The following is a 68,222-nucleotide window of genomic DNA, read 5'->3' as shown; positions in this document are numbered from 1 at the left end:
TCTCTTGTATTAGATTTCATGTTTAGCTATAATACAAGTTTGGAATTGTGTTTTTAATATGTGTTTCTAAAATTTATGCCTAGAATTATGGTTGAACTTACTATATCTTGTTAGTGATGTTTACTTAGTTATTTGATGATATTATTTTGAGCAAGTTATTTATCACTTTTGTTTTTTTAATTATGATTAACTAGCCATTAATTGTGATAATCTTAAGGTGTTAAGTTTGCAATGAAAATTGGAATTTAATACTAGTTCAAAGAAGTGATAAACCAAGGGAGTACACTCACGAAAGTAGATGTGCACATTTATGGCTTTAGTAACTTGTTTCATGTAATTTTATAGAAGAAATGAACTTGTAGTTAGTTTCATAACCACGAAAGTAGGTATGAATTAACTATAGGTATAGTTGATACACCAGCGAAAGCGGGTAGCACGTATATTAGGAAATTACGTCATAACTAACAAGATAATAGCATTCACTTAACCGGCAATTTCATTTGCAAGAGTAGTAAGGAATTCCATATCTCTAGGAGCTTTCTATTGTTATTTTTATTATTTTTATCTCATTGTTTATAGTTTAGATTCAATATCTAGTACATTTGATAGTCTAAATAATAAAAGAGTTCGAAAAACATCGGTAATTGACAATCTTCCCTGTGGGATCAACACCTAATACCCTTATGCTCAATAAACGACTCATATACTTGCGAAAAATCGCGTGTGGGGTATTTAGGATTTATAAATGTAAAACTTAACTGTGGAATGAGCTTAATTGTTATATGTATACCCCATGCTCGTCAAGTTTTTTGCGCTGTTGCCAGGGAAGATTTGTGGCAATATCGGCGTGAAGAGCAACTTTATTAGTTTAGATATTTTAATAGTTTTTCTTGTGAATTAATAAAGTCTAGTTTGTTGTGTTAGTCTTGAATTTATTTCATTTTATGTGAGTATGTATTTTATCACCTATTCTTCTTACTAATCTTGCTCTTAAGTTGTTTAAAAGCAATTTTAGGTAATGAGGAGGATAGGCCAATTTGGAGAACAATGCATGAGAAGTGGAAGTTTGACAATGAATAGTTACTACGTGCAAAGATCCATGGATAGAGGTAATCAAGAAATTATTGAAGGTATGCCATTTGATGATGGATTGAGATGCTTAAAGGCTAAATGCGATTTTATAACATTAAAAGTTCAATTGGACACCATTACAAATATGCTTAAACAGAAGAGGAATTTTAATGTTTTTAATTCTTATCATGTGATTTGTGACTTGTGTGCAGGATATCATGCTACTCATACGTGTAGACAAGCACAAAATGTGGATTATTATGAGGAATTTGGGCATTATAATTCTTGTTTTAACCCTAATTGGGGGAATTCTTTTGCTTATGGTTGGGATAATCACTGTACTTATAGTGATTCTTCATGTTTTTATCATTACCAACCCGAATGTATCCAATATGAATCTAAACCATCTTGGGAATTGGCAATAAAAAGGTTAGCAAATGCATCTTTACCTTGGAAACTAGAAAGTGAACTATTAGCTAATGATTCTAATGCATCTTGGAGCTAGCCATAGAAAAATGTTCTAATCAATTTGATTTGGCCATAGAAAAGCTAGCTAATGCGACCTCTGATCGTTTTGCTAGGATTGAGGAAAAGTTAGATGAGTTAGCTTCTTACTTTGGTAGAATACAAGACCAATTGCATGAGTTGTGTGAAGTTATTTCTTCTAATGATATGCACTATGATCCTAGCATGAATGGTGAGCATGTTGCAAGTGAAAGTGGATGGCGTTTTGATGAAAATGATGAATCTCAATTGTGTTTCAATGAGAAAATGTCCATTTCACATGATAATGCCTTCGGAGCTAGCCTCGAATCTCAAGAGGTGAGCCTTAACGACTCATTTTTCACCCCTCATGAGCAATGTATTGAGAATATAGATTTTAAAGGTATTATTGCCCAAGAAAGGCAAATGGACATTCCTTTAGTGAGTTCACAAGTGATACACATTTAAGGTAATATCTATGAATCACTTGAGATAGGTAAGCCACTTCCATCTCTCACATCATTAGAATAAGTGGCTTTTGCTATCAAGCCACCATTTGTTGATCCACTACATCCAAAAATGGTGCATTATTCTTTAACAAAACCTCTTTGAAAAGTCAGGTGAAATAGTCAAGCTAATGACTATAAAGAAGCGCTTGTTGGGAGGCAACCCAACAATTTTCAGTTCTTTAGTAGGTTTTAGTTATTTGATTAGTATTTTTGTGCGTTTTGTAGATAGCAATGACAAGAGGTGATGCGAATTATTTCAAGTGCAAAAGAGCTTATAAGGAGTGGATACCAACGTGAAAGAAGGAAGCTTAACCTTTAATTTTGAGTTTACAATGCTTAATTTCTTGATATGAGGTTAAGTTAGTCATTTGCATGAAGTTGAAGTGCATTCAAGTGTTTAAATATGTTCATGACCTATTTGCACTCTTTTGAACCATTTGAGCACCATTATATGCATTGGAAGTGTCAAGAGAACTATTTGATCCAAGAACCTCAACCCTCAATTTGCATTCTACATGTTTTTGATTTGTTTTGAGGTGTTGAGATTCATGTTTAAGTCACTTTCCATGTGTGTGAAGTGTTGAATTGTTAGAAATTCATTGTAGAGCACGAATTGGAGAGCGTGTTTCAAATTGGGGTCAAATTGAAAATTATAGAAAATTTTGCAATAAGTGCAGATTCAATGGATCCGAGCTCGGATCCGAGATCTCGAATCTACTTCTGCAATCAAAGAATGAATTCAAGTTTTTTGATCCGAGTTGAATCATCATGATTCGACCTCGGATCCTTTCAGAAATAATTCAAAAACGAAGGCTCGGTTCGCTTTTCCTCATTCTTCCCTCTCTTCCTCCTTCAACTCCACACACACTACTCACTAAATCACTCTTTTCACTATCTAATCTCCAAACAAACTTCACCACATTACTCCCTACACCATCTAGAGTGGTTTTCATAGTTTAATTCTTTCAAAAACATCTCCAAATTTGAATTTAAGATTCAAGTAGGCTAGAGTTTTATCTTCTCATATTTTGCAATTGTGGCCAAATTGGAGTTAGTTTCTTGGGGGTTTTCACACATTTTCATCTCTAATCATCACCAAACCATTTTGAGGTAACAAATCTTCACCTAACTTTATCATTTGAATTTTACCATGGTTGACTATTTTCTATTTTTAGGCATTTTTGAATTTCATTAATAAGTGAAGTTTGGTGTATTTATTTGAGCTTATTGATGCAATTGGTGATTGTTAGTGATAAATAAATCTTGAGGGTGTGTTTATTGTATTCATTTGGTGAATTTTAGCTAACTTTATACTTAATTTGGCTTGGTAATAAAGTTGCATATTAAGTGACTAATGTAGCATTTTAATTAGCTTGTGGGAGTTTATGATATTCATATGAGTAATTAGATTACCTAATGCATGAAAAAGTGCTTGGTTGAATGATTTCTTGAATTCTTAGGTAATTCTAAAAGAAGAGGTGAATTGAAGATGACTTTAATTGACGAAATTCATAAATGCACTTATAATCTTTGTGGTTCAATGGTTTTTAGTATTTCATGAGTTCTCAAGAAGGTCATTTATATTTTGGCTTGGTGTGTTTGCCTCTATTTTGAGATTACTTTTGTACTTGAGGGGACTTGATCATTGATGACAAAATGTATAAATGGAACTTACTTTGTTCATGATGATGGGCTTAGTTTGTGAAATTAGCTTCCCTTTGCTTTGGATACTAATGCATTTACTAGATTCACAAAGATTAGCTCATTTCAAGTTTTTATCCCTTGAACATTGTATGGTTTCACATGCTTGATCATTTTCCCCTTTTCCTTTGATTTACATGCTTACTTCTTGATCGTTGCAAGTTTTTACTCAATTGTTTTATTTGATTTTGCCATTTGAAGTGGTGCATTAATTGAATTCTCCTTTCTTTGCAAATAAGGTTGGAAATTCATCACTTGCCTATGGATTTGGATAGCGCAAGTTCAATAGGGGAGTACTACTTTCTCTTACTTTAGTTATTTTTCCTTTCTCAGATTAAGAACAATGTGAAATTTAAGTGTGGATGAGGGGAATAATTAGCTTGCAATGATATTTTGAGGATTTCAATGCATTAGACATGTTGGAATTGTGCTTGAAAATATTTTCTTATTGAACTTGAAAATTGGTTTGTTGGTAGTGAGTTTCATCCAGTTATAAGGGGAAACTCTTTCAAAAATTTTCTAAAATCTTTTCCAATATTTCACTATGGCCCAAAACTTTTTGCAATTTTTGTCTTTGTTTTAAAAAAGGGCCAATTTGTTCTAACCTTGAGCATTGTGGTTCTTCTACTTGTTGAAACTTTATATGTATTTTGGAAGATTTAGTCCTCATTTGACTTGGAAATGGTTATTATGCAATTGAAATTTTTGCATTTTAGGAAGTATATCCTATAGAGTAGGGAGAATTATACCTATAATTTTGCATGGTTGATGAGATTTCTTCTCTTTATTTAATTTTACAAGTAAGTGATTGATATAGTCAACAAAAGTTATAATCCTCCTTTGGTTATTCTTGTGTATTTGCTAAGAGGGAATGTCTATTTATTGTCTTTTATTTTCAAAAAAAAAAAAAAGAGAAGATAAGAGTTTTTGTTCTATTCCAATGATTCTTGTACCGAGTAACTGGGGATTGGCATCTAAAAATGTCGACACTCGCGTAAAACGGTATTTGAATTAAGAGTATGCATAGCAATCTGAATAAGTGAAATGTTGAGTAACCGGGGATCTTCACCGAAAAGTGTTAATTTTCGTATCAAAAGACATTTTCACTATTTGAGTAAAAATTAGTATGAATAAATCCCTCTTAGTTGTAAAAATTGTGAAAAAGATGATCTTGGGAGGAAGATAGCTATAAATTGATTATGTGATTTGCTTATTTGTGAAATTAGGTTAGGGTGAAAGATTAAGTTTAACTTGTTAAAATTAGGGTATAATTATCTTTCCTTTACTTGATATTATGAGTATTTAGTGTAAATTGAACAATTACATAATGATTGTTTACCAAGTTATAAGGGATTGAATTCGAAAAAAGTGCATATAGTGTTTCACCTCTTGAATCACTGTTGTTGATTATGTGTTAATTGCTTGAGGACAAGCAATGGTTCAAGTGTGGGGGAGTTTAATAAGTGCATATTTTACATGTTTTAAGTATGTTTTGTTAGTTAGTTTTGGTGTGTTTTATTTAGTTTTATAATTAAATAGTTAGGATTTTAGTGAAAATATGCATTTGGTAGTTTAAGTGATAAAACTTGTATATTTATGGATTTTTATGGTGAAAACATCATGTTTTTATAGGTTTAAGGATTCAATCATCAATTGGAGTGATTTGAGAAATTAATTAGATGATTGATGATTGTTTGAAGTGATAAAAGAGAGAATATGAAGTGCAAAAAAGGAAATGCAATCAAGAATAAAAGGAATCAAGTTTCACAGTTTTGACACCTTATGGTATTTCGGCTATATCTTAAAATACAGGCATTGGATTGAGGCGATTCTTGAGCCATTTTGAAGCTAAGAGACAGATCTACATTTGCTATGACATTTAAGTCCAGTTCAATCATTTTCATTGTCAAAATGTCGAAATATAGAAGTGCATTTTCATTGTCAAAAGCTAAAATAGAGCCCTGACCAGTCAAGGGTATTTTGGCAATTTCTTGGTCCACAGATGTCCAAATTGGATGATTCTTGATGCATTGGAAATTTAACTCAAAGAGCTACAACTTTCATGTTTTAACAAGAGTTAGTTCAACTTCTATTATCAAGAAAATATCAGTTAAAATTGGACAAAAAATAAAGCAAGTAAATTCGAGTTCGGATCTATACTAAACCTGACCTTAAATAAATTTCTGTAATGAGAGGCTACATCCGAGAGAGGATCCGACCTCGGATTCCCATGTTACAGGCCTCAGATCCTAATGTACAGTGAAGATAAAAATGAAGAAAAATGAGATCCGAGAGGTATTTTGAGCGATCAGACCTCGGATCTTGCCCTCGGATCCCCAATTGTGGCTCTGCAACTTGTGCTCTGTTCACACAAGCTTTTTGACCAATTTATCTGCAAGAAATCTAGCTGGAACTGAGCAAGCAAGTATAGAGAATTCAAGAAGCATCTTTTGGTGATTCCAAGGAGCAATTTGCATCAACTGTAACAACTCACCTTGAGCTTGAATTCCTCTATAAAGAGCAGCCTTGGAGGACATTTTCACAACTTTTGGGAGTCTAGAGAAACTCACCAAAAATGTAGTCTTCACTAGTTTTTCTTTGTTCATTAGTTAGAGTAGATTAGTATAGTTAGTGTAGTTTATCCTTCTTATATTTGTAGATAGATTTGGATGAAGATTGAGGAGCAAAGATGGAGAGGTTGATCTCATGTGACAAGGGTGGCATCTCTTCTACTACTTTCTCTCTTGTATTGGATTTCATGTTTAGTTATAATACAAGTTTGGTTTTGTGTTTCTATTATGTTTACTAATTATAATTGTTGTAACTTTCTTAAGTAAAATGGTAAGCTTGAACAATTCACCTATTTACCATTTTATTTGTAAAACTTATCATTTTTCAATAAAAACTTACCATTATTTGAGTTAAACTTACTAATTATGAAGTAGTAAGTTTCGTTGGAGAAGCAGTAACGTTCAGTATTTAAAGAGTAAATCTCATATCACACTTATAACTTACTAATTTTATTACCAAAGTTACCATGTTACCACATGATGCTACTTTGAATATTGGAAACCTGAAATATACCAATCTTGGATGTGGGGACTACTATTAGCCGGTTGTACTAGTATTTTAATTTAAAATATTCACAAGTTATGATAATGATCGGCACTATAGCATTATCCTAAAATAATACTGTGTCAAGGGTGCTGATGGCAAGAGGGCAAAGCCCCCATGCTGGTCGGGAAAGGGGGGTGGTGGAGGAAGGGTTAAAAAAATAAAAAAAAATATAACCATACAAATGACTTTTATCTTTTTAAAATTACCAAATAATCATAGATCCACTGCAGTAGAAAAACTTGGTAAGGCTCACACAGTGGGATATAATTAAGAAAAGCACCAAGGTTCCTTGCAGTCTTACGAAGTGGATAAACATCCAAATCTAAGTGTTTTAATCCACAAAACTGATTACACACATAGAAGTGATACGTTAGAATACTTTTTAATAGCTCACACACTGAGACGGATACATTCAAATACTTTTTAGTAGTTTAAACATTCAGTATAAAACTGAAAATTTCAAACATATTTATACTTTTGAGTGCACCAGAAGATGAATTCCAATTAACTAAATTCTGTTGTATGTGCGTTTTAAATTAGTGCACATGCATTAAAGAATTTAATTCTGATATTTTTGAATGTTGCATCAATACTCATCATTTCCTGTACTTTTCAAACAACAATCGACGAATTCTTTCCACTTTGTGCGCTAAGGTATCTGCACAGATTGGAATATGTTCTCACTTAATGGTCCAAATTCCAAGTGAAATTATGAAGGATGGAATACTTGCACAGATGAACGAGTTGTTCCGGATTGAAGAGTGTGAAGTTCAAGTAAGTTAAACATTTTGACTTTTATAGTCACTGCAGGCAGCCTGCACCGGTTCTCTATCTGATTTGATGTTAGAATTGATTGTATCATTAGTCATCGTATTAAAATTTTGTAAATTATTTGACTTTTCATTGAGTTCTTGCATGAACTCTAATGAACTCTATATGGTATTAAAATTGGTTTTCAATATTTGATGAAGACCCTTAATTTTATGAGTAAATCTTATATACACTAACAGTGTATATACCATCACCATTTGATTCATGACATGTGTGCAAAAATTAAATTTCAAATTCAAATTTTGCATAGTATAGGAAAGATTAATCATAATTTTATTTGTTTTTCTTATGGATGTGCCATCATGGTCACATGAAATAAAATCCATCCAAAACGTCAGGTCATCATGCACCTATCCAAAGGGCAATTATTCTCGTTCTGCATTTGTTCAAATACAGTAATTATAGAAGAAAACTTTTTATTCTTGACGCTGACTATGACGGGCGTCATCGATCTAAAGACTTCTCCAAAACATCCAAGACTTTGACATGTATTTTCTTTGCTCTAGGATGAGATTGTTAAGCAACAACCAGAAAGCATAAGCTTGCTTAGTGGATTGCTTTGGACATCTTGGTTGCCATAGGTCACAACCACTATGGAGAATATGCTTCTATTGCATTTTCATTGCACAATAATTATTAGGCCAGACAATAGAAATCTGCTCATTTGCACTGTCATGAGCTGGAAAGAATGAGCTTGTTTTTCTCCAGGATGAAATGAAATGAAAAGAAGTTGAAGTGTATGCTCATTGTTTAGTCTCTGATGTGTTAAGATTTGTCCCATAGGAAAGAAAAACTTCAGTTAGGTCTATTCTTGTAGTATATCCCTTGATGTGCTGTTGACTTCTTAGATGCCCATAACAAACATGATCGGTGGAGTTCCTGCGACATTATCTCGCAGCCTTAATATTGGTGGTCCCTGACCCCTCTAGGTATATATGGTCCTTTAGTTTTTGATGGAAGAAGGCTCCTTAAAACTGCCCTTCATGGATGACAGTCTTTGCACCAGAAGAAGCGCGTCTGATCTTCAGCCCCTTAAGGAGCCCCTTATCGGGCTTCACCCTAAAAATTTTGTGACGCCCCCACTTCTCCCTAAGGCGAACCAAAGGGTATCCGCGGAATGCCTGCCTAACTCTCGCCAGGACTCAAGCAATTCCATTCAACTTATAGCCGGACCACACAATACAAACCGAAACTTAGATACAATAAATGAGGAAACGTTCAAACTTAATAATAGTCAACCATTCTCCAAACCACACGTCAGTACACAAAAAATACAATTCGTCCAAAGGTTACATTTCCATACCAAAAGTACAATCCAAAGCCGAAGGCATAAACAAAAGTATTAGCAACTCTAAAACAAAAGTACATCAAGAGGCTGCTCCATTTTACCTCCGAATTCAACCTGTTAAGGAAAACAAATCTACTGGGTGAGCAAAACGCTCGTGAGGCCAAGAACACACATGCAGACACATAGTTCAGATAACAAGCCCAAATAACAATTCAGGTAATAACTTGCAAGTAATTAATAAGGCCAACAAAATGTAACCAGAAACAATTCAAGGATATGGAAGCTCTCAGGAGCTAAGTTCCACATTTGCCGATGTCATTTGTATATCTCCCCGTGATGACTCTCCGTCAACCGGGTTGATATTTTCATATCCGTAGTTCACCACTTACTTCTCATCCGTCCACCATACACCACTTCGGGCCCGCACTACATTTATAAGGCGATACTATACGAGTATGCCAAGCGAGATCTCTCAATAGATCAAGCTTATCATTTGAGTCTCATGGCTCACCGAGGTTCCCGACCAAGCCCATGCCGGCTCGAGTTCCAAGGTCGGCCTATGAGTTTGGGCGTCCCCCATTTGTCATGTAAATATCGAGGAGATTCACTCCATCGACGTATGCAATCATAGCATACCATTTCATGTATTCAAGCATTTGATAGGTTTAAGCAGACATTTCAAGTCATGTAAACCAAACAAATCATGTTAAGCATGAGTCATTCGTTTCGAATGAGAACGAGTGCGATCAAGTACACACTCGACTCCATTTTGTCAAAATCAGTTAAGCTAAACATGAAATCAGGTGAATCAAGCATGAATCAAGACTTTAGGGTTCAAGTAGACATACACTTGACACTCACCAAGTTATGCAAGCAAGTAAATTGGAGGAAGAGTTCAAACTTCCACATTAGGGTCCTCTTGGAGGTCCTCGTGCGTGCCTGAGCAAATAATAGTGAATTATCACCCATATCCCAAATATCGAGGAATAATTCGTTCACTAGTATTACTCTAGGAAATTCCGTGAAAATGAACCTCAATTACTCGTAAATCGAGATTCGAGAGAGGTTTGATAACATTCAACAATATTTAAGTCTTTATCTAGGAAATCGGGGATAAAACGTTTAGATAATATCAAAAGAATAAAGAGTTCTTGAAAAACTCTATTTCCTTAAAAGTTGGAAAAATTTCAGTTTTGTTATGAATCTTTGAAAAATCGTAACTCACTCGGCATAAGTCAAGAATTGGAAAACTTTATACCATTGAAAACCTCTTAGAAAGTACTGCAAGTTCCTAGAAGACACTTTTCCATGAATCGAAGTGGAAAGTGCTCAAAAATGAGCCTAAAGTTGCTGTTCCAAATCACCCAGGATTGAGCCGGGGTTGGTTTTTCGCTAACTTTGAAAATTCGGCAGAATTCACTCGTTGCAAACCAGCCCTTGAAATTTATAGCTCAATTAGAGGTTCAAGTAAGGTTTAGGTCAGAACAAACGGATCGAGAATCGGAGTTTCGAGCACCAAGATATGGTAGCTCAAAGTTGGGAAAAATTCAAGACTGTTACAAAATTTCCAGATTTGGTTCCAACTTTGGACCTTTAGTTAGGTGCCGAAACGGACTTGGATTGACACCGAATTTTGCAGTATAATACTTCCATATGAAGTTTATCTCTCTATCAAATTTCATGGAAAAATAACCTCGGGAGGGGGGTCATTCAATCAACCAAAGTTTGGAAAAATCCTTAAGGCAATCTGTCCAAATCTAAGATTTTCAAAACGAGCAGTCGCCGTATTTTGATCATAACTCTCTCAATTTAACTCGGAATTGGGAATGGTTGATAGTGTTAGAAAATAAATTCATAGGGCTACAACTTCACAGAAGAAATCGTTTCAAGTTTCGGCATTCAACTGGTTCAAAATCAAGCCTCACGTTGCAGCATCATCAAATCATTTCGGCAGAACGGAGAAACAGGACAGTCGACTTCAGATGAATGGTGTGGCTCACACACATGAAACCAGAATATACATTATACACCGTTGGAAACATGGGAATGTCTAGTTTCAAATGCCGCTGACGGCACTTGATTTCGACGTCGGAGCACGGATTTATGGACAAAATACAACCACTGGTCTGGATTACGGCGAAACCTTTTTCCAGATTACCAGTTTTTGAAATAAATTCGTTTGAGCAACCAAAACTCAATATTTTTCAACGAAATTTTGTACACAACTTCTACAACATGTAAACAACATAATCAAGCCTTTAAATCCTCAATTATCTGCAGTAAAGTGACCGAACAGAGCAGGGGTAAAATGGGAACTTTTTGTTTCAAGAGTTAAACAACGTTTCTGTCAAGAATGCACCTTTAATCTACTTCCTTAAGCTCTAATTCAGCAAATAAACCATCATCAAACATCATCACAGCCATCAACCCAAAGTGGGAGTTCATAGAGCCCACATTTCCAACAATACAAGCTATTAAAGTAAAGATTCCAACTCAAATGCGTAAATCAACTTCCATAAGACAAGTTGAAGGTGTTAGATTGCTACCTACTTTGATGGTTGGTTTGGACAGATTTTTCGGTCCTTTGAAGCTTGAAGAAACCGTGAAAGCTCCTCCCTTTTTCAGCCTATGTTGTTGTCCAAGTGAAAAGCTAAATGAATGTGAAGTTTGATGAGAATCTAAGGAAGTTTTGGTAGGAATTTGGTTGAGTTTTGGAAGAAAGGAAATGATGAAGCTTCGGTTGTTCCTTTGCTGCAGTCTAGCCGTCCATTGCAGCAGAGGAAAGGAAATGAATTGCGGTTCCGGAGCCTTTGCGTATAAGAGACGCTTGACGTCAAATCTTTTAATACGTCAAATCAATTATAACTAGTACCCTACACGCGCGTTTTGTGTTCGATTTCTCTTACATTTGTTGCACTAGTGCACTAAACCTCTAGGGTACTTACATTTGTATAAATATTATTCATTCCTAATTGTCTCAAAATAATGGTCCAAAGTCTCCCAATTAAGCGCGCACGTGAAAACACGTATTTCTAATTTAGGCGCAATAAAATTTAAACCTTTGAGAAATTCTTATAACGATCGTACCACTAGCTATTACTTGTGTGTTTAAACCTAAAATTGTCTATTTTAGGACCATTGTATAGGTCTCAAATTTTGAGCTTATTGTACTCCCAATTGGCTAAAGTGTTTAGACACGTTTTTCACTTTTTCGCTAAATAAGCTTGTAAGAAAATATTTGTTTATTTATCTATATTTTTTTTTTTTTATTTATCTTTAAAATGAGACACTTTAGAAATATAACGAAACTATAAAACCATGTACTTAGGTCTGAAAAGGCTAGAAAATATTATTCGGAATAAATGGGCAATTAAATATACAATGAGCTCGAAATAGGAATTTAAAATAATAAATTTTGCGAGTCCTCACAGGAGTCTAGTATTAATTCCTCAATTAACCTTTCTTAATCTACTATTGATCATTTTTAATTCTCCAATATTAATACACTCCTGATTCAAGTATAGCCTCGAAAACGTGTACTTGTTATTTCGAACTAAACGAATTTTTGAAAAGTGAATTTTTCCAACAAAATGTTTTAAAATATAAAAGAGGCGTTGTTCCATATCAATGGATTTGTAAATGGTCGAAATGAATAATTCGGAGAAAATGAGTAAATAAATGCTTAAGTAAACTTGTAATATCCGATAAATAAGAAAATTTTTGGGTCCTCACAAATTTGACATTTGCAAACTATTTTTTTTTTTCATAATAGGAGTAGTGATTTTTTAGAATTCCAAGTCAAATAAATCACAATTATTTGAGAGTGAAATTTCTGGAATTCCAAGTCAATCACAGATATTCAAATATAAAACAAAAGGTGTAAAGAGTGGTGGAAAACATCAGATGTTGAGAGAGTTGAGAATAATTCTAATTATGGATTTACGGTTTATAGATTTTTGTTTGACGTGATTTCTCGTTGGTTGGATCATTGATACACTGATTGAGTTTCATAATATTCAAGAGAAGGGAATGGCCAAATAGGTTTCGGGGTAGGATTGAGTTTATAAAATCACGTGAGTTGTTACATGTGTTAAATTTGTAGGGTGAGATCCAGTAAGACGACTCCTTAAGGGGGCTGAGGATCAGATGTGCAGAAGAAGTTTTAAGATAGAAGATTGAGGAGAACTTTAGCAGCACCTAGGGATAGGATTGCACATCTACGTTATAGTTCTTTTTTTTTTTTTTTTTGGTTTAGGGGGGTGGTGGAATATATAAGGAACAGAGAAGTTCAAAGATCAAAATAAAAGAAAGGATTAATATCCTGATTAAATACTATACTCTGTCTCATAATTAGATAAATTAAAATTTCTTTTAATTCATTATTGATTCCACTAATCAATCAACTCATACTTATAGATCAAGATTAACATCTAACAATGCATCATGACCAGCCAAGTAATGAGAAAAGTTAAGTGGATGACTTCACCTTTCAGTGAACAATTACCATGTAATTAATATCCTTTTACTACCCTTATTTCACAATAATCTTGGAATAAGTTATGCCCATTCCATTAATCAATCAACTCATACCTATAGATCAAGATTGGCATCTAACAATGCATCATGACCACCCAAGTAATGAGAAAAGTCAAGTAGATGACTTCACCTTTCAGTAAATATTTACTACATAATTAATATTCTTTTACCACATTTATTTCACATTAATCTTGGAATAAGTTATGCCCATTCCATCATATGATTAATGCTCATTTCTTGTACCAAATTATAACTGCAATGAAGAAGTACTTAGAAACACACTCTAAGAATCTTCCACTTAAATCTAAGAATTCCGAGTTATATTTTACAAGCGGTCAGACATGAGATAACTTCTCTTTTTATAAGAAATGGTAAATCTTTATAGGTTATTCGCTACCTTTTCATACTTCAAGTATATACCCATTTGTTAATGATATGAGCATTCCCTATTACAAGAGCAATCGTATACCAAACAACGCATATTTGTCCATGCTCAAAATACCTTGATAACCTTAAGTCTAAGGATCACTTACACAAATGTTACTTAAAAATTAATCCTTTGGCACTTAAAGAATATCTCTATATGGATCAATTTAGTAAAATTAATCATTCTATCCAGCATCCATATACTAGTTTAGGTGTCTCACACATCATAGTAGATGAGGTATACTACTTTTCTTATAGAAGTGGTATAGTATATGCTAGTCTAATTGTATTAACAATAGCCTTTCTTGGTAATACTTTAACTAGAAATATTTAAAAATAAACTTTATTTATAATCGAATGAATCTCACCATCATAAATTTTATGATTTCATCGATAGGTTTATTTGAAGAGGTTTATCAGGCAAATATAAATATATTTGCAATTAATATGATAAAGATGTAATTTATTATAACATAAATAATTCAAGTGCGTATTAAACTTTAGAAGTTGATTGATTTTAGGGCATCTACACTTTAATCGCACCAAAACATATATACTATTTGTAAGATTACATGAAAACGCGTTTAATGGTAAATATTTCAGCCAGCCATGATCGTGAATTATCAGTATTGTTAGGTTCTCTTGCCTAGTCCGGTGCTATAGGCTGAAATTCTTGGCACATAGTCCTCATGTAGAACTATTAATAGGTAGGCGCCATTTTCTAGTTTTGAATCCTCTATCTCATTTTTGGTTTCAGTTGTTACCCCACTTTTCTATTGTTCAATTTTTTGTTTTAATCTCTATCTTGATTTTTTTTATCATGTTTAATTTTCCTTGCAACTCTATTTTGGTATATAATGGATATACCGGGTAATATACTCAGGCATGGCAAGAAACAGAGACTGAAACCGGAAATGGGATGAGGATTCAGAGCGCATTTTATCCTTCTGTCACTCGAAAATTGTATGAATATGAGAAGACATGACAAGACTTAGCAGGTACCAAACCTACAAAAGTTTCAATTATTTTGCAGTACTAACGTTCCCCGGCCCCAGTGGTCCGCCCACAAAACCCCCTTTCCAGTTGGCTAGAAAGAGAAAAGAAGAATGGCAATGCAATTTTTAGTGAGAAACAAGGAAGCAGAGTTGATTGTTCCGGCAAAACCTACTCCCCCAAGAAATAAGATCACTTTCTGATTTAGACGATCAAAAGTTCCACAGGTTTCTTTTACCCATGACTAAGTTTTTTTTTTTTTTTTGGATATAATCAACTCATGGATTAATTTGTGTCCACCAAAATAACACTCTTAACAGATGGTGATTTGTAGGCATGACAGCCACAAAAAATTCAGGTTGTCATGCTCCAAAAACCAACTAAATCTTTTTAAGTGCACAATGATGTTGGGCCGCGCTACTCAAGAATTGTCAATCCCAATTATTTGAAATAATACTGTGTCTGCTTATATAATCTCCAGGGGGCTGATGGCCAAAGGACTTTGCCCCCGCCTGCTGGTCGGGAGAAGGGGGGGCGGTGCCGCGGAGGAAGGGTAATAAAAATATATAGCCTCACAAATGACTTATCATTTTAAAATTACTAAATAATCATGATCCACTGCAGTTGAAAAACTTAGTAAGGCTCACACACTGGGATATAATTAGGAAAAGCACCAAGGTTCCTTGCAGTCTTACGAAGTGGATAAACATCCAAATCTAAGTATTTTAATCCCCAAAACTGATTAAACACATCGAAGTGATACGTTAGACTACTTTTAATAGCTCACACACTGGGAAGGGTACATTCAAATACTTTTTAGTAGTTCAAACATTCAGTATGTTTTCAAACTCGGATCAGACCGATCGGTTGGACCGGTTGAATCGAGAACCGGCTAGATGTCCGGTCCGAGTGTTTCTAAAAATCCGTTTGTTTAAAACTCAGTCAAACCCAGTCAAAAGTCGAGTTGGACCGGAAACCAATGAAACCGGTGAGAACCGGAGTTTTTCATTTTTTTCCCCTTTTCACTCTAACCTGGAATCATCTTCATTTGACAAGTCGCTCAAAACTTGTAAACCATCTTCCTCCTTTGAACAAGATCCCTTCATATCTAATCTTAAATGCATTTATTGAACAAGATCTAATCACACATGTATCAAAAAGGTGAAAAAGAAATAAAATAGTAAAAAAATAAGAGTTCAAAAAGAGAGAAGTTTAAAAAAATAAGATAAAATTTTTATATTTTGTGAGTTTGAGGAGAAAAGACTAGCGCGATGAAATCTGGAACGGAAAATGGAAAAAGAAAAAAAAGAAAGAAAGAGCCGGAAAGAAGAAGAAGTTGCAGGGGAAGAAAGAACAGAGGCATGACAAGAATGGGTGAAAGTGACGGCACCTTGATTGCTTTAGGCTTAGGATCTGTTTGATAACATAAAAAAGTGCTGAATCTGAATTGTTTCAGACATTCAGATGTTTTGAGTGTTTGGTAAATAAAAATCTATTTGCTGAACTTGTTAAGTAGTGCTGAACCTGTGTGTATTTTTTTCAGCACAAGAATCCTAACTGAATGCTTAATTCTGATAATAATCAATAGAATTACTTCAACTATTTTATCTTATCTACCAAATCTACCATTGTTTGTTAATTATGTTCAAAATTCTTATTTAATTAAACAACCTAATATTCTCTATCTAACGATTTTTAGTTTCTCTTTCTCCCTTTTTAATGACTTTCACATCTTCTCCATACTCCTCATATAATATATTTCATCTTTCATATTAATTTGATTTCAAAATAAATATTATCATTTTCATACCTAACAAAATTTAAACTAATTAAATCATAGATTCTATTTCTTTTTTGAATGAAAGGATATAAGGGCAAAATTGTCAAATTAAACTTATTAAGCATTCAGTTATAAATATTTATCAAACAGTATAAATAGGTTTAGCATTAAAATTCAGACATTCATATATTTTTTTCAGTGCTTAAAATTCAGCAAATTAATTGTTTCAGTATTCAGATTTTAGAATTCAGACTTCAGAATTCAGATTCAGATTTATCAAACGGAACCTTAGAGTCAAAGAAGAGATATGAGAAAATTTCAGTTTGGGTTCAAAGTTTTAACAAATTTTTGTTTTAACCTCTAAAGTATCTCAAAATTGTTGACATACTTAGAAATATTTTATAGATTATAGATAGTCCTAAATTTTAGTGTTTTATTTCAAATAAATCTCTAAAATTAATTCTAAACTATGACTTAAACATTAAATCATATGAACTACTAGTTGATTATTCTATGTTATTTGTATTTTCTTGTTAAATAACTTTGAAACATCAAACATCTACTAATATACTTTACTTGATATTAACCCATGGTTAGACATTTTACATAATATTTTAATTTTAATTAAATTATATTAATGACATCATGCTGACATCATCAGATTTTTGACATCGATCGAACCGGTTGGACCTATTAACCCTTGAGCCCTGAGCTCTACCAAGTCTTTGTCCGGTCCGAGTTTCAAAACACGGTATAAAACTGAAACTTTCAAACATATTTATACTTTGAGTGCACCAGAAGATGAATTCCAATTAACTAAATTCTGTTGTGTGTGCGTTTTAAATTAGTGCACATGCATTAAAGAATTTAATTCTGATACTTTTGAATGTTGCATCAATACTCACCGTTTCCTGTACTTTTCAAACAACAATCAACGAATTCTTTCTACTTTGTGCACTAAGGTATCTGCACAGATTGGAATATGTTCTCACTTGAAGATTTTTTTTTTGGGTTTGGGGGGTGGTGGCATAGATAAGGAACAGAGAAGTTACAAAGATCAAAATAAAAGAAAGGATTAATATCCTGATTAAATACCATACCCTGCATCAGAATCTATTCTTTTAGTCACGTGGAATTTTGCCTAAAACTTTCAATAAATCTGCGTGGTTACTAGGTTTCCTTGACCATATCCCCATGAATCTATCTAATAACTAATCGTCTTGATATTCTGTTTAGCACAAAGAGAATTGAAGTGATCTGCTTATGAATACACGGGACTTTGATTGTAATAATTAGTTCAAAACTGTAACAATTACACTTCCATATCAAGCATAGACTATTTGTAAAAGGTATGTAATCATTCCTTTTAAGCTTCTCTGCTATATAATTATCCACATTGTCCGTTTTCAGATGTGGTTATGAAGCACACAGGCACTGTATCAACAATGGGAGCCGAAGGCCGCACGTCAGCTCCAACAACCAGGACTGTACAAACGAAAAACCCCATCAATAGAGCCCCACACTCGAAGCCTCCCTTCACCATCAGTGATATCAGGAAAGCCATTCCACCTCACTGCTTTAAGAAATCACTCCTCCGCTCATTCTCCTATCTTGTTCATGACCTGACCTTGGTCTTTCTCTTCTACTACATTGCAACAACTTATTTCCATCTCCTTCCTTCTCCATACAACTATCTTGCCTGGCCTATTTACTGGATTCTTCAGGGCTGTGTTTTTCTTGGAGTTTGGGTCATTGCCCACGAATGCGGTCACCATGCATTCAGCGACTACCAATGGATGGATGACACAGTTGGTTTTATCCTCCATTCTGCTCTTATGGTCCCCTACTTCTCGTGGAAATACAGCCATCGCCGCCACCACTCCAACATTGGATCAATCGAACATGACGAAGTCTTTGTGCCCAAGCCAAAGTCCGAAATAGAGTGGTACTACAAGTACCTGAACAACTCTCCTGGCAGAGTCATCACTCTGGCAATCACACTTGTATTGGGTTGGCCCTTGTACTTGGCCATCAATGCTTCAGGCAGACAATATGATCGTTTCGCAAGCCATTATGATCCTTATAGTCCAATCTATAATGCTTGCGAGAGGCTTCAAATCTACATTTCCGATGTTGGTGTCATTGTAACAATTTATGTGCTTTATCACAGCGCACTAGCAAAAGGGCTAGCCTGGCTTATATGCATCTATGTGCTACCGTTGCTCATTCTAAATGGAATCATTGTTTTCATCACATATCTGCACCACACTCACACTTCATTGCCACACTATGATTCATCTGAGTGGGATTGGCTGAGGGGCGCTCTGGCAACCGTTGATAGAGATTATGGTGTCTTGAACAAGGTTTTCCATAACATCACAGACACACATGTGGCTCATCATCTCTTTTCAACAATGCCACATTATCATGCAGTGGAGGCAACTGAAGCAATGAAGCCAATTCTGGGAGAGTATTACCAATTTGATGGCACTCCTGTCTACAAAGCAATGTGGAGGGAGGCAAAAGAGTGTCTTTATGTTGAGCGAGGTGAAGAAATCAAGGGTGTTTTTTGGTACAAGAATAAGCTTTGATGAGATTATCTGATACTGATCACCTACTGTTACTAGTGAAGCTGTATCTTTATTGCATTTGTGGAGAACCAAGAAAGAAGTAGCTTTTTTTTGCTCTGGTAAGATGCATGTGTAAGTTTGTGTAAAATTACATTGTGCTAATAAACTCATAGCCTATGTTTCATGGAACTCATATGGTTTTTTCTTTTCTGTAGAAAATGAATTAAAACTAGTCTATTTCACGTCAACAAGTCTCTTAACTATATTGCCTATTCATTAATAGGTTCCATAAGTTAGATTTGTATTGGCAAGGTCATGACACTAAGAGAAAAGCCAGTTTCGGTTGGTTTGATTCTTAATTCTTAGCAGTTAAAGTATGGCTATTAGGCGTATCCCTTATTTAATTTGAGTACATCAAAATACCGCTCCAAAGGATGGTGATTTGTAGACATGAAACATGATACTAACAAATGTAAGATTCGGTTCCCTCTAATTCATATCCAGTTCTGAAACAAGTTCCTGAGCTGAGAGAATATTGTCAGAGAAACTCGTACCAGGAACAAAGGCAGACTGGAAAGGGGAGATAATTTCTGGTACGGATCTATATTGGGTGGCTTGGGCACCTTCTGTCCAAAGAACATATTCCATTCCAAATACTTATGTTTATTGAAGACGTGTGTATATAAGACCTAGGCACGCCATATAAGAGGGGGAAAGAAGGGTGGTGTTAAGAAAATCTCAAATTTCTCAGATTTTTTGTGACAAATCTCAAATTTCTTTTCGAGTTGAATCAGGGGTTGTAGAGGTTTATCACAAGGCATTTCGGAGTTTCAAAATGTTTTCTTTCTCGGTTTTTCAAATTAGAAGGAAGGAAATTCCTTCCATCTGCTTTATTGTTGTATTCATTAATATAGCTTTATTCAGATGAAATTATCTTGTAAAAAAAAAAAAAAAGCACTTCTCTCACAACTCTGTCCTCCACCGAACCCAACCATGCGCTGTGACTAGTGTATCTACAACTATGGAAGGAACGACAGTAAATGACAGCAGCAGCGACACCAATAAAACTAGTCAAGCTCCCCCCCCCCCCACCACAAACACCATAAATTCCCAACTAGCAAAAAGGACGAAATTCTCTATGCATAGCCATTCTCACTTTTAAATTTGTTAGGATAAAAAATAATCTAACTTGAATACTTCTGTTTGTTTCCATTAACTGGTTGTGATTCTAGAAGGTGAAGTTCTAAAGCACATAGGAAAGACTTCAAAATACTAAGGACTAAGGTGGCACTTTGTTATTAGAGAACTAAAAAGTATACATATCGATAGGAGGATGAACTTGATACCACTGATGCTGTGGGACTGTCGATCGCTATCTTTGTTTGTCCTCCAAAATCTATTAAAAGTTTGGTGTCAACTAATCGTATTGCTTCACTACGCCTAGATTTGTTACTATATAATGGGTCTACAATCCTTCCATTCATCAAAAAAAAAAAAAAATTGATATCCCTTAAAAAAAAGGGGAAAAAAAACTTATCTACAACCACAGATATGAATTGGCTTCACATGGATTATGTGCTTTTGCGCTGTTTTTCAAAAATTTTACTACAACATTATATATAAAAGGATTTTGATATTGTTATTTGTTAGCATGTTTTTAAAATTTAAAATTTTATTAAAATTTTTAAAATAAAAAAACCATCGATCACCGCCCACCATAACCCTCCACCACCACCATTCCCCCTCCTCTCTCCTCCTTCTTCTCTTATTCTCTTCCTCTTTCTTTCCTCCCTTTTTCCTCCTCATCCCTTCTCCCCTCCTCTCCCTTCCCTTCCCCTAACCAAATCTGAGATCCGGTAGCAAGGAGATCTTGGAGGGGGAAGGGGAGGGAGGAGGAGGAGGGAGAAGGAATGAGGGGAGGAAAATGGAGAAGGAGGACAGAAGAGGAGGAAGGGGAAGAGGGAGCGGGGATGGGAAGTTGCGGTGGTGATAGGTAGTGGGTGGAAGAATATAGTGGTAGGTTTTTTTGTAGGGTTAATTACACTTTGCCCCTTGAACTCGAGCCATTGTAACACTTTGCCCTACTAAACCTCAAATATATATACTTTACCCCTGAAGTCAACTTTTTGACTGAGTTAAGATGAAATTATATTTTCATGACCAAAATATCCCTTGCTAATTCTTAAATATACATAATAATTATAACATAATAAACACCTATTTCTTTAATAGTTGCTAAATGTATTTAAACACAATTATACTATGCATTTCGATCTTTTATCACTAAAATGAATTAGATAAACCACAAAAAAAGAAGTCTAAGCAACTCAATGTGTTTATCTCAATTTCAATAGGAATACTTATTTTAAATGAAATAAAATTAATTAGTGCATTTAGAATGAAAATTATTTGCTTATATTTTTTATTGTAGCACTTTTTAATGTTTTTTATATGAGACAAGAGCATGATAAAAAATAAAAATGTATTGAAAAAAATGTATTTAGAGAATCTTAAGTTTTATTTTTGAAAAAATGTAGAATTCAAACAAAATACAAAGTAAGTTATGAATGCGGTATAAAAAAAAATACCAAATAGTATCTTATTGACTCATGAAAATCTTGTAAAGTTATAAGGTAATGAAAATTATCAAAACCATTCTGTTTACATTTTAAAGGAAGAAAGACAAGCAATCGAAAACTTATGCAAAAGTTTTAGGAATTTTTAAATTCTTTTTCACCACAATATAAATTTTCGATTCTTTGGTGTTATAAATCTTTTATTTTTAAAATTTTTAAAATCATGTAACTTTGTGTTTTTTCTAACAAGATGTTTCATATTTTGATTAAAAGAATAACATTATTTTAGAACCACTATGTAGGGGCATTAATGGAATTTTATTAAAATTGTGGATGGAGAATTTATCATTTAACGTTTGGCTAGTCAATAAGGGGGTAAAGTGTATATTTTAAAGTTTAAGGGGGATAAAGTGTTGTAAAGGGTTATGTTCTGGGGGACAAACTATAATTAACCCTATTCTTTTGTATTTTTTTTATAGTTGTTTTGAGATCTTATATGAATTAGATATTTTTGGAACTATTTTTGTTTGTGTGTTATTGTAACAATTCAGTTAAAAAAACTTATTTATGAAAAATAGTCTAATTCAAACAGAGCCATTTTTTCGAGTTTAAAGGAAGTCTAATGAAGACATCAAATTTTGCTGTAAATTGTTCACTTCCCACTAAATGTACGAACAAGAATAAATAGGATCTAACAAGTTGAACATGTTTTTGTGGCTACTGCTGTGAGAACTCCGGAAATTTATGTGTACACTTCGAATTTATCTCATTACATTTAATTTGTTATTAGAAACATTATATATGGGAAAATAAATGATTAAATTAAATGCATAATTGGATTTCTATAAAATTGAAATTTTAGAAAAAAATATATAATAGAAATAATAGACAAATAAAAACAAAAAGTAAAATAATAGAATGGTGTAGAAAATTTTAGGAATCAAATAAACATATGATAGGCATATTGCAAAATTGTGTCATTTGAATTCATTATATAGTTGAATAAGTTACATGACTAGTCAATTTTCCTTAAAGCCAAATGTGTGAAAATCTACTGGATCAATATAAGGAAAATTTTTCAAGGTACATACAAATTAGAACAAATGACATTTTGAGTTAATGCGTGAGACAATAAATAACAGGTTGTCGATGTCTGTGCAATAATAAAAATAAACCTAGTTGCCAATTAAAGTAATCAAAATCCGATTCTAAGTACAGGAGCAGGGACTCTAGATGTGCAATGGGTTACTTGATTTACCCTGTTCCCGAAGAGTTTACTTAATCTGATATACCAGAATGGGCTTGCTTATTCACAAGGAATTATTGATTTGTATAAAGGGCAAGTAAGGTCGTCTCCTCAGGGACTAAGGTATTTGTCTCTTTGAAATTCCAATTGGCAACGGGGGATTTTGTCGAAATAAAAATAAGAGCAATTAAACAACTCAACCAAAAACAAACAATTAACTAATACGAATGTAGACAGGAATTAAATCAATAATAGACAAATTCTAGCCAAGGATACAACTTCGCAGACACAGTCCACTCATCCGATCATTGATGCAAGGGGGGTTCACTTAATTTATTAATAAGTTAGTTATAGTCGCCAACGAGTTCTGACGACTAGCTTTTCTTTAATTTATTGATAATTAAGGTACGACCATTGATTACTCCTAACTAGAAAACATTCCTAGGAACGACCGTAGGAATTAATTTCCTAATTGCATTAAGAATTACAAAAACCTAACCCCAATCAATAACACGCTACGAGGGTTATTTGAATCAGATTGCACGCTCCCCTAGTGTGTATAAACGTTAGTTGCCACTGACATTAATCGATTAAACAATTACGCATTTATTTGATTAAATTGGCAAGAGATTAACAAGTCATCATGAATATCGGGCCCTTGACATCCAATCAACAATAATAATCTCATAGAAATTCAAATAGAAAACGTGCAAATATTAACAAGTTAAGGAATGCATGAAAACTAATTCGATCTCACTGATATTCGGGATTGCGTTGTCGCGTTGATCCTTGACTAGATGAAGAGTTTAGCCACGCCTCATGAGAAAAATTCCAGACGATTTAATTGATTTCAAAGGCATCCTTTTTTTGAATAGTCACAGAAAAATTTGAAATTTTGCTCCAGTCGAGAGTAATGGGGAATAAAAAGGGGAACGAAAGAAAAGTGCGTACAAAGCCGTCTAATCTCAAACAATCACTGGCCTTCTCCTCGTTAGTTCCTCTCTAATCAGGAAAAGAAAACAAAAGGTAAAGCTACTATCCCCTATTCCTTGTTTTTTCATTTCCTATTGATAGTAAAACTCCTAGTCAGCAAAGGAAAGGGCTCCGTTGTAGCACAATTGTGGAGCCAGGGTTGTAGATCTTTTGGAAGCTTCCCATGTGTATAGTATTTTTCTCAAGAAGGTCTCCCTTTTTGCACTTTTCTGCTCCACTTCCTGAAATTAGGTCCAAATACCAAATATAAGTATATGTTAACAATTAAAACAATATTTGGCAAGGACAAAGAGGAAAATTAACAATAAAATTAGTAACAATTAGCACCCTATCAATTCCCCCCACACCTACATCATGCTTGTCCTCAAGCATGAGAACAACTAAACTCAATCAATGGCCAGACCTCACGTCATCTATTGCCAAGATGTGCTTAAACCAAAATCAAGGTTCAGTGGCTAAGTGTCAAGACATAATCCTCTCGGTTAGCTCCTAAAATCACAGAATCGTCCAATTCATGTCTAACTTGTCTAGGAAAGCAAAATATTAAACTAGCAACAGTCAGCAATTAGCCCAACTGGCAACCAAAATCTCAACATTGAAAACCAAGGATCGGCAGGCCAACATGATCACAATCTTACATATTTTTCACATCTGTTTCTTTTCTTCTTTTTTGCTGTTTTCTCTTTTTCTATTTTTCTCTTTATTTATTTATTTATTTATCTTGAACGAATAAGTTCTTAGTCCCAAGCCATTCAAGTCTTTTGACGTGAACTCTGACATTTTTAGATGAAAGAGCCCAGTTACTCAACTGTTCACCGCCTTAGGACCACCTACTCATAGATATTGGCGACATTGGCATCAATGTTGATCATCCGAGCCTCCAGATTTTGAACTTGTGCCCGGAGTTGGTTCCAGTCATCGGCCCCTGGGGGTGGTGGAGGTGGAGTAAAGGTAGACGGGCCCGAATCAGCGCCAGTAGAGGAGGAACGGGCAGAAGAGTGTCGAGAAGGGACGCGAGTCGGTCCCGGGGGAGTAATATCCCACCTGTTGTCACTTTCCCTGACCAAGTCCATTTTTTCTAAGCAAGGGATGTCTAAGGGCTCCATTTGACAGGTAATATGCAAATCATGGTTAGAAAGATCAAGCAAACGTAGATTAACAGCCAAATGGGCAATATATGACTCGAGAATTAGGGGGCGCTTCTTTTTGGTCAAAACAGATTTGAATTGAGAAGCGAGCCAGCACCTCAAATTAACCTTAATATTGTTATACATGCACCAAATAAAGAAAAATTCTGGTTTAGACAAAATGCCCGAACTATCTCGCCTACCCGAGAAACTGTAGGCCAAGAAACGCTGGATGTAGCGAGATGCCGGGTCCTTCAAATATGAGCTCTTAGACTGATGAGGGTCGTAACTAGTACGGTCTACGGATATATCCTCCTAAACATATCCATAGCGGGAGAAGAAGGGCTCCACGTAGTCACAAGCACTCTCGACGTATTTACGAGAGTCGGTATAGCCTCGATCAATAAAACCAAAGGTGAGGTTAAAATCAGTAATGGAGTGATGGAACTCTTGGCCCATTAACCGAAAACGGATGACGTTGGAGGTAGAGACTGTATAACCGGCGGGAAGGTCGAACTCGAATGTGGCATAAAACTCCCTAACCAACTCAGCAAAGGCTGGACAGTCAACAATATAAGCATAGGGACGCTACCCAATGACCTTGATCAAGCGGTCAAAGTCAACCCCAATGTTCAGAAGACCCATAGTGGCGAGGTCCAGAAATTGGCAGGGGATAATCTGCCGTTCATAACAAACAGCATATCGCTGCTTGTCGGTGGCCCTGGTGAAAGTCAAGTTACCCCCAAAATGCGAGGGTTCAGAAATATGGACGCCCCTTTGCCTCCCAAGGCGAGCTCGCCTCCTAGAGGAAGAACGGTCGTGTGAGGGATCAGAGGCGGGAATGGTGGGTTGGGAAGTGGTAGCAACGGCGACGTGTGATGGAGGAGTTGCGGCCAAAAGAAAAGAAGGAAAAGGAGAAGCAGAGGGAGCGGGGAAGAAAATGGAAAGAAAGAAAGAAAGGAAAGAAAGAAAAGAAGAAAGAAAAAGGAAAGAAAAAAAAAGAGTTTTTGGGCTTTTTTTTTCTGAAGTTAGAATTTAAAATTTGGTATTTGAAAATTGAAATTCTGAGTTGAACGGGAAATATTTTTAAATTTCAATTAATATTTTTTAGGATCTTGAGTTGTCAAACATGGTATGGGCACGCCAAGATTGGGAAAAGTATACTGACCTTGGAAGTCACTTTTTGCAATTTAACGCGTGCCCTCCTTGCATGGGCATGCCATGATTCCACTTCTTGCCAACGCCGCGAGATATTAAGGTTTTACCAACATGGCGTGGGCACACCATGTTTTGCAAAAGTCTACTGACCATGAGGATAGGGCTTACAAGGGTAACGCGTGCCCTTCTTCTGTAGGCAGGCCAAGATCACCTATCCTAGTCATAGTGGAGGAAAATATTAAGATCGACTATTACCCAAGTGAAAAACAACAAATTGAAAGAATTGAACAACAAAACCAATGTTTGGGTTGCCTCTCAAAAAGCGCCTCTCTTTAACAATTTTTGGTTAGACGTAGTCTAGAATTTGTTTAAACTAATCAAGGCGGGTCTTCCAGTTGCATCATCTCCACTTGTTCAACTGGAAACCCTTCATAATACGGCTTGAGATGGTGACCATTCACCACAAATTTCTTCTCCATTTTCAAACTTTGGATCTCCACTGCACCATAATGAAAGACATTAGTCACAACAAAAGAACCGATCCAACGAGAACGTAATTTACCTAGAAATAGCTTCAATTTCAAGTGGTACCGTAGAACTTTTTGCCCGCAAACGAATGTCTTCTTAGAGATTTGTTGGTCATGAAAGATCTTATTTTTCTCCTTATATATCATAGCATTTTCGTATGCTTCATTTCAAATTTCTTCCAACTCTTGAAACTGCAATTTCCTTTCAGTTCCACCCTCCTCAATGTCCATATTGCACTGTTTGACCACCAAAATGCTCTATGCTCAAACTCAATTGGGAGGTGACATGGATTCCCATTTACCAACCGATAAGGGAACATGCCAATAGGTGTCTTGTACACTGTCCTATATGCCCATAAGGCATCCTCTAGTCGCATACTCCAATCCTTCCTATCGGGCTGGACCATTTTCTCTAAAATCGACTTGATCTCTCGGTTCGATATTTCCGCCTGACCGTTTGTTTGAGGATAGTAGGATGTGGAGACTTTATGCAAGACACCGTATCTCCTAAAAACTGCTACGATCGTCTTGTTGCAAAAATGGCTACCCCGATCACTTACAATCGCCCGCGGCATCCCAAAGCGAACAAAAATGTTAGACTTGACGAATTCTGCAACCACTTTGGAATCATTAATACAGGTGACCTTTGCTTCCACCCATTTTAAAACATAGTCTACTACAAGCAACATATACAAAAAATCAAACGACGAAGAAAAATGACCCATAAAGTCGATACCCCAAATGTCAAAAATTTCAATAAAAATCATTGGGATTTGAGTCATTTGATCCGTACGAGAAAGACTACCTACTCGTTGACACTTATCACCGGACTTACAAAATGAGTAGGCGTCTTTGAAAATGGTCGACCAATAGAAACCACTCTCCAATACTTTACGAGCCATTCTCTTTGGTCCGAAGTGACTTTCACATGCAAAAGAGTGATAATAGGTTAATATTGAGTGGAATTCATTCTCACCTACACATCTTCTGATAACTTGGTCGGTGCCACGCTTCTAGAGGTAAGGATCATCCCAAATGTAGTACTTCGCGTCACTCCTCAATTTGTCCCTCTTCGTTTTAGGCCATCCTGTAGGGAACTTGTCAGTGACTATAAAGTTAACAATATCCGCATATCAAGGCAGAGATAAATTAACAGAAAATAAATGCTTAGCGGGGAAAGTTTCTCTCAGCGGGAGGTCGTCTTCGATGACTTGTATTCGACTCAAGTGATCTGCTACCAGATTTTCTGCCCCTTTCTTATCTCTGATCTCTAGGTCGAACTCTTGTAATAATAATATCCACCTTATTAGTCACGATTTTGCCTCTTTCTTGATCAGCAAATACCGCAACGCTACATGATCGGAAAAGACAATAACTTTAGCACCTAGTAAATATGACCGGAACTTCTCTAAAGCAAAAACAATCTCCAAAAGCTCCTTCTCGTTAGTTGAATAGTTTAGTTGAGCTCCGTTCAAGACTCGGGACGCGTAGTAAATAGCATGGGCTGCTCTTCCCACTCTTTGATCTAGCACTGCGCCCACTGCATAATCGCTGGCGTCGCATATGATCTCAAATGATAGGTTCCAGTCTGGGGGTTGGATAATAGGTGGCGAGGTCAATAGCTCCTTCAACCTATCGAATGCCCCCTTACATGCTTCATTGAATGCGAAGGGCACCATTTTTTGCAAAAGTTGGAACAAAAGTGGTCCAAATTTCGAGAAATCTTTGATGAATTTTCGATAGAAATCTGCATGACCTAAGAAGGAACGCACTTCCCGCACACTCACGGGGTAAGACAAAATAGATATAACGTCTATTTTCGCCTTATCAATCTCAATACCCCTAGACGATACTACATGCCCCAAAACTATCCCGTGTTCGACCATAAAATAGCATTTTTTCCAATTAAGCACCAGATTAATTTCTATACTCCTTACTAAGATTAATTTCAGATTATCTAGATAGTTATCAAAACTTTCACCATACACGCTGAAATTGTCCATGAAAACCTCAATAATCTTCTCAACATACTCTGAAAAAATGCTTACCATGCATCTTTGGAAGGTAGCAGGTACATTGCACAATCCGAATGGCATTCGTCTGTATGCAAACACTCCAAACGGGCACGTGAAGGTGGTCTTCTCCTGGTTCTCGAGTGCGGTAGCAATTTGAAAATAACCTGAAAATTCATCCAAAAAATAATAGTAAACTCGACATGCTAATCGCTCTACCATCCGATCAATGAAAGGAAGGGGGAAATGGTCCTTTTTTGTGACGGCGTTTAATTTTCTATAGTCGATACACTGCTGCCACCCGGTGGGCTTTCGAACTGGCACGAGTTTGTCCTCTTGATTTGATTCCACCGTCACCCCTGCTTTTTTCGGGACCACTTGTACCGAACTCACCTATGAGCTGTCTGATATTACGAATATGATCCCCACAACCAGTAGTTTCAGAATCTCTTTTTTTACGACCTCAATCATGAGGGGATTTAGTCTCCTTTGAACTTGCCGCACGAATTTAGCACCCTTCTCGAATCGAATCCGATGCATACACACCGCGGGGCTAATTCCCTTGATATCGGCGATGGTCCACCCTATCGCCTGCTTATGTTCCCTAAGAACCCGAATTAGTTTGTCTTCTTGAACTTTTGATAAACCCGCGGAGATGATCACTGGGAGTGTCCCCTCCTCACCCAAGTATGCATACTTCAGATGTTTCGGTGGGGGGTTTCAATTCCAATACAGGAGCCTGCACCACAGATGGAAGTAACCTTTGGTGAGATTTAGATATGAAAATGGGCGCGAGGTCATACCTTGATTTCGTGGTTGGCAACGATTGCAATGCTCCAATCACACATTTTACTTCTTCACTCAACTCTACCCCAGAGGTCGTCTCTAACTCGAAGTACTTAGTCAAGGCGACTTCTAACTCATCCTTGCCATTAGTTTCAAAAACCTCCTGTATCGCAGGGTTAATAACACTTACAAAGAAAACAGAGATGAAATTTGAATCTGAAGGATGTTTCATGGTCTCAATGATGTTAAAATGAACAATCTAGCCATCATATTCCATAGATAGGGTATCCTTATTAACATCAATTTTTGTCCGGGCTATACTCAAAAAGCGTCTACCTAACAGTAAGCATGATGGGTCGTGGGGGTGTTCATCATCCATGTCAAGTACATAAAAATCAGTTGGGAAAACTAATTCATTAATTTTGACCAAAACATCTTCAATCAACCCATCAGGGTACGCATTGATGCAGTCAGTTAGTTGGATTATTATCCCAGTTTCCTTTAAAGGGTCTAAGTGCAGAGAAGTATATATAAACTTTAGCATGACATTAATCGAGACTCTTAGGTCTAACATGGCCTTTCCAATCAAGGTATTACCTACCCTATAGGGAATAGTAAATATACCTGGGTCTCCGCACTTCGGTGGTAGCTTTCTTTGTAGAATTGCTGGCACGTTTTCTCCCACTATAATTCGTTCATCTCTTTTCAACCGCCTTCGGTTGACACACAAGTCCCTCAGAAACTTTACGTATTTGAGTACTTGTTTAATCGGATCCAACAGAGGAATGTTAATTTTTCACCTTGCGAAAGATCTCCAGGATCTCTTTCTTCTTGTCTTGCTTTTTTGGTTTCTCCAAACTATTAAGAAAGGGAGGTAGGTTAGTCTTAATTGTAATGATTGGGTCCGGGAGTACCTCTAGATCTTTGTTGCATTTGCATTCCTCTTCAAGTTCTTTCTCAATTCGTTCCTCATCCTTCTCCTTAAGAATCATGGGTTCGGGTCCTTGGATTTCTTTCCCACTCCTCAAGGTCATTGCGCTTACATTTTTCAGATTCAATTCAGATTAAGATGGCAACTTCCCTTGAACTTGGGACTCCAAACAGTTGATCGTTATGGCCATTTGATTCATCTGATTTTGCATTGATTGCATCTGGCTCATTTGATTCCTTATGTTCTGCAGTTCGGAATTCGTCTTTTGTTGATATTATGCAGTACTGGCCATCAATTGTTTCATCATATCTTCCAAAGATGGATTGGCGCTCGGCGGAGGAGGTGGTGGTCGAGATTGATACAGCTGCTGGTACCCTTGTTGTCTATTTGGCACAAAATTAGACTGCCTATTCCCCCCATAGCTGAGGTTGGGATGATCCCTCCAACCAGGGTTGTATGTATTTGAATATGAGTCATATTGCTTTCTTGGCGCGGGCGCGTAACCAGCCATGTTTACTTGTTCTGCATTTTCTTCTTGAACTAGCGGACACATCTATGTAGAATGACCCAAGGCAATGCATATCCCACATACTTTGGTTTGTGGGGTATTTATCACAGCTAGTTGTCGCACGAAGGACATCAATTCAGAGAGTTGCTGTTGGATAGAGGATGTTTTTACCGCATTCACCTTACGCGTTGGGACATCCTCTCTTGAACTAAACTGCTGTGAATTCTCAATCATCCCTTCAATCAACTCCCATGCTTCTCGAGGAGTCTTGTTCACCAACGCTACTCCACTTGCAGCATCGATTATGCTTCTATTCCTAAAGAGTAGCCCCTCATAGAAATATTGGATGAGCAGTTGATCACTTATTTAGTGCTAAGGGCATTTGATACATATCTTTTTGAACCTCTCCCAATACTCATACAGAGACTCGCCTGAATGTTGTTTGATACCGCAGATCTCCTTTCTCAGACTTGCAGCTCGGGAAGCAGGAAAATATTTTTCCAAGAATTTTTTCTTCAACTGCTCCCAAATGGTGATACTATCTGGCGGTAGATAGTATAACCAATCTTTTATGGAGTCCTTGAAAGTGAAGGGGGAATGCCCTCATTTTTATCTGTTCTTCGGTAATTCTCGGGGGCTTCATACTATTACAGACAACGTCAAACTCTTGCAAGTGCTTATGAGGCTCCTCACCTGGTAAACCATAAAAAGATGGTAAAAGATGAATTAGGCCAAATTTTAACTCGAAAGATGTGTTATCATTTAAATGCGGAAAAGTAATGCATAAGGGCTGTTGATTTAAATCAGGAGTAGCCAACTCTCTTAGTGTTTGTGCATTCTCCATAGTGACTTTTCTTGGTTTGAATCACTCAAATTATCACCACGCAAATTTGTCGACTCAACCTCTGGATCAAGTCTTTGAAGTGCAACATTGGACTGCTTCTCTCTGAGTTGTCTGGTCTCTTTCCTCGTTCTACGCACGGTCTTCTCTACTTCAGGGTCGAAAATTAATTCGCCTGTACTAGAAGAACGACACATAAACTAGAAAAGTACCAGAAAATTAAAACAAAAATGAACTTAAAAAGAAACAAATAATTAATGCCAGTCCTCGGCAACGGCGCCAAAAATTGACAAATTGCCGATGCCTGTGCAATAATAAAAATAAACCTAGTTGCCAATTAAAGTAATCAAAACCTGATTCTAAGTACTAGAGCAGGGACTCTGGATGTGCAATGGGTTACTTGATTCACCCTGTTCCCGAAGAGTTTGTTTAATCCGATATACCAGAATGGGCTTGCTTATTCACAAGGAATTATTGATTTGTATAAATGGCAAGTAAGGTCGTCTCCTCAGGGACTGGGCTATTTGTCTTTTTGAAATTCCAATTAGCAATGGGGGATTTTGTCGAAATAAAAATAAGAGCAATTAAACAACTCAACTAAAAACAAATAATTAACTAATACGAATGTAAACAGGAATTAAATCAAAAATAGATAAATTCTAACCAAGGATACAATTTCGCAGACACAGTCTACTCATCCGATCATTGATGCAAGGAGGGTTCACTTAATTTATTAATAAGTTAGTTATAGTCGCCAACGAGTTCTGACAGCTAATTTTTTCTTAGTTTATTAATAATCAAGGTACGACCATTGATTACCTCTAACTAGAAAACACTCCTAAGTACGACCGTAGGAATTAATTTTCTAATTGCATTAAAAATTAGAAAAACCTAACCCCAATCAATAACACGCTATGAGGGTTATTTGAATCAGATTGCACGCTCCCCTAGTGTGTATAAACGTTAGTTGCCACTAACATTAATCGATTAAACAATTACGGATTTAGTTGATTAAATTGGCAAGAGATTAACAAGTCACCATGAATATTGGGCCCTTAACATCCAATCAACAATAATAATCTCATAGAATTTCAAATAGAAAACGTGCAAATATTAACAAGTTAAGGAATGCATGAAAACTAATTCAATTTCACAGATATTCGGGACTGCGTCGTCGCGTTGATCCTTGACTAGATGAAGAGTTTAGCCACGCCTCATGAGAAAATTTCCACGCGATTTAATTGATTTCAAAGGTATCCTTTTTTCGAATAGTCAAAGAGAATTTGAAATTTTGCTCCAGTCGAGAGTAATGGGGAACAAAAAAGGGAACGAAGGAAAAGTACGTACAAAGCCATCTAATCTCAAACAATCACTGGCCTTCTCCTCGTTAGTTCCTCTCTAATCAGGAAAAGAAAACAAAAGGTAAAGCTACTATCCCCTATTCCTTGTTTTTTCGTGTCCTATTGATAGTAAAACTCCTAGTCAGCAAAGGAAAGGGCTCCGTTGTAGCAAAATTGTGGAGCCAGGGTTGTAGATCTTTTGGAAGCTTCCCACGTGTGTAGTATTTTTCTCAAGAAAGTCTCCCTTTTAGCACTTTTCTGCTTCACTTCCTGAAATTAGATCCAAATACTAAATATAAGTATATGTTAACAATTAAAATAATATTTGGTAAGGATAAAGAGAAAAATTAATAATAAAATTACTAATAATTAACACTCTATCAATAAAATTACGGACTCATGGCAAATAAATGAACTAAAATTGAAAGACTAAACCAACCTTGGAATTTTGGTTAAACTATCATGCGGCCTAAGGAAGTAAGGTACATTATTTGCAAGGAAACTTGGGCGGTGGCTGAAGGACAATCAATTGAAAATGGCCATCAAAACTACTAAACCTAAGCGGTGGAATTGAGGAAGTAAATAGGAGTCCAGTTTGGGCGGTGATTGAGAGAAACCAAAGGAAAATTTCACAGCCAATGATCTGCCAAATCCAAGCGATGACCGAGTAGGAAAAGAGAAAACTAACTGTTAAATTTGGGGCGGTGGCTGGGAGCAAAACAAAACTGCAGTCCCTCTCTTTATCAAGCTAACATCGAGAGAAAAACAGAGAGAGTGAGGAAGTGAGAGCAAGAGCATAGCTAGCTTTATCACCAAACAACCAAAGATAAGGAAGGTGCTGCAAGGAAGCAGAAGGAATTGGAGTTAAGACTTGAGGAATTAGGACCAGAAAATTTGAACAGCCTGCGGTATCAAACCTTAGGAGAAGAGGTAAGAACCTGCAATAATCTTCTGTCCATTCGGTATAAATAGATTAATATGCGAGCTGCATGAGAATTTAGTCAAGAAATGGACTCTTAGCTAAGGTGAAATTCTGTTTGAAGGAGATAAACTGTTGGACAGATTTGGAAGAAACTGAAAACTGATGTTCGAATTTTAGTCCGTGAACGATGGAAAAATTGTATACAACCTCTTAATCATCTGATATATTTGAATTTGCATGTTGTCTGTGCTGGAATCTAGCCAAGAAAAACTAAGTTTTGTTGCAGGAGAAATTTTGTTTAGAACCGATAGTCTGCTAAGAGGAAGTTCTGACTTCTAACCGTGAGATAGGTACTAATTGTATGGCTAGGAATGTATGAATTACGTCCGCTTTAAGTAATAAAGAAGGATTAACTGTAGAAGCTTGTAAAAATTAGAACTGTGTGCATGAAAGTAATCTGGTGCAGGCTGCTATGCACCAGATTTAGCAGTCTTGCGCAGACCTGAGATTCCATTCAGCTTTCCTTCTAAATTTTGATCATAAACTGCTACACTTTACTTAGGATACCGGGTAGTTAAATCAATATACCCTGTACGATGATCTGGAGTAGAAAACTGAGGAGGAATAAAAGGAGAAAAGGTAGCTACACAATGACTGTCTGCTGAACTTGTTAGCCTTGACAGAGTAGAACAGGTAGAAGTGCTAAGTGTTCCCTATAAACCCTTAGTTTCAAAACCTGCATAGTAAGTTGTAACATGTCATATAGACCTTAAACCTCAACAATCAAGACCAAAACAAGTAGGAACTAAAGTGAACATAGCAGGACAAGTGCATTTGACTGATTGCAGGTAGCTTGGCCGAGGGAAAGAAGCAGGCTGTATAATTTAATGTTGCTAATTCTGGAACTCTTACTAATGAATACGTGGATGACATGTTAATCTTTTAACTTAATAGATAGATGCCTTGGAAATCAGAAGACTTTAGGAAGTTTAGCTAAATTTGGCAATAGGAAGCTGATGCAAACTGCTATGATACTAAAGGGAAGGAACTCAGCTTTTGGAGCAGCTTTTCTTCCCTTTTCTAACTCTGTGAACATCCACAGGTGGAACTAAGGTTGCCTTGTGATTAGTAACTACATTTAGCACCGTGAATAGAGTTAAACTAAAGCAAATGAGGAGGAAGCTGTGAATTAGAATGCTGAAGTACATCATGGCTGAGGGGGAAAAGTCTTGATCAGCTTCTCTTTTAAGTTTGGTGCAAAATTTTCTACGATCTGACTAAGGCTATCTTATGGCTTAATAAACATGATTTGTCTATCTAGTTGGAACATAAAATTGAAAGGAAGGATTTAAGGGAAACAATGAATGTTGGACTGTGTACATTGCTAGGAAGTTACATTTATCTAAAAACGGAACTTATTGTTGTTTTGTTGGGTTTATGTGTTAATAGTACATGTTATTTGATTCAACTTCAGCAGGGACGGGGTAAATACTGAGTGATTAATATTTTACCAAGTAGAAGATGAAATATTGATGAAAATTATGAAGTATATTGCTAGAACTTGATTTAACAGCTAACATAGTAATGAAGTGAACTCTTATATTATTTTGGAAACCTTAAGGCAATTTATTATAATTAGATACATAAGACGGTTGCTAATCACTTAATCATGTCTTCAAGAACATTTTAAAGGCCCTAGAACCTAAGGGAGGCTGGTAGCGTGAAACAAAACTTAATTTACAAACAACCTAGAGTTTAGTTGATTAAAAAAGGGAACAAACAGAGCGTCTATAAGCTGTAATTAATCAATATTGAATTGAGAAAGATATATTCCTGATTTAAATATTATATAAAGATACAAACCTGGGAAAAATGTATAATTCTTAGTTTAAAATAATAAAGTTAATACATTTTGAAATAAAATGTAAAAAAATAGTAAATATATTATATTTTGTATTTTAAAGTCAAACTTGACTTTAATCGATCAAATAATAGGGTAATAAATAATAAGTGAATATCTACAAATTATATAATTACTTTGAATTATGAAATTGTCTCAGGAAGTAGCTGTGAGCCAAGAAACAAACCCGAGACTCAAGAGTGATTTATTTGGAAACTTGGTGAGTGTTCTAAAGTGTTTGTACTTGTTTATTTGAAAGATTACTTGTGCATTGGTAAATGAAGTGATTTAAATGAATGATATAAAATTTTACTTGGTTTTGAATTACTGATAAAAGGCTAGAGCGTACTTTACCGCTATTGCCTAAATGAACTGAAATGTATATCGAAGTAATTATTGATTGGATTGTGCATGAATGATTGTAGGCCATTCTGTACTTTATCACATCGGCTGAATTGGGCCCTAAGCCTTGGTTAGTTGATCTAGTCGGGCCAGTAAAGGACTTGATCGACCAGGTTAGCTACCTTGAGCAACTGAATGGTATACTCGAGTATTACCCTGAAGTGTGGAGATTATTGAACTGATTAATGAATATAAGGGATTGTTTATTGTTTTGAAGGATATAAGGGGGTGATTGTGGCGGAGTGTGTAGTGACATTGAAATGTCTCCCTGAAGGAGCTTGTATCCTTTTAATTGAATGTTTACCTTATTGAATTGCTTACCTGATTAGTTATGTTTAATAAATGTTTTTGTAATATGATTGGTTATACACTTTTGAACCTCACTGAGCTTTAGTTCAACCTTGTAGTTTTGTTTTCCTTACAAGTGTTGGTAGTCGGGAAACGAACGAGGAAACTTAGGGTGTGAACGTGAAGCCTTTTATGATTGTAAATTTTCTAGTATCCTATTACGGTTTAGGCTTTGTATTAAACCTGGGATTGTAAAAGATTTAGTTGTGTGGTTTTGGTACACCAAAATGTTATCTCTGAAATTAATGTAAGATTAATAATAGTTTATTAAAATGTTATCTCTGAAGTTAATGTGAAATTAATAAGTCTTAGCGAGAGTCAGGCAGGTGATCCGCTAACTTCTAGGGTATGCCCTAGGAGGAGGTGGGGTCGTCACAACTGCGACATGAAATAACTCACTTTGGCAAAAGATATTTAGATTTGGACGGCTATTAATTCTTGAAGGGGACTATTGAGGCATCATACGTAAATTCCAAAAAGGTAAACTTACGAGCGAAGTTAGTGATAAGTGACTAATTTACGTAATAATTGTATGATATTTTATATTATTTTTAGTCACTTTAGTTATATTATTGGAAGAAAATGAATCATTTTGGCTATAATTGGTGAAAAATGCTTTTAAATGATTAAATGAGGTTTTTATCACTTTTTAGTGGGATTTTGTGTATTTTGACAGTTTTGATACATTTTCGTATTTCGGCTATAACTTGAGTTACAATGATCGGATAGGGATGATTCTTGAACTCATTTGAAGATAAGAGATAGATCTACAACTTTGGTGAAGACATCTAAATCCCGTTTGAAGGTTTTCCAGGTCAAAATGCCGAATTACAATAGCAAATTTCTACTGGTCGAAGCTGGAACAGGGCAATGAGCAGGCAAGGGTATTTCAGTCATATCTCAGCCTACACAGATCCAAATGAGGTGATTCTTGATGCATTAGAAAGATAACTCAAAAGGCTACAACTTTCGTGTTTTAGACATGAGCTGGTTCAGCCTCTAACATCAAGAAAAGATTGGTTGAAGTTGGGCCAAAAACAGAGCAAGTGATCCACACTCGGATCCACTATTCATCCGAACCCTCGGTTGATTCTGGGTTAGTGGAACCGAGCTCGGATCCATACGGATCCAAGGTACTGTAGCAGCTCGGATCACTGGCCGGATTGTGGTCAGAAAAGGCTGCGCTGTACGCGTAAAACTCAATTTCACCTCCACCAACTCACATTGGATGCTAGACATGTGAGAAACATTCCCAGCTGTAAAAGGGAGATGTAATCCTCATTTCTTGACCACCTTTTCATCATAAAAGAGCCAAATTCATTCCAAAAAGAGGAGAGGGGAGTTCATAGCAGAAAAATAGAGAGTGAGCTACGAGAGAAAGCTTGAAGCTGCAGAAATGTAGCTCTTTCATCTCCCTAGTGTTAGTTTAGCTTAGTATAGAGTAGTGTAGCTTTTCCATTCTTGTTTATTATCTAGATTAGGATGAAAATGGAGGATGAAGAAGGCAAGGAAGAAAGCTCATGTGACAAGGGTTGTATTCCTTCCAAACTCTTTATCTTTTGTATTTGATTCCAAGTTTAGTTAATATACAAGTTCTGGATTTTGGTGTTAATTATGTGTTTCTAAAGTTTATACCTTGGGTTTGGTTGAACTTTCTATGATTGTTAGTGTTAATTGTTTGGTTATTTGATTGCTACGATTTGAGCAAGTTATTTAGCACTTTGGCTCTTTAAATCATGATTAATCTGGTACCATTAATTGTGATTATCTAAGGTGTTATTTCTGCAATGAAAATTGAGATTTAACACTAGTTCAAGAAGTGCTAAACATAGGAAGTACACTCACGAAAGTAGAGGTGCACCTATGTGGTTTTTAGTGATTCATTTCATGTAATTTCACTGAAGAAATGAACTTGTAGCTAATTTCATAACCATGAGAATAGGTATGGATTAGTTATAAGTATAATTGATTCACTACGAAAGTAGGATTCAAATGCATAAGGAAATTACACCATAATTAGCCTAGATGTAGTATTCAATGATCCAAATATAACACTTGCATGAGTAGTTAGGGATACTACAACCTAAGGAGCTTTTATTTGTCATTTTGTATAATTTCAGTAGGTTAAATTTGTTATAATTTATTGATAGTCTAAATAATAGAGAAGCTTTAGTAATACCGGTAATTGTTCACTCTTCCTTGTGGGATCAACCCGATATATACCCTAAACTACTAGTTGATCTGTATACTTGCAGTGAACGGGTGTAATTCGGTATTTTTTAGCTTGTGTCGCGCCCCATTTTTTCGCGATGGAAAATATAAGTATAAAAATAGGTATTTATAAAAGCTATGATTTCCATTCAAAAATAAGTGAAAAGGACCTAAAATGGGACTTAAAAAAATGCGACAATTTGGGTCCAAAATTTTAGTCTAAAAGGGTTTTGAAGAAAAATTAGGAGCCGCCACTTGGTATCGAGTTTGGGTGTACCAAGTCACCCAAAAAGTGTATTTAAATAAAATAAATAAATAAATAAATAAATAAAAAACCCTTTTCGACAACTCCAGGTCTTTGAAAACAAGAGAAAATGGATTCGGGAGTCACGGTTGAAGAAAGGGAAGGCAAAGATTCGATTAACTCAAATCTAAGGCACCCTTTCAACCTAGTCTAAGCTAGTTGCGAGATTTAATCAAAATTTTCTTAATCTAACCCTTAATTTTATCATATTTGGATGTTTCCTACATGGATGCAAATCTAAATTTATAAAAATATCGAAAGGGACAAAATGTTCATTCAAGGGTTTAATTGAACCAATCGCATTAATTGCGAGGGCCAAAATAATTCCTTGAAGGTGTCACGAATATGCGAATAATGAAATTAAAATAAAAGAAAATAAATTAAATTATATACATATATATAAGTTATCAAAGAAAAATGGAATGCAACATAAAGGGTACGGGAGGCAAAAACTCGTGACATAATTTTCTTATACATGGATTGATAGAGTATTTAAACTAAAAAGTTATAATCACCCATTTCCCATGTTTGAAAAATAATTCTCCTAACATAGACAAGCAAATGAACTAATTTAAATGAGATGCAATTCTAAATGACATGATTAGCACCTATAGCGGTTAGGGGATAATATAATAGGGAATATCATGCAAATGAGAAAAGATCCTAAAAACGAAAATATGCATGAAAATGTACTGAATAGCATACAAAGATGAATCTAGCGCAAGATGACCTAAAGGGTCTAGCGTTGGACTAGCCCATTTCTAAAAGTCCTTACTAGCGTTGGACTAGCAAGTAAGCGGAGGGAGAAACCACAACTAGCGTTGGACTAGTGTGGTGACGTCATGCATTAACAATTCATAGTGAAACAAATAAAACATAAATTAAAACAAATAAACACATAAGAGCACGTAGCACATAACACGTAAACATAATATCTAGATGCCAAAATCCTAAGAAAAGCGGATAAAACACATAACACATAAGTCACATAAACACGCAACCTATCTATTACATCAGGGAGCGCCTAACTACAATCTAGAAGGGAAAAATATAATAAAACAAATCTAATTATCCTATCTATTACATTTTTGAGGTATTTAAATGCCTCTTGAATCATTGTAAAAAATTAACTAAAACATATGTAAGAAAATTTGAATGAATATTTAAATCAAATAAATAAAGCATATAAAAATATAAACATATAGGAACACATAAGAGCACATAAGAGCACGTAATTGACATTGAAATAATAAAAATAGAGGTACCTCCCGTTTGAAGTGGTGACTAAATGGAGTCAAATTGTCCTATTTATACTCACAATGAACAAAAGAATCATGGCACCAATTTAATTGAAAAAAACTAATAATAATGAAAATTCACCTCAATATGTCAAACGTAAATAAATTTAAGAATATCTAAAAATTACAAATTGAACATACTCAAAAGTAACATAATTAGCTATTAAAGAAAAGAAATAATCATAATAAAGAGAGTCAAAATTCATCAGGGACTGAATTGCAAAAACTGAAAAACTTTTGGGGACAAAAATTATATTTTTCCAAAGTTTAGAGGTCAAAATTAAATGAAAGATAAAATTCAGGGACCAAAGTGAAATTAATATAAGGACCGAGTTGAAAGGAATTTAAAATGTTCTGGGCCGCAGTGAAAGTACTTGAAAGATCAGGGGCTAAAGTGCAAATTGGCTAGCAGATCTTCTTAAGAAAACAGGCCACTGGGCCATCACTTTATTTATTTGGGCCGGATACTACCTAAGCCCAGCCGAAAGTCCAAGCCAAAACACAAGGCCAGCCCTTCATTTTGTCACTCAAGCCTGACCAAAGAAAACACATGGGCTCAGACCTTCTAAACCAACCGAAACCCAAAAGAAATAAAACAAAACCCATTTCCAAAACCCAACCACAATTAACTCTTGGCCCAACCGAAGATAAAGCATTAGCCCAAACCATTTCTTTCTTCTTTCTTTCTTTTTTTTTCTTTCTCTTCTTCTTCTACTTCCCATCCGTTTCTTTTTCTTCTCCTTCGGCCAGCTGAAGAAGCTTCAGCTGGCGGCCATGGCGGCTGCCGGTGGCGCCGCCGCCGCCGACCGCCACCGCCGGTGACCTCTCCGGTCACCAAAAAATCCTCAAAATACAACCCCTCACTCGATTTTTCGCGTAGATTCCATTTCCGGAGTTAGTTTTTACAAAAAGTGAGCCGAAAGTGGTCAAAATGCCAAGAAATCAGTTCAGTTTTTATTTTTTCAAAACACCATATCTTTCATCAAAAATCATGAAAATTATACTACAACACTCTTACAACTCCTACAATACAAATATGATTTTATTTTGACAAGAAAAACAACATAAAAGGACTAAAATAAATCAAAACAGTCCCCTAAGATTCTTTCTTTTCATTTTGGTATTTTTTCAAACGGTTAACATGCATGCATAAAAAACATTTCCTTTTCCTCAATCTAGTTCATGCCATTTCCCAATTTTCAGCAATACAACAACAACAATAAAAACCAGCAAAAGCAAGATAAATTAAAATCAAAATGCATCTAATATGCTTAAAAAAAAAAACTGGAAAATACCTCAATGAAAGTGGAATTGCCTTGGCTGAAGTTTTTTTGATGCCTTTCTTTCTTTTTTCGGTAGAGAGCCAAGAGAGAGAGCCGAGAGCCTCCCTTCTTTTTTCCTTGTCTCTGTTTTTGTTTCTTGTCCTCCGTCTGTGAGAGCCGAGAGAGTAGATTGAGGAAGTAGTTTTTTTCTCTTTTTTTTTTCTTCTTCTTTTCGGTCCAGCCCAGAGAGAGCCGAGAGCCTTTTTTTTGTGGCTTGTCCCCTGTCTGTTAAGAGCTAGCCGAGAGAGGGAGGGAAAATTTTTTCTTTTTTTTCGGTTGAGAGCCCAGAGAGAGATTCGAGAGCCTCCCTTCTTTTCCTTGTCTGTTTTTCCCCCCCTTTTTCCAGAGAGAGCCGAGAGGGACTTGTAGCCAAAAAATGGAGCTTGTGTGTAGGATTTTCCGAAATGATGACTTCTGCCAATGAAAAGAAAGGTCCCTGGCAATTGAGTGTGAAATGGGTTAAATGTATTTTGGTAGAGAAAATGATTATGATGATTTTTTTTGTTTTCTTTTTGTTGTTTGTTGTTTTTGTTTTTTGTTTTGTTTGGTTTCTTTTTCTTTTCTTTTCTCACTTTTTTTTTCTTCTTTTTTTTTTTCAAGTAAACCTGCAAAAATGAGAAAAATGCACATTAAAATGCTAGAAAATAAATAATTCATTAAATAGAAAAATCTTGAGAAAATATTAAAAATTGACAAAAATTTGGTGTCTACAGCTTGCACGTATGTAAAATGCCCGTCAGTTAGCTTGAATTTGTCTAGAAAGAATTGTAGGTCCTAAAGTTGGGGAATGCACTGAAGATCCTAAAGTTGTAATGAAAACAAATTTTGTAGCTAAAGTTCTCAATTTTGAAGAAAATTGTGATGAAAACAAATAAAAGAAAATGAATATTATAGGCATGTCCTTAGGCTAACAAATAAAAGACTATAGTTGTGCATGTAAATACGCTACATATTTGTGGAAGGAAAATCTTATATTTATTGAAGTTATTAAAGGTAAACTATAAAGATTAATTTTTCCTACAGTGTTAATGTATATACAAATAGGATTGGATAAATACCATATCATTTGAATTTGAATTTGAATATCAAATTTTGTATATATGACATCCAACTAGGCTTGTTAAATTTTGATAGTCAAAGTTGTAATAGAAATTAGTCATAAAATATCTTTATATGTACTCGTAATATTCTTGAGCGTGGCAAGGAATATTCCACTTTGGTGTACACAAGTTGGTCTCAATGAATTTTTGGTTATATTTAAAAGGATTGATAGTAATTCTTCACCTACCCGTGGTATCAGTAAATTTTGTTTCACTTTATTATAAGAATTTTATTGTCGCTAACGAAAACCAAAAAGAAAAAGAAAATAATAGAAGCTTAATATAAGAAAATAAAAGTCAAAATTTTCAAGAAAAGCCAAGTAGACATATAATTTCCAAAAAGTCCCCACATGATGATTTTATCATTGCTTTAAAGCATAGATATAATCCTAGGATGCCAAAATTTGTTGCACTCGTCCATTGGCCCCTTGATCATTTTCTCCATCTCCTTCTGAAAATTCTCCATGGCTGCAACAGGCAAGCACACTGGCACCACCAAACCATCATCCCCTTGGTTATTTCGAAATTGCAAATAAACTGTCATATTAAAAGTTGGCCCTCCATCCATGGTTCCACCATAAATTGGCTTTCCCCAGCCAAAATCTACCTTGTCAATTCCAGCTCTTGATGCATCCGAAACAATCCAATCCTTCAACAACGTAGAATACCCTGGTTTTCCATGCAAAACACTATAGTCAATGGCCGATTTGATGAAGCCCTCAGTAACTTGATGTTTTGCTTTCTTCACTAGCTCTAATGCATAGACAAATGAATTGTTGCACAATTGGTTGACCTTTGAGACTGCAGCAGGAGAGACGAATCCATTGCCATAATAACCACTAGGCAACTTTGGTTTATTTTTACCACGAACATTGACTGCATAGGTAAGAGTAACGATTTCTTCAGGATCCAATTGTAAGGCTATTGTTCTTGATCTCCATACAAATGCAGTTACCAAATCAAATTTTGACGCATAAGGAATGTTTGGTGGAAGATATTTCTTGATCGCTTTTGTCTCTTGTGCTCCAAAAAAGAAGCTTTTGCGTACAAGGTTGAGAGGGGAGTCCAATGTTGTAGGCTCAGTGCAGCTATTACTGTTTTTCTCCACCTCGAACTCATTATGCACACGTGACATATGGTGGATTTCTTGCACTTAAGAGCCATCTTTGCCACACAGGTAATGGAGAAGGTGCTGACGATGGATCTTTGGATATTTGGCTTACAGCATTCAGAAACTGGACCAAGCCAATTGCATCACTAATTGTATGGTTTATGCGAATAGCAAGGACAAGTCCACCACAGCTTAAGCGGGTCACCTGAATTTTGACCCCAAAAAACCAAAATGACAACAAAAAAGCCTTCTGGTAAAGTTTGTAAATAAATAGGAATTTTGTAATTTATAATTGGAGCTTTCAAGTGAAAATTGCTCAATATTGTGAGAAGTTCATTTTACTGATAACTTTATGTACTTAAAATTCACATAACAAGACTAGAAATAGTGCTGCTAATTCTATTAGGATTAACAGCAAATTACACAGAATAGCCACTAGTATACTGATTTTGTGAGTTTAGTACCATTTTGGAATTAAGAAAAAATTTGAATGACTAAAGTATAAAATTTCATGATACAGTGGTCAGTGGAGTTTTTTGTCCGAATGAAAAAAATAAGGGTGAATTCCTTTTTATCCCCTTAGTTTGGTGCTTTATCACATATATCTCTATAGTTTTAAACCTATATGTAAACCCCTTATATTTGGATTAAAATGTCATCGTCCGTATTTGGTTCAAAGAATTGAAATGAAAAAAATAGATAAATAAGAACTAGAAAATACCATTAAGAATTTGGTTTAAAAACCTATAATGATATTTGTAGTCAAAAAAAATTTGGTATTTTTTTTCTTATTTGTTTGTTTTATATTTTCCTTCCATCTTTTTTGTTTCTTATTTATTTATTTTTATTTCCCTTCCGTCTCTTTCGTATTTGAAGAAAATTGATATTTTGTGGGCAAAAATATAGGTTTTCAAAGATTCTATTCCCCAAAAAAAAAGAGAGAAAAAAAAAAGAAAAATGAGAAAAAAGTAGTGAAATAATGAATTTGTCAATTTATTAGTTTGACTTTAACTTTTTTTTTATTGACCATTAGTTTTAATGGCAAAACTAATAGCAACACATTAATCTAGACCACAAGGGGGTTATAGATAAGTTTTTTAACCATAAGTGATTATGTGGTAAAACATCAAAGCATGGAGGGATAAAAAGTAATTTACCCAAAAAATAAAACGCTATAGCTCCACATATTTGGATTGTTTCCTTGACTATTTAACTACCACTATTTTAAAGTATAAATTATTTTTATCCCCCATGTCTCTTATGTTATCATATAAGTCCTTTAAGTTTCAAAATATCTACAAATTAACCACTTTGTCATTTTTTATAAAATGAAAATTTGACGCAAAAGATCTTAGTGATGTTGTTAATTGAAATGGCAGTATTATCCTCATTTAAATACTAAATAGAATGAAGGTCTATCCACTTATACAACTACAAAGGGATTATGTAAATAGATGTAAAATCATAGAGGGACTAATTGAATATTTATGAAAAAGCACAAAAGGGTGGATGCTATAATATGCTCACACATTTTTAGAGTATGTCTGGGTCAGTCACTGCAATCAGGTGTGCTTTTTATCTAGGGAAAATCGTCCAAAACGTCTCTCACATTTTGTAAAATGACTTTTTTCGTCCCTCACTTTTAAAAGTGTAATTTTATGTCCCTTACATATTTACATCGGTCAAATTTAGTCCCTAACTAGGTTTCCGATCATTTTTTGGCCGGAATCCATCACGTGCAAGGCACGTGATCATTTTTGAAGGGTAAATTTGTCAAATTATATTTTACATAATCTAATCTATAGTCCTCCACATTTTATAAAACAAATTTTTTCGTCCCTCACATTTTATAAAATGATTTTTTTATCCCTCACATTTCACAAAATGAATTTCTCCATCCCTCACATTTCAAAAAATGAATATTTCCATCCCTCACTAATTATGTGTCTGAGGGAAACCCTAAAAAAAAAAAATATGTGTGTGAATACATTTTGTTTAAACACATGTATATGTCTATTTGATTTTACTTAATAATACGAATAGCTTAAATATATGCATGTGTCTATTTGATTTCACTTAACAATACGAATACCATATATTATACGTGATCATTTGATTTCATCTGGTATTAGCTAGTAAAAAATCTTGCATTCATTGTCAAGTTGGCCAATAAAGCTATTTTCGGTCAAAATACAATAAGAATATGCAAATTAAGGTTCTATTGATAAATATTAGTCATAATCATACAAAAAAGAGAAAATAGCCCACAAGTTGGGCCCAATTACATACATGTGTTTATACTATTATTATTAAGCAAAATCAAATAGACTTATGCATTTGTTTTAAAAAAATGTATTCACACACATAATTAGTGAGAAATGAAAAATTCATTTTTTGAAATGTGAGGGATGGAGAAATTCATTTTGTGAAATGTGAGGGATAAAAAAATCATTTTATAAAATGTGAGGGACGAAAAATTTATTTTATAAAATATGGAGGACTATAGATTAGATTATGTAAAATATAATTTGACAAATTTACCCTTAAAAAATGATCACGTGCCTTGCACATGATGGATTTCGGCCAAAAAATGATCGGAAACCTAGTTAGGGACTAAATTTGACCGATGTGAATATGTAAGGGACATAAAATTACACTTTTAAAAGTGAGGGACGAAAAAAATTATTTTACAAAATGTGAGGGACGTTTTGGACGATTTTCCCTTTTATCTATTTTTTACTTTACATAAAACCACTTGTAGAACGTACACGGTCATGTAGCAATTTGTAGATAATCAGACATAGATATTCGGTTTGGCCGGAAGACGAAGAGGCCAGAGTTAGCCTGAATGTTTTGCTCACCTGAATCAACATCAACGGACTCTCCAAGATCTCTGTAGAGCCAGAAGCATCCACCAAGAACTCCTTTGAGTAACGAAATGGTGGCTGCATGAAGTCACGAAGTTGATCGAGCCTAACCTCTGCAATAGCTTCTCTAAACACCACCCCTTCAGCTGTGCAGTTGACAAGAATCTTATTTGAAGGCCCTTCAATGAGCCTGCCCGCATAGGGATAGTAATAAACAAGTGCTTTAGCTACTGCATCCCTAATCACCCAACTGGGTTCTTTTCGCCCATGCACTGATTATAGCTATAAAACATAATCACGTTTAAATGAAATCTGTGGCCCTTTTGATCGTCTATATCAGAAAGTGGTCTTATTTCTTGGGGAGTAGGCTTTGCAGGAACAATCAACTCTGCTTCCTTGTGTCTCACTAGAAATTGCATTGCCATCCCTCTCTCTCTCTCTCTCTCTCTCTCTCTCTCTGTCTTTCTCGTGCCTTTTGTTTTGTGAGGCGGCGAAGTTTGGTACCTGCTAAGTCTTGTTATGCGTTCTCATATTTATACCATCTCTATTCCATCTCTGGTTTCAATCTCTATTTTGCTGTCTATTTTGTTACCCTGTGTGAGCATGTTACGTGGTATATCTGATATAGCAACATAGTGTTCCAAGAAAAGAATAATCGTGATGGAAAACAAAATAAAGACATGGTAAAGATTGAAACAAAAAATCGAACAATAAAAAAGCCACGGAATTGAAACATGTATAGTTGAGCAGGGAACTAGCTTCACAAGTACACCAGGCTAGAATAACAACTTTTGGCGTTTTAAATTAAATGTGGAAAGTTAACTTCACATGTACACCTGGATAAGGGAAGAGAACCTAACAGTGATAATTGTCGATTGTTGATTGAGGAGTAAAGGATGAGTTTTGATACAAAGTCCAAAAATATCAAAATAAGTTCTTTATGCCTTGAAATCTTTGAAAACATCTATGTCATGGACGAAGTGCAAAACTACTGATGCTTCTGAAGGTAGCTAAATCATCAGTCTTGTCATCCTAGACTGTAAGAAACAAACCCACAGGATAAAATAATATAAGCAAATCACACACTCAAAGGAATAGCTTGGCAGCGGAATGTTTATAAACAAACGGAACAGCTAAAGAAAGAAACAAAAGGTGACAAAAGCTTCAGGAGGCAAACTTCTCAAATTGTTTCCAATTCTCGGCTACTTTACATATGACACACACATCAGACTAGTACTACACATATGTATATATAGGCACGAAGTCTCCATAATCAGAGACCACATTGGAATTGGAAATCAAGCATCCTAGTTAGACTTGAACTCAATTAGCTAGACGTAGCCCTGAACTATACTAATTCCAACCAACTCCAACTAACAAATAATAATCTTGATTTAATTCCTACATTGCCTCCCTTAAATCAAGATCTTCAAATTTCACCATGCCGAGCATCTTCTTCAATTTCATGAACATCTCCAATTTGAGCGGCTTTGTCAAAATATCAGCTACTTGATCTTCACTTCTACAATAATCAATGGCAATTTCTTGCTCTTGAACTAACTCACGAATAAAATGATACTTGATGTCAATATGCTTGCTGCGTCCATGAAAAACTGGATTTTTTGTCAACTCAATAGCAGACAAACTATCACAAAGTATTATGGTAGGACCATCTTGCTTGTGTTGTAAGAATCCAAGCATTTTCCGCAACCAAAGTGCTTGAGTAGCACTACTTGTGGCCGCCATGTACTCCGCTTCTGCTGTGGACAAAGCAACCACCTGTTGTTTCTTTGAGGACCAAGAAAATACACCAGATCCCAAGTAAAATGCATAACCAGAAGTGCTTCTCCTTTGTATTGTGTCACCAGCCCAATCACTATCAGTGTATCCAACAAGGTTGTTATCATGTGAAGATGAATAAAATATACCGTCAGATTGCGTACCTTGAACGTATCTCAAAATTCTCTTAGCAGCTTGCAAGTGAGACTGGCGTGGAGACTCCATGAATCTACTAATCAAACCAACTCCATAAGTGATGTCAGGTCTCGTAGAAGTTAAATATCTGAGACTCCCCACCAACCTCCTAAAATAAGTAGCATCAACAAAATCACCAGTACCATCTTTGGTTAATTTCAATTTTTCTTCAACCGGTGTCATCATTGGTTTAACCACATCCATCTTAAACTTCTTCAGAATCTTAAGGTGTTAAGTTTGCAATGAAATTTTGAATTTAACACTAGTTCAAAGAAGTGACAAACCTAGGGAGTACACTTACGAGAGTAGAGGTGCACCTATGTGGCTTTAGTGACTTGTTTCATGTAATTTCATACAAGAAATGAACTTGTAATTAATTCATAACCACGAGAGTATGTATGATTTAGTTACAAGTATAGTTGATTCACTACGAGAGTAGGTTTCACATATATTTGGAAATTACGCCATAACTAGTCAAGATAATAACATTCATTTAACCGGTAATCTCATTTGCAAGAGTAGTAAGAAATTCCATATCTCTAGGAGCTTTCTAGTGTTATTTTCATTAATTTATATTTATGATAGTCTAGATAATAAGGGAGTTCAAAAAACACCGGTAATTGTAATCTTTTCTGTGGGATCAACCCTTAATACCCTATACTCGCTCACGATTCGTATACTTGTGATAAATCGCGTGTGGGGTATTTAGGAATTTATAAATGTAAAACTTGATTGTGGATGAACTAAATTGATATGTATACCCCGCGCACGTCAATCTTAATGATCAGTATTTTTGTTTCCTTCTCTCCATTCATACAGCAATTGACAGTCCCATTGCAACAGTGAAATCAAGTTCATCCTCCTATCAATATGTATGTTTTTTAGGTCTTTAATAACGAAGTGCCACCTTGATATTTTGAAGTCTTTCCTATATACTGTAGAACTTCACCTTATAGAATCCCAACCAGATATGGTAACAAACAAAAGTATTCAAGTTGGATTAATTTTTATCCTAACAATTTAAAAGTGAGATTGGCTATTCACAGTGATTCTCACCTCTGTGCATGTTAGAAATTTTGGTATTTGAAGAGCTAAAATTAATTAGCAATTCAAGCTGGACTGGTCAGGGGAGCTTGACAAGTTTTATCGGTGTAGCTGCTGCTATCGTTTACTGTCGTTCCATCCATAGCAGTAGATACACTTGGTACAACGCATGGCCAGGGAAGGTGGGGGGCAGAGTTGTGAGAGAAGCGCTTTTTTTAATTTAGTTTTTTTTTTACTCCATAGGAAGTTCACTTTTTGTTTTTTACAAGATAATTTCATTTAAATAAAGCTGCATTAATGAATACAACAATAGAGTAGATGGGAGGAATTTCCTTCTAATATGAAAATTCAACAAAGATAGCACATTGAAACTCCAAAATATCTTGTGATAAAACTCTACAACCCTGATTCAACTCGAATAGAAACTTTAGATTTGTCACAAAGAATATGAGAAATTTGAGATTTGATAGCACATATTTGAGAAATTTCAAATTTGACAAACAGATCTTGGAGAGTCCAAATTTAACAAGAAAATAAAAATTTAAAAAAAAAAAAAAGCAAATGAACACTCTTATTTTTCCCAATACTTTTTTATCAATCTTTTCCAAATTTCCCACAATTTCTGGCAACATTAACAGTGCAAGTTTTTTTCCTTATCTTAAATTATTTTGCTATTTTTCAATATGATAATATGAACCTATACTAAAGCATGACAGCCCTTTTTGGCTTTGTCACTAGTGCAATTTCTTTTTTGCACGAATAAAGAAAGGACAAAATTGACCAAACAAATTACGGGGTAAAGCTGGATCAGTGTAACCAAATACTACTACGTTGAAAGATCAAACGAGCCCCTCTTTAGTGCTTGATGACTTTCATTACCATATAGTACAGAGAGAGGAAATGGAAACCAGATGCAATCAGCTTTAGCTTTCAAAAACTCTTTGTTAGTTTTTTTAGGCCATGTATGTTATCAGAACCTGGGGCAAAATATCTCCAATCATACGTTGGATATATATTAGATTAGGTATATTGCATCAATCTGTGTGGCAGCCCCTTTTTTCTTAGCCTAGCATTGGGTAGCGTTTTATGACTTTTATCATTATAGTGTTCGTGTCAAAAAATCTCAATTTAGAAGTAATTTTTTAGATTTTGACATTATGACATGTCATGTCATGTCATGGGCTACTTGAAGAATCATTGCAATATGAATCAATGTAATACATCATTGAAGAATCGTTATCATGACCTACAAATTAACTCTTTTAACTTATTTAGCATTTTACACGACAAGATTAACTCGTTAATCTAAAATTAATTTGAAAAACCCCAAATCCGTTAACCATAAGCTTTACTGCATTCATTTATGTGACCTGTTGACTCCTGCCGTTGAAGGATGAAAGACAAAAATACAATTATACACAATAAACTCTTTAAACCATAAAACAAAGTCCAAAACTTCAATTCTTAGAACTTTAAACAAAAACAAAAACCAATACTACTGTACATAATGAAAAACAGATCTTCGAGTCTTCAAAGTTTTCAAAGACGTACGGCATAAAAATTTTCAAAGCAGAAAACAAGCTTTAAGGCTTCAACTGTTGGACAGAAACAAATTTTATTTCCTTACATAATAGACATACAACTTATGATCCTTCAAAACCTCCAACTAAAATGTTCATGCTGAATTTGCAGGCCCACGCAAAATCTATCTTACAAGCCTTCGATTTTTCAACAACCTTTTTACCATCTAAGCAGTGCAATTGGAAATATAATTTCATCTTTAATTACAAGATTGCCATTTTTATTGGGTTTGCATGTCAATTTGCAAATTAACCGAAACCCAACTTGTTTTACTTATCTTCAAACTACTTATCCTGGGTTGAGTCATTCTTGGTTGAGTAATTTTATTATCCAGTATTTGATTGGTTTTATATTAGATGGTATGTTGTTAGAAAATAACATAATTTTGTGTTTGATTAGAGATAGGATGAGATGGGATTACGTAATTATAGACCAAAAACCCTTTTGTTAAACCAATAATTAGGAGTGTTAATCAGGCTTTGATAAACCTAAACTCAGCTTGTAAAGAGTAGAAATTTTGAATTTTGGGTTTTGGCCCAACACTATGAATCCATACTCGGGTTATAAATATGTTGGATTTTTTAGCTTAGTTTAGATTTGGCCGAAACTCTCAAGTCTCAATTGACATGTCTAATCTTTTTTGAACTAAAATTGGCCAAGCAAATATGGTTTTGCTTTTAGTAGGGCAAGTTAGTCTAAAACTTTTAGTAAGGGCAAATTAGCCATAATATTAATTTTATTAATAGTAGGAGCAAATTAATCCAAAATTTAGTTATTTCACTAATATGGGCAAATTACATAAGTTTCTTCTGGTATGGACAAATTTGTCCAAAATTTTAATTATTTCATTAATATGGATAAATGAATAAAAAACTAATTTTGTTAATAGTTTGGGCAAATCAGTCCAACATTACATTAATGTGTGTAAATTAGTCCAAGATTTAACTTTTTAACATTCAATCTCAGTATAGTTCTTGAAATTTCCTTTTGGATATCTTTTATTTCCTTTCAGTATAGTGTTTCCATAGTTGTAATCCTAAAGTTATTTTTATTGTAGACTAACAAAGGTAATTGTTTAATAGAAAGAGGTAAGAGTTAATTTGGAATGGAACATTTCTTTAGATATAATTATAAAATATAATTTTAATTAAAAGATTATAAAACCAATATAATTTTCTGAAAATTTCGTGTGGGCAAACTGCACCTCCCCCTCCGTCCTCGCTTGCCCCCTAAACCTTTCAACCCATCCCACTTTGACGAGTGAGCTTTTGGTAACCTGTCAACAATTGAATCAAAGTGAGATAGCTGAAGAGTTTGGGATATGAAGTCTCTTAAAATTAAAGTCGTCCCGTGTCAAAATTTCGGGTGCGAAGTGCAAATTATCGTAAAGTCGAATGGTGCTTGTTATCCAGCAATTTCGCAATTTTGATTTAATGAAGCTAATTCGGTTTCTAACACTTGTCCAAATGGTTCACTTTCCTTCTTCTTTCGCTAGCTTTTTAACCACTTTAACAAACACAAACGTTAAAAAATTGCTCTGCTGCAGAATCACAAAAGTAACCAACTAAAAAGCGGCTTTCTTACATCCCTTTAAACGTCAACAGAAATCCTGCCCTATTTAGTCCCAAAATTTCATATTTCACCAAGCCCCATATAGTCCCCAAGTTTCATATTTCACCTGCAAAGAAGAAGCTAGTTGACAATGCACCTTCATGTCTATGAAACCAACAAAGAATAACCAGAGAAGAATTTGGAACTAGAGATAGGCAGGGGCCGCGCGAACGCAGGCCCCCGCTACCACAAATTATGACGTTGGCTCTCCCACTTGGGGAGACCATAGGCAGGCACCCCTCCCAAGTGCAATGGAGGTCACCAACCTAAGCCATGAGCCTTCTTGATCGCCCATCGACCCCGTCCAGGTAAGTATGTTTCAGGTTTCATGAAGCTGAGTATTTATACAACTTCTGGTGGCACTTTTTCTCTGATGCTTTCGATGTGGGACAAAAGAGGCGAGCAAGTAATAACCGGTCATTAGTCAATGCCCGTTAGAAGTTGGAAATTGGAATCCCCTAAATGTTCTGTCCGTTTGTTATACGTTTAGAATAGAATGTAGAATCCCAATAGGACGTATAACAGAAAAATGTTAGAGATTGAAAAAAAAAAATACTTTCCTTCAAACTCCTGTGTATTAGTGGAATTTTAGCTTTTTTTTTTTTATTTCTCGAATAGTGTACACTAGAAACTTAAAAAAATGATATTAACTAATTATGTGGGATGGGGAAAACTTCTCTTGAATTGTTAATTTAGTTCAGACTCTTGACAACTTATTTTCTTCTTTTCTAATTTGGGGCTTTTGTTTAGATCATTATCTCGTGCTTTTTCTATCATTTGCCTCTCAATTGAAAAATTCTTACATGGGCTGCAGAGGATGGTTGTTGATCTTTCCTTATTCAACTATAACCATACAACATTACAACAACTAACCACAAATAACCGAATGAAGGCTAAACCAATGACTTCTATCATTTTAGTGTTTCAGTATGTACACCGATTCAGTAAGTGTTGTATATTATTGCTTGTGTAATGAGCGTGTATAAAACTTGCTTGTGCATGTACAAAGCTTCGAAACGGATATCCGAAAACAGTTGAAGCCACTAATCTGCGAGATAATTCCCAAATATTAGTAGATTTTGAAAGATGCTCTCAGATAGTGAGAGTTTTGAAAATCCATATTCTTCAAAAATCTAAGCCTGTGTCTTTTAGTTTACACAAATTTTTTTAGGAATTTACTTAAAGATCACAGCATTTTCTTTTAGTTTACACTGGTTAGCTCCATTTACCTGTAAAGATATGATTTATGTCTACCTGTATACCTTCAATGACAAAATAATAAATTATTCCCGTGAAAACACATTCTTGATGCTGTTGAAAATCGTGATGCTCGTGTAGAGGCCGTGTGCACACAAGCCCTTGCGGGCAAAATTATCACTGCTGTTCTCCCGCTCGAGAAGACCATGGACTGGCCAAACACATTTTGGAATCGACAGTTCTGTTCTTTAAAAAGGTAGAACCGAAATTGCACCGTATAAGATGGTTCCCGATTATGGTTCCGGAATCAGCGATTCTGGTTCTAGTTCCGGTTTTGATTCTTTACTGGTTCTGGTTCTGGTTCTTTAGGATTCTAGTTTTGGTTCTATACAAGCACAATTATATTTAGTTATTTGTTCTTACAAATTTTAATGCAAAATAATATATTTAAAATTTTAAATAGAATGTGAAAAAATTAAATATAGTAGAAAGATCAAATTTTGATTTTATTATTATTTTATAAAGCAAGGAATAAATGATACAAATATTATGAAAAGCTACATTACATCATCAAATTTTGAAAAATAAGTTACATTATCAAAATGCTACATTACATCATCAAATTTTGAATTTCTAGTGATTCGAGACTTAATCTTGATAGTGTCTCATCCAAAATGCTTCTACAAGTGACTGTTGATGCTGGAATTGCTAGAATTTGCTTAGCAATAAGGGAGAGGATAGGATAATTCACCAATTTTTGCTTCCACCAATTGAGAACTTTAAAATGCTTAGTTAAACCGCTATCATCAAGCACAAACTTGATAGTTAGATATGCCTCTATTTTCATACTAGTATTAAGTGAACCCCTTTGTCGCTTTGACCTTTGAAAAAGTAATTTATCACCAAGTTTAACAGTCACTTTAGGACTATTACTGGTTCATCCGAAGTACTAGCTGGAATCAATCACCATAAGCAATAAAAATTTCATTATATAAAGAACAAGTAAGTTCTTTAACTTCAAATACCATTTTATTAACATCATAAGCATAATTATCACTACCATATATTTGTTCATAATATGATGACAAGTACTTGCACAAATCAACTAATCTAACATGAGGATAAAAAACCTAAGCATCGAAATATATGTGTGGAATATGTCCATAATAATTAGTCCATTTTCTAAACATGTCCATAATAGGTTGTCTTAGTAATATACACAGACAAAGTATAAGTAGCATCATTAAAAATTATTAAAACTTCTAAAATTTTATTAAAAACAATCCAATTATTTTCAAGCAACATTATATCAGCCATGTTAGTTGCAAAAAATGCACATAATAATTCACTATATTTGTAAGATTGGTTGATTAATTCAAATGTTGAATTTCAACGAGTAGGAGCATCTCTTGAAAATCTTTTGCGATTTTTTTCCATTAGCCCTACAAAAAGTGCTCCATTCTTTTATTAGTCCAAGGTGTACCTACAAATAAGAAATTGCTTTTCTAATAGGTTTAATATGATTTTCAAGTGCTTTTAAACCATCTTGTACAGCTAAATTTAAAATATGACATGCACATCTAATATGAAAAAAATTTACCACCTAATCCAAGTTGACAAAGATCTTGTAACTCTCTAATAGAAGCGGTATTTTGCAGATGCATTATCAAAACCAATTGAAAAATTATTTTTCATAGACCATGTTCTTCCAAAATAATACTAATCATTTTTAAAAATATGTAGAGCAGTGTGAGAGTCATCAAAAATACAAAAAGCTATCATTTTTTTTTTGCATATTCCACTCATTATCAATCCAATGACAAGTTATGGCCATATACGAATGTGTTTGCCAATGATCACTCCAAATATCAGAACATATGGACACAGAATACCTAAATTTGTAAATAATTAAACTAATTCCTTTTTTCCTTCATTGCTAATATTTTTAAGTGTTTGTCTAATATTGGTTCTAAGAACAAATTTAAATTGAGGATTTAAAGCATTTTGACAATATATCTTAAAACCCAAATTTTCCCAAAAACTAAAGGATAAATGTTCAGTAGCTACCATTTTTGCTATCTCATTCATATTTCTTTCCTCACTATATCCAAATAAAGAAAGGTTAGAAGTAGCAAACTCAGTAATTTGTGATTGTTTTTTGTCAATGCCATATTCTTGAGGATGGCACTTGTGATACTTTCCATAGCCATCTCCCGTTTTGTATTGGTAACATTTTTTTATAATAATTGCATTTTGCTTTAGTCTCATAACTTTGACGAAGTGCTTGGTGAAGATCTTGGACTTAGGAGCTCTACCACTTCCTCTACCAATTTCAATTGTTTGCTCTTCAAAAATGGTCTCCGTGTGTTGACTTCCTTCAGTTGGAATATCAACATCATCAATGTTGAAGACTTCATTTGGGTTAATATTGCGAAAAATATTTTTGCCCTTGTTGATTTTGAAGATGAGCTACCACCACAAAAACTTGCCATTTGATAGCAAATAAGTAAAAAAGAAAAACCTTCTAAGTAATAATACAATACCCATAATTATAGATATTAGATGAATTAAATAAATAGTGTAATATAGACAAATTAACAGTGAGCAAATAAGAACAAAAGTGAAGAAATTAGAATGCAGATCAAATGATTGAAAGTATTAGAGATGGAAGAGGAGATAAAATTTTGGTGTTGGAGAAAATGAAATTTGGAGAACTATTTATAGACAAAAAAAAACTTGAAAAAATAGTTTGCAATGGCTATATTAAAATAGTCGTTGCTAAAGCAACGGCTTAATCGTAAATAGATAAAGCCGACATCAAGTAGCAGCAAGTTTGCAACGACTACTTCAAGTCTCAAAGTCCAAATGTCCATCCAATAGTCCAAGTCGGACTTTGTCTCTTGTCTTTTTTTTTTTTTTTTTACTGTTCCAACCAGGATTGGAACCGGAGGGTTCGATTCTGGTTCTATTTGTAGAGAATCAAAAGCAAAACCTTTACCTTAGGTTCCTCTATAGTTCTGGTTCCGATTCTGGTTCAGTTCCAATATAAGTCAGTTCGATCTGGTTCTCGGTTCAAAATGCAATCGTGGCCATGCCAACTTGGAACCTTCTTGAACCTGCATGTCAGATCTGATATGACTTATGAGATATTAACGAGCGCAGGGTATACATATATAATTAGATCATCCACAATCAAGTTTTACATTTATAAATCCTAAATACCCCACACAAGATTTTTCCCAAGTATACGAATCGTGAGCGAGTATAGAGTATTAAGGGTCGATTCCACAGGAAATATTTTCAATTATCGGTGATTTTCAAACTATTTTATTATTTAGACTATAAGCATGAACTAAAAATAATAAAATTAACACTAGAAAGCTCCTAGAGGTATGGAATTCCACACTACTCTCACTAATGAAATTATTGGTTAAGTGAATGGTATTATCTTGGTTAGTTATGACGTAATTTCCTAATGTATGTGAAACCTACTTTTGTAGTGAATCAACTATACTTGTAGTTAAAGTATACCTACTCTCGTGATTTCCTAATATACGTGATACCCGCTTTCGCTGATGTACCAACTATACCTATAATTAATTCATACCTTCTTTTGTGGTTATGAAACTAACTACAAACTTATTTCTTTTTATGAAATTAAATGAAACAAGTCACTAATCCACAAAAGTGCACCTCTACTTTCGTGAGTGTACTCCCTAAGTTTATCACTTCCTTGAACTAGTACTAAATTTCAATTTTCATTGCAAACTTAACATCTTAAGATTATCACAATTAATGGCCAGTTAATCATGATTACATAAGCAAAAGTGATAAATAACTTGTTTAAAATAATATCATCAAATAACCAAATAAACATCACTAACAAGATATAAAAAGTCCATCCATAACTTTAGGCATAAACTTTAACTAAACATGAAAAAAAAAATCCAAACTTGTATTATAACTAAACATGAAATCAAATACAAAAGAGAAAGTGAAAGGAGAGAAGTCACCCTTGTCACATGAGCTTCAAACTCTCCATCTTTGCTCCTCAATCTTCATCCAAATCTAACTACAAATACAAGATGGATAAACAATACTAACTACTCTATATTATCCTAACTAATGAACTAAGAAAATTCTAGTAAAAGCTATATTTTTTTGGAGTTTCTCTAACCCAAGTTGTGAAAATGTTCTCCAAGGCCTCTATTTATAGAGAAATTCAAGTTCAAGGTGAGTTGTTAAAGTTGATGTAAATTGCTCCTTAGGATCACCAAAAAATGCTTCTTGAATTCTCTATACTTGCTTGCTCAGTTCCAACCATATTTCTTACAAATAAATTGGTCAAAAAGTTTGTGTGAACAGAGCACAAGTTGCAGAGCCGCAATTAGGGATCCAAGGGCAAGATCCGAGGTCGGATCGCCCAAAATACCCCTCGGATCTCATTTTTTTCATTTTTATCTTCACAACACATTAGGATCCGAGACCTGGAACATAGGGATCTGAGCTCGAATCCTCCTCTTGGATGTAGCCTCTGATTACAGAAGTTTTATTCGATGTCAGGTTTAGTCTAAATCCGAACTCGGATTTACTTGTTTTGTTTTTTGTCTAAGTTTAACTGATATTTTCTTGATGATAGAGGCTGAAATAACTCTTGTGTAAAACATGAAAGTTGTAGCTCATTGAGTTGGCTTTCCAATGAATCAAGAATCATCCAATTTGGAGCTCTCAATCGAATGCTTGTAGCTCAAGATATAGCTGAAATACCACAAGGTGTCAAGCTGGAAAACTTTTCTTCTTTTATTCTTGATTGCACGTTCTCTTTTGCACTTCATATTCTCTTTTTATCACTTCAAACCATCATCAATCATCCAATTATCTTCTCAAATCATGCCATTTGATGATTGAATCATTAAACCTACAAAAACATGAAATTTTCACCATTAAAATCCATAGAAATGCAATTTTTACCACTTAAATCACAAAATGCATATTTTCACTAGAAATTTAGTTAATTAGTTATAAAACTAATTAAAACACACCACAACTAACTAATAAAATATATTTTAAAAAACGTAAAATATGCACTTATCAAACTCCCCCACACTTGAACCAGTGCTTGTCCTCAAGCAATTAACGCATAATCAACAACAATGATTCAAGAGGTGAAACACTATATGCACTTTTTCGAATTCAATTCCTCATAACTTGGCAAACAATCATTATATAATTGTTCAATTTACACTGAATACTCATAATATCAAGTAAAGGAAAGATAATTATATTCTAATTTTAACAAGTTAAACTTATTCTCTCACCCTAATCTATTTTCACAAGCAAGCAAATCACATAGCCAATTTATAGTTTTCCTCCTCCTATAATCATCCTTTCCTCAAAAATTTTAACTAAGAGGGAAATACAGTCGGATATCTTATTTAAATAGTGAAAACGTCTTTCGACGTAAAAATCGACACTTTTAGGTAAAGAACTCCGGTTACTCAACATTTCACTTATTTAAATTGCTATGCATACTCTTAATTCAAGTATCTTTTTATGCGAGTGTCAATATTTGTAGATGTCAACCCCCGATTACTCGATACAAGAATCATTGGAATAGAACAAAAACTTTTATTCTTCTTCTTTTTTCTTTTTCTTTTTTTTCTCTTTTTTTCTCTTTTTTTCTTTTTTTCTTTTAAAGTATAAGACAATAAATAGACATTCCCTCATAGAAAATATATAAGAATAATCAAAGAAAAAGTGTAGTTTTTATTGACTCTATCAATCACTTACTTGTAAAATTAAGTAAAGAGATGAAATCTTATTAAACATGCAAAATTATAGGCATAATTCTCCCTACTTTACAGGATATACTTTCTAAAATGCAAAAATCCTAATTGCATAATAACCATTACCAAGACAAATGAGAACTAAATCTTCCAAAATGCATATAAACTTTCAACAAATGGATGAATTAAAGCACTTAAAGTTGGAACAAATTGGCCCTTTTTTTTTTAAACAAAGACAAAAATTGCAAAAATTTTTGGGCCATTGTGAAATATTGGAAAAGATTTTAGAAAAATCTTGACAAAGTTTCCCTTATAAATGGACGAAACTCCCTACCAACAAACCCAATTTCAAAAAAATTATCCACATGACAATATTTCCAAACACAATTCCAACATTTCTAATGCTTTTAAATCTACAAAATATCATCACATGACACTAGAATGCAAATTCAAATATTTCCCTCCCCCACACTTGAACTTCACATTGTCCTCAATGTAAGAAAGAAAAAATAACGAAAGTAAGAGAAAGTAGTACTCCCCTATTGAACTTGCGCTATCCAAATCCATGGCCAAGTGATGAATTTTCAACCTTATTTGCAAAGAAAGGAGAATTCAATTAATGCACCTTTTCAAGTGGCAAAATCAAAATAAAACAATTGAGTAAAAACTTGCAATGATCAAGAAGTAAGCATGCGAATCAAGGGAAAAGGGGAAAGTGATCAAGCATGTGAAACCATACAATGTTCAAGGGATAAAAACATGAAATGAGCTAATCTTCGCTAATCAAGTATATGCTTTAGTATCCAAAGCAAAGGGAAGCTAATTTCACAAAATAACCCTATCATCATGAACAAAGTAAGGTCCATTTATAAATTTTGTCATCAATGATCAAGTCCCCTCGAGTACAAAAGTAATCTCAAAATGGAGGTAAACACACCAAGCCAAATTATAAATGACCTTCTTGAGGACTCATGAAATACTAAAAACTATTGAACCACAAAGATTATAAGTGTATTTATGAATTTTATCAATTAAGGCCATCTTCAATTCACCTCTTCTTTTGGAATTACGTAAGAATTCAAGAAATCATTCGACCAAGCACATCTTCAGTCATCAAGCAATCTAGAGTACTCACTTTAATATCATAAACTCTCACAAAGCTAATTAAAATGCTACAATGGCCACATAATATGCAACTTTATTACCAAGCTAAATTATGCATAAAATTAGCTAAAATTCACCAAATGAATACAATAAACACACCCTCAAGATTTATTTATCACTAACAATCACCAATTGCATCAATAAGCTCAAATAAATACACCAAACTTCACGTATTAATGAAATTCAAAAATGCCTAAGAATAGAAAATAGTCAACCATGGCAAAATTCAAATGATAAATTTAGGTGAAGATTTGTTACCTCAAAATGGTGTGGGGATGATTAGAGATGAAAATGGTGTGAAAACCCCAAGAAACTCACTCCAATTTGGCCACAATTGCAAAATATGAGAAGATGAAATCCTAGCCTACTTGAATCTTAAATTCAAATTTGGAGATGTTTTTTGAAAGAATTAAACCATGAAAACCACTCTAGATGGTGTAGGGAGTAATGTGGTGAAGTTTGTTTGAAGATTAGATAGTGAAAAGAGTAATTTAGTGAGTAGTGTGTGTTTTGGGTATGAGTATGTGTGTGGAGTTGAAGGAGGAAGAAAGGGAAGAATGAGGAAAAGTGAACCGAGCCTTCGTTTTTGAATTATTTCTGAAAGGATCCGAGGTCGGATCATGATGATTGAACTCGGATCAAAAAACTCGAATTCATTCTCTGATTGCAGAAGTAGATCCGAGTTCAGATCCATTCAATCTGCACTTATTTCAAAATTTTCTGCAATTTTCAATTTGCCCCCCAATTCTAAACACACTCTCCAATTCGTGCTCTATAATGAAATTTTTAACAATTCAATACTTCACGCACATGGAAAGTGACTTAAACATGAATCTCAACACCTCAAAATAAATCAAAAACATGTAGAATGCAAATTGAGGACTGAAGTTCTTGGATCAAATAGTCCTCTCGACACTTTCAATGCACATGATGGTGCTCAAATGGTTCAAAGAGTGCAAATAGATCATGAACATACTTAATCACTTAAATGCACTTCAACTTCATTCAAATGACTAACTTAACCTCATATCAAGAAATTAAGCATTGTAAACTCAAAAATAAAGGTTAAGCTTCGTTTTTTCATATCGGTCTCCACTCCTTATAAGCTCTTTTGCACTTGAAATAATTCGCATGATTTCTTGTCATTGCTACCTACAAAACACACAAAAATACTAATCAAATAACTAAAATCTACTAAAAAACTAGAAATCATTGGGTTGCCTCCTAACAAGCGCTTCTTTATAGTCATTAGCTTGACTGTTTCACCTCACTTTTTAAGGAGGTTTCCTTAAAGAATAATCCATCATTTTTGGACATGGTGGATCAACAAACGGTGGCTCGATAGCAAAAGCCACGTATTCTAATGATGTGAGAGATAGAAGTAGCTTACCTATCTCAAGTGATTCATAGAGATTACGTTGAATATGTGTCACTTGAGTTCTTACCAAAGGAATGTCCGCGTGACTTTCTTGGGCAATAATACTTTTAATACCTATACTTCCAACACATTCCTCAAGAGGGGTGAAAAATGAGGCACTAATACTCATCTCTTGAGGTTCAACGTTAGTTCCAAAGATATTATCTTGTGAAATGGATATTTGCTCATTGAAACTCAAATTGGATTCATCATTTTCATCGAAATGTAATCCACTTTCGCTTGCAACATGCTCACCATTCATACGATAGTCCTAGTGCATATCATTAGAAAAAATAACTTCATACAACTCATGCAATTGGTCTTGTATTCTACCAAAGTGAGAAGTTAATTCGTCCAACCTTTCTTCAATCTTAGCAAAACGATTGGAGGTTGCATTAGCTAGTTTTTCTATAACTAAATCCAATTGATTAGAAAATTTTTATATGGCTAGCTCCCAAGATGCATGAGAATCATTAGGTAATGGTTCACTTTCTAATTCCCAAGGTAAAGATGCATTACCTAACCTTTCTATTGCTAATTTCCAAGATGGCTTAGATTCATATTGGACACATTCAGATTGGTAATTATAAAAACATGAAGAATCACTATATGCACATTGATTGTCCCAACCATAAGTATAAGAATTACTCCAATTAGGTCCATTTTGATCAAAATAGGGATTGTAATGCCTCAATTCATCATAATAATTCACATTTTGTGTTTGCCTACATATATAATTAGCATGATCACCTTCATACAAGTCACAAATCTCATGATAAGAATTGAAAGTATTGAAATTCTTCTTTTGTTCAAGCATATTTGTAATGGTATCCCATTGAACTTTTAATGCTATAAAATTGCATTTAGCCTTTAAGCACCTCAAGCCATCATCAAATGTCATACCTTCGGCAATTTCTTGGTTACCTCTATCCATGGAGCTTTGCAATAGTAGCCATTCTTTGCCGAACTTCCACTTTCCATGCATTGTTCTCCAAATTGACCTACCCTCCTCATTACCTAAAATTGCTTTTAAGCAACTTAAGAGCAAGATTAGTAAGAAGAATAGGTGAAAAAAATACATACACACATTAAACACAAAAATAAAATAAAATAAAATTCAAGACTAACTCAACAAACTAGACTCAATTAATACACAAGAAAAATTATTAAAATGTCTAAACTAATAAAGTTGTTCTTAGTACCGATATTAAGCAAATTCTCCGTGGCAATGGCTCCAAAAACTTGACGTGCGTTGGGTATACATACACAATTAACTCATCCACAATCAAGTTTTACATTTATAAATCCTAAATACCCACATGCGATTTTTCGCAAGTATATGAGTCGTTTATTGAGTATAGGGGTATTAGGTGTCGATCCCACAGGGAAGATTGTCAATTACCGCTATTTTTCGAACTCCTTTATTATTTAGACTATCACAAGTAATAGATATTAAATCTACATTATAAATATGACATAAAGTAATAAAAATAATAATAGAAAATTCCTAGAAATATGGAATTTCTCACTACTCTTGCAAATGAAATTACCAATTAAGTGAATGCTATTATCTTGACTAATTATGGCGTAATTTTCTAATATCCGTGATACTTGCTTTCGCCGGTATACCAACTATACCTATAGTTAATTCATACCTACTTTCATGGTTATAAAACTAACTACAAGCTCATTTCTTCTACGAAATTACATGAAACAAGTCACTAAACCACAAAGGTGCACCTCTACTTTCGTGAGTGTACTCACTAGGTTTATCACTTCCTTGAACTAGTGCTAAATTTCAATTTTCATTGCAAATTTAACACCTTAAGATTATCACAATTAATGGCCAGTTAATCATGATTACATAAGCAAAAGTGATAAATAACTTGCTCAAAATAATATCATCAAATAACCAAGTAAATATTACTAACAAGACATAGAATTCATCCATAACTCTAGGCATAAACTTTAACTAAACATGAAAAAAAATAAATCTAAACTTGTATTATATCTAAACATGAAATCAAATACAAAAGAGAAAGTGAAATGGCAGAAGTCACCTTTGTCACATGAGCTTCAAACTCTCCATCTTTGTTCCTCAATCTTCATCCAAATCTAACTACAAATACAAGATGGATAAATAATACTAACTACTCTATACTACCCTAACTAATGAATTAAGGAAATTCTAGTGAAAACTACATTTTTTTGGAGTTTCTCTAGCCTTCCAAGTCGTAAAAATGTTCTCCAAGGCCTCTATTTATAGAGGAATTCAAGCTCAAGGTGAGTTGTTAAAGTTGATGTAAATTGATCCTTGAAATCACCAAATGATGCTTCTTGAATTATCTATACTTGCTTGCTCAGTTCCAACTGGATTTCTTGCAAATAAATTGGTCATAAAGTTTGTGTAAATAGAGCACAAGTTGCAGAGCCAGTTGCAGAGCCGTAATTGGGGATCCGAGGGTAAGATCCGAGGTCGGATCGCTCAAAATACCCCTCGGATCTCATTTTTCTTCATTTTTATCTTCACTCCACATTAGGATCCGAGACCGGTAACATAGGGATCTGAGCTCGAATCCTCCTCTTGGATGTAGCCTCTGATTACAGAAGTTTATTCGAAGTCAGGTTTAGTACAGATCTGAACTCGGATTTACTTGTTCTGTTTTTGGTCTAACTTTAACTGATATTTTCTTGATAATAGAGATTAAAATAGCTCTTGTGTAAAACATGAAAATTGTAGCTCATTGAGTTGGCTTTCCAATGAATCAAGAATCATCCAATTTGGAGCTCTCAATCCAATACTTGTAGTTCAAGATATAGCTGAAATACCCCAAGGTATCATGCTGGAAAACTTTTCTTCTTTTGTTCTTGATTGCATTTCCTCTTTTGCACTTCATATTCTCTTTTTATCACTTCAAACCATCATTAATCATCCAATTATCTTCTCAAATCATGCCATTTGATGATTGAATCATTAAACCTACAAAAATATGAAATTTTCACCATTAAAATCCATAGAAATGCAATTTTTACCACTTAAATCACAAAATGCATATTTTCACTAGAAACTTAGTTAATTAGCTATAAAACTAATTAAAACACACTAAAACTAACTAATAAAACAGACTTAAAAAATGTTAAATATGCACTTATCAGATATGTCGGTACACTTGTCAGTTGGATTTTTTGAGTTAAGTTTCGACAAGTCGAAACTAAATTCAATCAAAAAAATGGCTAAAGTAGTAAATTTTGGGCTTCAAACTTATTTCGTAAGGTGCATACTCAGCTCACAAAAGCATTAGGGTTTCAGACCTACTTCAACCTTGGTTGAAGTACACAATTATCACATAATTTTGTCTACACACAAATATAAATATCACATTATATCTTATTACTATGATATATATAAATTACAAACTATAATATGATTATTAATTATATACTTTATTATATATAATTATTCGAATTGAGCATTCATTAGGGCTCACGTTTAAATTGGACTTATATTTAAGCCCAATCTCTACCTAGCCCAATAAACATATAAGGTCAACCTAAAATTTTTAAAATGATCTTGGGTCAACCTTTCCTGACAAGCGCGAGGTATAGATATACAATTAATTTATCCACATTCAAGTTTTACATTTATAAATCCTAAATACCTCACATGCGATTTTTTGCAAGTATACGAGTCGAGAGCGAATATAGGCTATTAAGGGTCGAATCCATAGAGAAGATTATCAATTACCAATGGTTTTCAAGCTCCTTTATTATTTAGACTATCACAAGTGCAAGAAATTAAATCTATACTATAAACGTAATGAATATACAATAGAAAACTTCTAGAGATATGGAATTCCTTACTATTCTTGCAAATGAAGTTATTGGTTAAGTGAATGCTATTATCTTGACTAGTTATGGCGTAATTTCCTAACGTATGTAAAACCTACCCTCGTAGCGAATCAACTATACTTGTAATTAAGGCATACCTACTCTCGTGGTTGTGAAATTAACGAAAAGTTCATTTCTTCTATGAAATTACATGAAACAAACCATTAAAGCCACAAAGTGCTCCTCTACTCTCATGAGTGAACTCCCTAGATTTATCACTTCCTTGAACTAGTGTTAAATTTCAATTCTCATTGCAAACTGAACACCTTTAGATAATCACAACTAATGGCTGGTTAATTATGATTAGAAAAGCAAAAGTGATAAATAACTTGCTCAAAATAATATCATCAAATAACCAAGTAAACATCACTAACAAGATATAGAAAGTCCATCCATAACTCTAGACATAAACTTTAACTAAATATGAAAACAAACACCAAACTTGTATTATAGTTAAACATGAAATCAAATACAAAAGAGAAAGTGATAGGAGAGAAGTCACTCTTGTCACATGAGCTTCAAACTCTCCATCTTTGCTCCTCAATCTTCATCCAAATCTAACTACAAATACAAGATGGATAAACTACACTACCTATACTATACTACTCTAACTAATGAACTAAAGAAATTTTAGTGAAGACTGCATTTTTCGTGAGTTTCTCTAGCCTTCCAAAGTTGTTAAAATGGTCTCCAAAGGCTGCTATTTATGAAGGAATTCAAGAGCCAGATGAGTTGTTTCTAGTTGTCATTTTTTACTCTTAAAACTCCCATGAGTTGTTTCTCCAACTTTCCACACTCTTCTTGGTCATATACAGCCGAATTTGCTTGCTGGAATTGAGCTGGAAAGTTGTGCAAACAAAGAACAAGTTGCAGAGCAAGTTTCAACTAAAAATGATGAATACACGACCTTGAAAACACTTAGGTTGCGTATTGCACCTCACCTTTTCTCCTTTGCAGGTTTGCACTTTCTGGGCAGAATTCATCATTGCTCTGTTTTTGGTCCAACTTCAGCTGATATTTTCTTGATGATAGAGGCTGAACTAGCTCTTGCACAAAGCATGAAAGTTGTATCCCTTTGCGTTACTTCCCAGTGAATCAAGAATCATCCAATTTGGAGCTCTATGGACCAAGAAATGACCAAAATATCCACGACTAGTTAGAACTCTGTTTCAGCTTTCGACCATGAAAATGTACTTCTGTTTTTCAACTTTTTGACCAGGAATACCACTGAACAGGACTTCTATATCTTCATACCAAATGTAGATCTATCTTTTAGCTTCAAAATGGTTCAAGAATCACCTTAATCTGATTCATGTAGCTCAAAATATAGCTGAAATACCACAAGATATCAAAATAAAAAAACTTGCATTTCATCTTTTGAATATTTTGCACTTCATGTCTTTTTTAAATCACTTCAAACTATCA

The 68,222-nt window shown here is 34.6% G+C and overlaps 2 protein-coding genes, 3 long non-coding RNA genes and 2 other non-coding genes across 7 annotated transcripts; 3 read left to right on the top strand and 4 right to left on the bottom strand.

Moving 5' to 3' along the window:
* Window positions 1-8,919: 8,919 nt before the first annotated feature.
* On the bottom strand, window positions 8,920-11,809 carry LOC113709890 (uncharacterized). The gene is made up of 2 exons (XR_003452787.2): window positions 11,547-11,809; window positions 8,920-9,114 (listed from the first exon to the last, which is right to left on the bottom strand). It is a non-coding gene; the product is annotated as an uncharacterized lncRNA (long non-coding RNA).
* A 6,247-nt stretch (window positions 11,810-18,056) lies between these two features.
* Window positions 18,057-19,484, top strand: LOC113709796 (delta(12)-fatty-acid desaturase FAD2-like). Its single transcript, XM_027232683.2, has one exon. The coding sequence runs from the start codon at window positions 18,154-18,156 to the stop codon at window positions 19,324-19,326; it is 1,173 nt and encodes a 390-aa protein (XP_027088484.2). The 5' UTR covers window positions 18,057-18,153; the 3' UTR covers window positions 19,327-19,484.
* A 12,049-nt stretch (window positions 19,485-31,533) lies between these two features.
* LOC113743932 (small nucleolar RNA R71) lies at window positions 31,534-31,640 on the top strand. The gene has a single exon (XR_003461239.1). It is a non-coding gene; the product is annotated as a small nucleolar RNA R71 (small nucleolar RNA).
* Window positions 31,641-33,227: 1,587 nt separating this feature from the next.
* Window positions 33,228-42,559, bottom strand: LOC113709735 (uncharacterized). Its single transcript, XR_011815849.1, has 2 exons — window positions 40,703-42,559; window positions 33,228-33,620 (listed from the first exon to the last, which is right to left on the bottom strand). It is a non-coding gene; the product is annotated as an uncharacterized lncRNA (long non-coding RNA).
* Window positions 33,893-38,534, top strand: LOC140008484 (uncharacterized). Its single transcript, XR_011815850.1, has 4 exons — window positions 33,893-34,280; window positions 36,333-36,392; window positions 36,598-36,687; window positions 36,792-38,534. It is a non-coding gene; the product is annotated as an uncharacterized lncRNA (long non-coding RNA).
* A 968-nt stretch (window positions 42,560-43,527) lies between the features above and the next one.
* LOC113737233 (benzyl alcohol O-benzoyltransferase-like) lies at window positions 43,528-47,560 on the bottom strand. Its single transcript, XM_072068728.1, has 4 exons — window positions 47,382-47,560; window positions 47,130-47,325; window positions 44,381-44,473; window positions 43,528-44,265 (listed from the first exon to the last, which is right to left on the bottom strand). Exons 1-4 carry the CDS (start codon window positions 47,558-47,560, stop codon window positions 43,528-43,530), a joined length of 1,206 nt encoding a protein of 401 aa, XP_071924829.1.
* Window positions 47,561-53,500: 5,940 nt separating this feature from the next.
* Window positions 53,501-53,661, bottom strand: LOC113687492 (U1 spliceosomal RNA). Its single transcript, XR_003447768.1, has one exon. It is a non-coding gene; the product is annotated as a U1 spliceosomal RNA (small nuclear RNA).
* Between the last annotated feature and the right edge of the window lie 14,561 nt (window positions 53,662-68,222).

Source organism: Coffea arabica, chromosome 1e, assembly GCF_036785885.1.
Source record: "Coffea arabica cultivar ET-39 chromosome 1e, Coffea Arabica ET-39 HiFi, whole genome shotgun sequence".
NCBI classification, from domain to species: Eukaryota; Viridiplantae; Streptophyta; class Magnoliopsida; order Gentianales; family Rubiaceae; genus Coffea; species Coffea arabica.
The sequence above is the reverse complement of the archived record's forward strand: the minus strand, read 5'-3'. Positions and strand labels throughout refer to the sequence as shown.

Excerpts from the sequence above, each read along its gene's own strand:
- LOC113709796 (XM_027232683.2), top strand. The coding sequence starts at position 18,154 with ATGAAGCACACAGGCACTGTATCAACAATGGGAGCCGAAGGCCGCACG.
- LOC113737233 (XM_072068728.1), bottom strand. The coding sequence starts at position 47,560 with ATGGCAATGCAATTTCTAGTGAGACACAAGGAAGCAGAGTTGATTGTT. Across the intron at positions 47,326-47,381 it reads GGCGAAAAGAACCCAGTTGG|GCTCATTGAAGGGCCTTCAA; the intron begins GTGATTAGGGAT and ends CTATGCGGGCAG. Across the intron at positions 44,474-47,129 it reads GTCCGTTGATGTTGATTCAG|GTGACCCGCTTAAGCTGTGG; the intron begins GTGAGCAAAACA and ends GTCAAAATTCAG.